General features: G+C 34.6%; 1 long non-coding RNA gene across 2 annotated transcripts; it reads right to left on the bottom strand.

The window, feature by feature from the left end:
- Positions 1 to 13,110: 13,110 nt before the first annotated feature.
- On the bottom strand, positions 13,111 to 37,268 carry LOC147383006 (uncharacterized). Of its 2 annotated transcripts, none has more exons than XR_015173417.1 (6): positions 36,799 to 37,268; positions 16,957 to 17,076; positions 16,761 to 16,835; positions 16,548 to 16,628; positions 14,449 to 15,436; positions 13,111 to 14,028 (listed from the first exon to the last, which is right to left on the bottom strand). It is a non-coding gene; the product is annotated as an uncharacterized LOC147383006 (long non-coding RNA). The 2 variants fall into 2 exon arrangements; XR_015173416.1 differs by having other exon boundaries at positions 13,111 to 13,499; positions 13,604 to 15,436; positions 36,799 to 37,264.
- Positions 37,269 to 72,089: the final 34,821 nt, after the last annotated feature.

A 72,089-nucleotide genomic window follows, 5' to 3' on the forward strand; every position in this document is an offset into this window, starting at 1 on the left:
TTGGAGGCTACGCCAAAATTCACTCGTTCTAAGCCAAAGTTTGAATTGTTAGACATGCCATCATTGGGTTCTCATTCGAAGCCTTCAATTCAAGAACTGCCATCACTAGAGCTCAAGCCTCTTCCTAGTCATTTGAGGTATGTTTTCCTTGGTGAATCATCATTTTTGCCGGTTATTATTTCTGCTTTTCTTGAGCCTGAACAAGAAGATAAGTTATTAAGGGTGTTGCGAGAGTATAAGAAAGCGTTGGGATGGTCCATAGTAGATATTAAGAGGATTAGTCCTTCTATTTGCATGCACAAAATTCATATGGAGGATGATCATAAGCCCTCTATTGAACACCAACGTCGACTTAACCCAATTATGAAGGAAGTGGTGAAAAAGGAGATTTTCAAGTGGCTTGATGCGGGCATAATTTATCCTATTTGTGATAGCTCATGGGTTAGTCCGGTGCAATGTGTACCGAAGAAGGGAGGAATGACTGTTGTGACGAACGATAATAATGAGCTTATCCCAACAAGGACAGTAACTGGGTGGCGTGTTTGTATGGATTATCGGAAGTTAAATAAAACTACTCGGAAAGACCATTTTCCCTTGCTGTTCATTTATCAGATGCTTGATAGACTAGCGGGGCACTCCTATTATTATTTCTTGGATGGATATTCAGGATACAATCAGATTGCTATAGCATCAGAAGACCAGGAGAAGACAACGTTCACCTGTCCCTACGGAACTTTTGTATTTCGAAGGATGCCTTCCGGACTGTGCAATGCATCGACAACATTTCAAAGGTGTATGATGGCAATTTTTTCTGACATGGTGGAGCATTTTATAGAGGTATTCATGGATGACTTCTCGGTATTTGGTAATTCTTTTGATATTTGCTTGGATAACTTAGCATTAGTTCTCAAAAGATGTAAAGAAACGAATCTTGTGTTGAATTGGGAGAAATGCCATTTCATGGTACAAGAAAGAATTGTTCTCAGCCATCGAGTATCAATTAAGAGAATTGAGGTGGATAGAGCAAAGATTGAGACTATTGAGAAACTACCACCTTTATCTTCCGTCAAGGGTATTCGAAGTTTTCTTGGGCATGCTGGATTCTACCGGTGTTTTATTAAGGATTTCTCGAAGATCTATAAACCGCTTTGTAGTTTGTTAGAAAAAGAAGTAGTTTTTAAATTTGATGAACAATGTCTTGAGGTATTTCAGATCTTGAAATCTAGATTAGTGTCAACACCCATCATTGTTGCCCCAGATTGGAATCTCCTGTTTGATTTTATGTGTGATGCTAGCGATTTTGCTATTGGCGCAGTTCTAGGCCAATGAAAAAATCGAATTTTTCATACTATATATTAAGCTAGCAAAACATTAAATGATGCACAGTTGAATTATGCCACCACTGAGAAGGAATTGCTAGCAGTTGTGTTTGCATTTGATAAGTTCCATGCATATCTCATCGGGACAAAGGTAATTGTTTTTACTGATCATGTCGCTATCAAGTATTTAATTGCTAAGAAAGATGCAAAACTTTAACTTATCCGGTGGGTGCTCTTGTTACAAGAGTTTGACTTAGAGATTCGGGACAAAAAGGGGACTGAAAACCAAGTGGCGGACCATCTCTCAAGGCTAGAAAATGGGGGAAAAAATTAATGATGAGACTATGATCAATGAGTCATTCCTAGATGAACAATTATTTGCTTGTAATCAAAAGAACTTGCCTTGGTATGCAGATTATGTGAACTTCATCGTTAGCAAAGTGATTCCTCCTGAGATAAGCTCTCAACAAAAGAAAAAATTCTTGTATGATGTCAAGTCTTATGTTTGGGACGAGCCTTTCTTATTCAAGCAATGTGCAGATCAGATTATAAGGAGGTGTGTTCCTAAAGAAGAAATTGAAGACATACTTCGACATTGTCGTTGGTCTGAATATGGATGCCATTTTGGGGGAGAGAGAACCGCAGCCAAGGTGCTACAATCATGTTTCTATTGGCCTACACTATTTAAAGATGCGCATTTCTTTGTCTCAAGGTGTGATCGATGCCAAAGGGTTGGTAATATTTCAAAGAGACATGAGATGCCACTCAATAACATTCTGGAGGTAGAGATCTTTGATGTGTGGGGAATTGATTTTATGGGTCCCTTCATCTCTTCCTATAATAGTCTCTACATTCTAGTGGCAGTCGATTATGTCTCAAAATAGGTGGAAGTGACTGCATTGCCCACGAATGATGCTAAGGTGGTGCTGAATTTTTTGAGGAAGAACATTTTTACCCGTTATGGCACTCCTCAAGCAATAATCAGTGATGAAGGCACTCACTTCTGCAATAAATATTTTGAAGCCCTTCTAACTAGATATGGGGTAACTTATAAGATCGCTACGGCCTACCATCCGCAAACTAGTGGTCAAGTAGAGATTTCGAATAGGGAAATTAAGCGGAATCTGGAGAAGACTGTGAACCCATCTCGCAAGGATTGGTTCAAACGATTAGACGATGCATTATGGACTTATCGGACCGCCTACAAAACACCAATTGGAATGTCACCTTACCGATTGGTTTTTGGCAAGGCATGTCATCTCCCGGTCCAAATCCTAAAAAAAATGTGTAATCTGAACCACCAACATACATTAAATGTTGAGAAGGAAAACATTGAATACGGCCCTACTTCTTGAATGGAGTTTAGCAATCTATCGAGGATGCCATTGCCATTACATGGTTCCTCTTTTTGCTCGATTTGATTTTGGATTCACGATTTGCCACTCTAGAAGAAACCCAGTTCATACTGGTAGTTTCTTAGAGGGTGTATTTATTTATTTTTCTTGCTAAGCAAGCAAGCAAGCGATGTATTGATAAAAAGAATGTACAAAGGAAAATTCCTCTTACTTTACAAGTCTGAAAAGAGGCAAAGATCACAGTTCTTCAGTTACCAAAGGAAGATTACAAACATTGAGAAACAGAAAATCCTCAAAACTAAAAACCCCAAATTTTGCAAGAGAAGCAGCCATCAAACATTGGACATGGTAGAACATCTCTTATCTCTAAAGGGCTAATTTGAAGTAATGCCACAATTGAATATATAATAGATGGTCCACCGATTCCTCCTTTTTTTTGCAAGAGCAACATTTTGATGCCAAACTTATACCCCACTTCTTGTGAAGAGTATCATCTGCATTTTTGATTCAAGCCCGGATGCTTGAACACGACGATTTCGCTGCGCTCTTTAAACTGTGACGATGATTAATAGCAAAACGGTACTTCTACCCCAATTCCTTTTGTATTGCTAATGATAGAATTAGATGATTCAGTCTAACGGTCCTCATCCCATCATAGAGGCCTTAGATCGTGGGTAGGATCACTATATTTTAGGGAGCCCATTCGGTGTACTCTACCACGTCAGTGAGTGTCTATTTTTTTTGGTTAGTTTAGCATGGCTCTTACAAGGAAGTTCAGTGAACATAGATTCATGTAATGTAAGTTACACCCAATGGCTTATGTAAGAGATAATTACAGTCTCTAAAAGGAAGCACATTACATATCATGATCGAGAAAGATAAATCCATGAATATCTTTCACAACTGTTAGGGTAGCTACTTATTAGAGAAAAACAATATTTGATTACTCTTTGATGATTACAATGAGCCCTCATAAGGTTTAAATAGAAATATTAAAGGATAAGAATGAATCATTCCAAATCTAGAATGTAATATATTCTAATTATCATCGTAATCTAAATCAATCTTTTAGTTAATCAAATCTAATCCTAAATGATATGGTGTAACACAGTACACCTTATTACATTACATCCTATGTAATACTTTAACATACTCCTTCAAACTAATGGTGATCAACAATCTTAGTTTCTTAAAATCAATATTCTCCTAAGATCTGAATCATCAAGATTTGCTGTCTCCGTCTTGTAAGATAAGAATCGTCATTGCAAAGTTATGTCATGATTGCTTGGTTGTGGGATTGTTGAGAAACCGATCTAATAGGTAGTGTCGTCACCCAAATGACAATTTCTAAAGGGGAACGACCACTCTTCTAGTCTTCCCTACTAATAGTAATGATTAGGAAAATGCTGAACTAGCATTAATCACTACGTCAAAATTGGCAAAAAAATGACTGCTCAGGAGAGTTGTTTTTAAAAGAAAGTCTGCTTAAATCGTCACAGCAACAGTTGTTTTAATCGGAGTCATCTTTAATAAACGACTATCTTGAGCAGTCATATATATATATATGTATAGGGTCCCGTTCAACACCCTATGTTTTACCCTACACTTTACCCTACGTGTTTTGTCCTACATGAGTTAGAAGTTTTGGAATAGGCTGATTTTTGGTGAGGATGATCTCCTCACCATAGAGATCATCCTCACCAAAAATCAGCCAATTCCAAAACTTCTAACCCCATAAAAAATGATTTACAAAAAATGGACGGTCTACGATTTTTCAACTTGTAAACATGAGGCTAGAAATTTCGGAATGAGCTGATTTTTGGTGAGGAGGATCTTCTAACCGTAGAGATCATCCTCACTAAAAATCAGCTCATTCCAAAACTTCTAACCCCATAAAAAATGGTTTACAAAAATGGACGGTCAAAGATTTGGAATGATTCATTCGTATCCTTTAATATTTCTATTTAAACCTTATGAGGGCTCATTGTAATCATCAAAGAGTAATCAAATATTGTTTTTCTCTAATAAGTAGCTACCCTAACAGTTGTGAAAGATATTCATGGATTTATCTTTCTCGATCATGATATGTAATGTGCTTCCTTTTAGAGACTGTAATTATCTCTTACATAAGCCATTGGGTGTAACTTACATTACATGAATCTATGTTCACTGAACTTCCTTGTAAGAGCCATGCTAAACTAACCAAAAAAAATAGACACTCACTGACGTGGTAGAGTACACCGAATGGGCTCCCTAAAATATAGTGATCCTACCCACGATCTAAGGCCTCTATGATGGGATGAGGACCGTTAGACTGAATCATCTAATTCTATCATTAGCAATACAAAAGGAATTGGGGTAGAAGTACCGTTTTGCTATTAATTATCGTCACAGTTTAAAGAGTGCAGCAAAATCGTCGTGTTCAAGCATCCGGGCTTGAATAAAAAATGCAGATGATACTCTTCACAAGAAGTGGGGTATAAGTTTGGCATCAAAATGTTGCTCTTGCAAAAAAAAAGAGGAATCGGTGGACCATCTATTATATATTCAATTGTGGCATTACTTCAAATTAGCCCTTTAGAGATAAGAGATGTTCTACCATGTCCAATGTTTGATGGCTGCTTCTCTTGCAAAATTTGGGGTTTTTAGTTTTGAGGATTTTCTGTTTCTCAATGTTTGTAATCTTCCTTTGGTAACTGAAGAACTGTGATCTTTGCCTCTTTTCAGACTTGTAAAGTAAGGGGAATTTTCCTTTGTACATTCCTTTTATCAATACATCGCTTGCTTGCTTGCTTAGCAAGAAAAATAAATAAATACACCCTCTAAGAAACTACCAGTATGAACTGGGTTTCTTCTAGAGTGGCAAATCGTGAATCCAAAATCAAATCGAGCAAAAAGAGGAACCATGTAATGGTAATGGCATCCTCGATAGATTGCTAAACTCCATTCAAGAAGTAGGGCCGTATTCAATGTTTTCCTTCTCAACATTTAATGTATGTTTTGAAAAATGTTTTTCCAAAAAGTTAGCCATTGAACGCGACCCACATATATATATATATATATAGGGTCGGGTTCCTGCAACACACATTGCGACACACATATATATAACGTGTTTGTCTTATATGGGCAAAAATGTTTGGAATGAGCTGATTTTTTGTGAGGATGATCTCTGTGATGAGGGAATCATCCTGGCAAAAAATCATCCCATTCCAAAACTTGTAACCCCATCAAAATTGATTTACAAAAATTGGACAGTCTATAATTTTTCAACAAAAATTGGACGGTCTAGAAGTTTCATAATGAGCTGATTTTTGGCAAGGATGATCTCCTCACCACAGAGATCATCCTCACAAAAAATCAGCCCATTCCAAACATTTTTGCCCATATAAGAGAAAACACGTTGTCTATATGTGTGTTGAAATGGTTGTCGTTTATATATATATATATATATATGGGTCAGGTTCAAGGCCCATATGAGAAAACATATGTAAAAACTTTCGTTTTTAATAAAATTTTAAAATATGGGTTAGAAATTTTGGATTGAGCTGATTTTTTGTGAGGATGATCTCTATGATGGGAAGATCATCCAAAAAAAAAAAAAAATCAGTCCAATCTGAAACTTCTAACCCCATTAAAAGTGATTTAGAATGTGGATCGTCGATTTTTTATCAATTTTTATCACTAATTTGTAAATCACTTTTGATGGATTTAGAAGTTTCTGATTGAACTGATTTTTTGTGAGGATGATCTTTTCATCATAGTGACCATCCTTGCAAAAAATCAGCTCAATCCAAAACCTCTAACTCTTATTTTGAAAAACAAAAGTTTTTTCATATATTTTCTCATATGGCCCTTGAACCGCCCCCTATATATATATATATATATATATATATATATATATATATATATATATATATATATATATATATATATTATATTTAAGATATTTACATAAAAATGAAAGTCTACCTTTTCTCCTCAAAAATCACTTTTTACCTACCATATCCAAATGAGAATCTCGGTCAAGACTCTGCATGATAGCCCATAACCTCTACCCTGCATATTTCTCATTAACTAGGCCCATAACCTTTATGACTGTTGTCCTCCTCCAAGTGGTCCTACAAACAAAAAATCAACATCACTGATGAATTCTAGTCATCGAACCAAGCAATTAAGTTCATTATTGTAACAATTGGATCTGAATATTATTTCAAGTTCTCAAATCAACGTCTTAAAATCACCAATCATTCAATTTTTTTTTATGTGCATTTCCACCATGGGTGTGAGCAAAACAATATAAAGGTCAACAAATTAAAATCCAAATTATTGTGAGATGTGGAAATTTTGAGGTGTGATAACTCATACAATTGCTCTCATAAAATTTGATACAGGACATGTGTATGTCATTTTAATTCATGTGGGGATGCCTAAGGACATGTAGTGTGAACCACCTACATTATTATGCTGTTAAAAAACAGAGAATAAGGTCCTACCTCTTGAATAGAGGTTACCAAGCTGAAAAGAATGCCATTGACTTGAGAGTATGGGCCCCAATCCTTTGAACTTATATAAGATCAGGCCCACTATGTGAAAACTGGAAAATTCGACAAAAAAATTTGATGGGCCAAGACCCATACAATTTAGAAACTGAATTTTGACCATTTAGGACCATCGAAATTCTAGATATTCCCAGATTTGACGGCTTAGAGCTTTTCTCCCATCCTTCATTAATTTGACAGTTTTGGCCTGTCGAAAAAAAAAAATTGACAACGAAAAATTCGACCACTTTGTCCATAAAATTTTATGAAATTTGACTGCCCAGGGCTGTCAAATTTGGGCTTTTTTAGTTATGTGGCCCACAGCTTAGCCTAATATGAAAAATCCAAATTAATCATAGAATCATAAAATCCAAATTGCTTTATGAAGCGTATAAGTCAGTGGGTCCATCCTAGAGGTATCTGAAGGAAATATCCTCTCGAGCTTTATTCTAAATTAATTCTGTAATTTTATTGTTTAACGAAAACCAAACGATAGAAACTAAAACCAAGAAACTTCCATCTCGAGGTTTGTCTTAAATTAGTTCTGTGATTTTGTTGCTTGACCTTATGTTACATTGTTCCTAATTTGGATTCATGATTCACACTCTAGAATAAACCCGGTTCATACAGGTTGAGGATGTATAGGTCATTTATAATAGTCTCAAAGGAGAAGACCTATGTCAAGGGGGGCAGGCTATCTATTCGAATATAGGGATAGTGAGCTAAATCCAAAGAGTCGTGATAATCTGGCTTAGGCACGTGGCATACTCAATCAACACTTTTGATGTGTCAAGCTAAACAACCGTAGATCTTATCTCCTTGGGATATAAAACAACACCTTTTTATGGAGAACTGTATCCCTAGGAGAGCATAACTACGGTTTCCAAGCCTGTCAGGTTAGGGGTGTTGATTGAATATGCGATGTGCCTAAGTCAGATTATCACAATTCAAACCAAAAGCAAGGGTATATGTAATCATAGTAACAAAGTTCGGATTAGAGAAAGATCAATTCAATAAATTCAGACAAATTCAAAATAATTTTGCTATTATTGTAGCAAATTTTTGAAGAATTTTATAAAATATTGAAATAATTCAGAGAATTTGATGACTATGTATTAGTAACAAAAACATGTTTTGCTATTTTCCACGAACTAAGGACTAATCTAACTATGAATCAATTTGGAATTCGGTGTAGTAAGAGTGAATCCGATCACACATGTTTAGACAATCAAGTTACTGGGCAAAAGCTGGAGGTATTTATATAGAAAGAGAGCTGCTGCTGCTGTTAGACAAATCAGTGAATGATTGAGAATAAGTAGAAGTTGGGGTGCCCATCGAAGCTCTCTCATTTTTTTCGTTAGGTTTTTGATCTTTAGGTTTGAGGTTTTATATGAGCCTAATCATAATTTAAACAAGCCCTGAAATTGTTTGAATCAGTGTTATAATGTTTTGTAATGCTGAAATTATAATTTGAGTCAAATCTTTGCAATGTTTAATGACCATGTTTTAACTTCTAACTGGCGTGTGAAATTTGGGGTGCCAATAGCAGAAATTTGGGGTGCGCTCTATAGACAACCCTCTATCAGGGTGAGTCGTTAAGTAATTTTCTTTCGTACTCTAAACCAATCTGAAGTCCTTGAGATTCACACCAGAAACCATGACCACATCCAATGGTCTAGATCTCATAGAGAATGATCCCAGCCAATTTCTTTGGAGAAAAGAAGAGTGACTCTATTACCAAATCAACTTTTGCTAACGCCACCCTCATTCATATGTAAATCATCAAAGAATTCGCACACACTTGGGGTGCCGTTAGTAAAAGTTAGTGTGACAATAGGAAGCACGCAAAAAGAAACGTCCAAACTTAAGCATATGATATTTCATGCAATAAACAATGAGTAGTGTTAAGGCACCCCAATTATTACCAAGGGCACCCCACTTCATAGCCAAATTGTTGTCTTATATGAGTTAAAAGTTTGGGAATGAGCTGTTTTGTAGTGAGGGTGATCTCCATGATGAGAAGATCATCCTCACCAAGAATCATAAATCGCCCTTTTTTTTTCTGATCCAATATTGGACTGAGCACTTATGGCTTATGGGAGGAGTGATGATGCATGTTCGGCCTCTCTCTCTCTCTCTCACACACACACACACACAGTATATAGATATACCATTAAACATAGATTGTGTAATGTGATGAGAAGGTACACAGTCTTTACAAGCAAGCACATTACATAAAAAAGATCTCTCACAAGTATTGCTAGGGCAGACGTTTCTTATGAAGAAGATCTCTCACAACTGCTAGCTAGGCTAGTTTCTTATTATACATGACCATCACTCAAAACACAAAGATAGAACCATGAAGAAGATCCTTCACTACAACTGCTAAGGCAGCAAAACATTACTTAGATATAAAACACAAAGATAAAACAGCATTACGAGGACCTCTTCTTATTCTTCTCCATATCATCAACAAAGTCAGTGTGGATGAGTGGAAGATGGAGGGTGATGGCCATGAGGTGGGGGATGATGAGGAGTATATTTTGGTGGATATTTTGGAGGATATTTTGGTGGTTTGTGCTTATATGGTGGACCAAAACGACTAGCTAAAGTTGGGGTGGTCAGAGTCATCGCCACCACCCCAAGGAGCAACACCACTAAGTGTAGGAGTCCTGAAAACTTCATGATGCTTCAATGGTGAAAACTTGGAACAAGTGTGATATCTATAGGTTTCAATGGGTGGCCTTTTATAAGGGAGTCGGATCTCTATTATCTTGACACGTGTAAATATCAGGACCACTTAGGAAATTTTTTTTAATTTTGCTAAAAAAACAAAAGAGGACAATTTTAGATGTAGACTGAAACCTCCAATATTGAATATTTAGCGGATAAGTTTCTAAAGGGTGGGGCACTTTAGCCCCAGTTTATCAATAATGAGGTTGGACCCCTATTATCTTAGAGACATGTAAATATCAGGACCACTTTGGCAAATTCGGTAATTTAGCACAAAAAACCAAAAAAAGAAAAAGGACACTGAAACCTCCAATATTGAATATTTAGTAAGATCTGTCTTTTTTTTTTGAATTATTGTGGATAATTTTCTAAAGGGAGGGCCGGCCCTTAACTCCCGTTTATCAATAAAAATAAATAAAAATAAAAGATTTATCTTTTTATTGAGTGGCAAACTAGCATGCATGTATGATCGTGTTGGTGAAGAAAAATAATGCTGAAGTGACTTCAAGATTGTAACTCTTATCACACATCTGTGGAAGTAAGCGGGAAGCGTAAGTGCTTTTCATCGAGATATGAGTGAAGACGCTTTCTTGCACAATTCCTCCTCGAGGACATGTGCTATGAGGTACAATCCTGAGGTCACTCAAACATGATGTCATGAGTTCCTTCACCTGTGCATCACTTGCTTGGATTTGCATCACTTGCTTGGATTTATTGGACCATGAATCTTAACTGTAAAAATAATCTAAGACTAGTCATAGAAAACTTGTTCCTAGTAAATTGGGTCCAATTTGAACGTGTAACTTATGAAAGATGTAGAGTCCATTTTCTCAAATTCAATATCTAATTATCTACATTTCAATGAATTGATTTCTAGAGTATGGAATCTATTTTGCCCATTGCCTCAAATTATTAGGCTAATCCATTTTCATACCAAAATGCTTATGAATAAATATTGAGTCTCCAAACAATAGAAGCTCTATGTTTACATAGATTCTGTAAAAATATGGACTCATCGATCCAACAATAATAAGTCAAAACATGATCCTCACCATAAAAACATAGAGATTAACAAATCCAGCAATAATACTAATGCATGCAACAAAATTTCATTTCCCCAACCAAAGGGAAAAATCTTTGAACCCGCCAACTCCCTTCAAAATTTTGAAGGAACCATCAGCATTGGATTACACATGGCATTTCCACAAAAATATTTTTGTTGGAAATGTAGGGACATGAAATAAATTTGAAACAATTCATGTCTAATTTGAAGCAGGCTGCCCTTTTCAAAGTCGGACTCCAACAAAACTTTCATGTACATCCTTTAAATTGGATCAATTTTTAAAATTATGAAATGGCCATCATCATTCACCATTACCTCAACTTTCATTAATGTCTACTCACTAGTAGGAATAAGGCCTATAATGTTAGTTTATAACCGACGTTATTGTCGTTTAACGTCGTCTCTATCATCGTTTACAAAACTGACGTTAAATTCACCGATGTCTTAATTGCAAGGTTATAACAATGATTATAAACCGACGTTATGTTTTTGGAATAACATTAGGTTTTGATGTTCCATCGTCAAAGGTAAGTTAGTAATCATAAATATTGCAAATAGTAATAATTATATAACATCAGTTTTATAAAAAATCGACGCTATATAATGGATATGACGTCAATTTAATACATAACCAGCATTATATCAGATATATAACGTCGATTGTTTTTATAAAATTGATGTTATATATAGGGTTTTTTTTTCTAATAATTTTTTTTTCTAGGTAGTACATTATACAAAATAGAAACAATATTTAACCTATTGCAACCGGTATAAATAGAAACATGTATGCAACCTGCAAAAATAGAAACATGCATATATGCCACCACCACCACCACCACCACCACCACAAACAGATATGTGATAAATAGAAAGTTATAAAATTATATATATATATATATATATATACACACACACACACACACGTTGGTTTAAAAATATTAGTTTATAACATTCAAAGGTTCTTAGCTCTAAGTCAAGTCATTTATAGGTTCATAAGCATGCATATATCTTTGATAGAAACTAAGTAATAAACAGTAGAAAAAAAAAAAAAAAAACTAGCCTACTTAAAGTAACAAGCACACACAAAAGACACTGAAATTTTAACGTAAAAAAATCTTCCACTGAGGAGGGACAAAAACACAGGACAAACTGACAATAAATTACTATATCAAAATAAAGAGTACAAAAAAGGTTACCCATGTCCTGACTTGAGTTTTACAAGAAGATAATTGGGTTACCTAGCTCATAAGAGTTTACACATGTCCAACACTAATATTAAAATTCCTTATAGTCCATCCCTACCAATCACGATCAATCATGACAAACCACGACCACCACCACCAAGCATACCACGATCACCATGTAACATCATCACTACCATGTCAACATCACCACCACTACCACTATTACCATAATGCCATCACGACCAATCATGAAAAATTACAACCACGATCACTACCCCTACCACGACCAATGACCACCACCACAATGGTACATATATATATATATATTTATATTAAATATTAGTTAAATATATATTAATATTGGTATTAATATTATTCGATATATTCTTGTAGTTCATTAAAACAATTGAAAATTTTAGATGGCATAAAAAAGAGCATAATGACTTGAAAAAATATAATAATAAGAATTGAAACATTTATTTAGAATCCAAATTTATTATTATATATACTAATTCTATTGTTATATATGATTAATGTATGTATTGCCCTAAATAAATGGACAATCACTATGCGAAAAAAGCTCATATTTGACGGTTTTAGTCCGTCAAATTTTGAAAATTTTGACGGACCCTCCTATCATATATGCCCGTCAAATATTCTCTTGTAGAATTTGTTTTTTGACGGCCCTAGACTATCAAATTATTGGAGAATGGGCTTAAAAAAAAAAACAAAAAAAATTTCATAGAGCATGACCGTAGAATTTGGAGGTTTAACAAACAATAGCACGGTCCTCTAATTTACCAATCACAATGAACGAAATAATAAAAAAAAAATCAAAAAAATAAAAAACAAAAGAAAAATCATAAAACAAGAATATGATAGGCATCCATATTAACTGAAGAACAAAGAAGAGAAAACTGAATCAATATTCATGTATTAATATTTTGAAATTGAAATAGACCCAGCTTCACATTAAATCGAAGAAAAAATAAGAGAAAACTGAAGAACAAAATCTGAAAAATCTAAGTAAGAGAAGAAAATAAATTCGGTGGCCCAATTGATTTCCTTCACTGACATGCACTTGTTGATTGTTTCTTTGCAGTTGTGACCTTCTTCGCAGTTTCTTTTAGATCATCCATTGCCACATCGGCAGCTTCATCCCAGCCTTTGAGCTCGGTCGTCTCACGATAATTACCTTCCACCTTTGCAATTCAGTTTATAGTTGCATGGAAGATATGGCCTACAAGCAATGTGATAACAAAGACCCCAACTGATACCATTATTGCTGTCCAAGGTGGGGCAGGTTTCTGCTTAAATATGCAATGAAAAGAAAACAACTCAATTCATCAAGAGTTTGTGGTGCCAAAACTTTAGTACTAATTCGTTCTCATTATTAGGCACAATTGCTAACCTGCAATGCATCTCATGCCTCCGAAATGGATCTCCAAAATCAAGTTTGCTAATGTATTATGGTCACAAGCATCATGGAATAGTACGAAAGCAGTTGAAAGTCACAAGTTAAAACATTTTGGGTTAAACTGGATCTATTGGGTCAAAGAAGGTCAACCTATAAGGGTTACTTCCTGTTTTGGTCAATCACTAGCACACAGGGGGCAGGACAAAGAAAACAATTGTCTCAGTTCGGCAGAAACAACAGGCACCCTTTCCACCACTTCAAGATGGGACAGTCAGAGGTTCTTGGTGGTATTCCGAAAGGGCCGATAAACAGGAGTAGAAGAAATGAATGGGGCGAAAACTTACAAAATTGGGGCATGCATTGTGGTGCCGTGCCTTCTAAATTTATATTTCCATCATCTCTCCCTTGAGCTTTTTTCTCTGGAATCAAGATACTCCTTTAGTATTAGTGTAAAAAACTTTAGATGCCTACGATATCGAAAACAATTACGCATATTCAGAGCAACAAAACCAAAAATGAAGACAGAAAGCTGTTCTTAAAGTGAACACCGGGGCGGTAGGTTGACTCTAATTCACCCATAATGTTGGTCTAGATCTATTGAGACAAGACAAGAAGCAGAACCTCAATACACATGGTGCACATGCAACGGTCAATAATGTGGGGAAAACAGTTGGGAATAAAACCAATATTTGTGTGCCATGTGTCTGGTGTAAGTATTCATGCTAGCAAATATGTATCACGTGTATCACCAGAAGTATTTTGAGTTGTCCTATAAATAGGTAACGAGTTGGAGCATGGGAGAACTATTAATAATTATAAATTGTAGGTTATGGGCTCACCTGGAGTAACTCCCAGCCAGCACCAGCACCGAGATCCATGTGGTGAGTTCACCACTTTTTAACTCGACCATGTATCAGAATGACATGGTCATTGTCTGTAAACGCTTACTATGCATCATGCATGTCTAAACAGGTTAACCATCATACAACAATGTAAATCTATCAACATATCAGGTTGCATATTTGAGTAAGTTAACCATACCACATTAAAGTGATGCTAACACAATTCACTAGCAAATACGTTTGGGACAAATCGATCCTTGCATGGGCGGAGCTATTAAGGAGTTTGGGGCGGCAATTGCCACCACTGAACTTTGAGTCAACCTGTATTTTCAACCAACTATTGAGAGAAGCTTGCACAACTTGTGGAGATAAAGCTTTCCATACTGATTCACCCCCACCTAATTGACCAAACTCAGGTCTACCAAAACACAAAAACAAAACTCAATGATTTAAGATCAACAACAATGAACAATGTTGGAGCATGTAAAACTAAGAATATCTGATGGCACCAGTAAAAACCATAGTTATAGAACTGGAAAACTAAACTCAAATGTCCATTGATTTTTGAGACTAAGTCACCTCAAAATCAAATTGAGTCCAGTAAACTCGGATAAGGTTCAAGTCGAGTCGACGAGTTTTAAAACTATAGTTGGGACTTGGGACAATGAATTGTTTCTGATGATGAGATGGTACTTACTCTTGAGTAGTAATGATAGAAACCCACTCCATTCCATCTACTCCTGCAACTGCTGAGACAACAAAAAATATAGGAACAACAAACAACTGACAGCAATTATCCTCTCATCAAAGATGTGTTGCCCATTGATGCCCACCACTTGAACATGTCCACTCCTTCTCACAATATAAATCATCTGCAACGCCAAATCGGAAGAGTACTTTGGAGAGAAGATAGCATTCCCATGAAGCTCCACAAGTGCAACACTAAACCCAATTTGTCCAAGCAAAGGCACCATGCCTATGATGCCTAGGTGTCATATGTGCATTGAATCCATCAATATAAATGGCAATCTCAAATGACAAACAATTAGAGGAATCCTAGATACTAAGGTCTAACCAATACTTGTGCAATATGTGTGCTAAACAGATTGCCTAAACAAAAAAACATAATTGGCCACACTCGAGAATCAAGACTGCTTAATAGGGATTATAGAGATCAGGCCATGCTAGATCAAATCACACCATATTGTTTTGCACATGCCGGCATGAAAGAAGATGATATGTGATTGTTGATGCACCAGCATTGTATCTCATTCTCAACCCTATCAAAACATATTTACACGGAAAAACCATGGGAGTACATATTCTAAACAGTGGCTTGATTCGATGACAAAGGAGTTGATTCTGGATTTTAGATCCCGGTTCTAAATTCTAATTTGGAATTTAAGAATCAATTTATAGAAGCTTATTTCAGAATTCAGAATATCACTTGTCCATACTACTTTTATAAATTGTTTCAGAATGACAAAGTAGCCAAGTTAAGAGTCCCCAAGTTCAAATTTTATATTGGGGTGCATAATACTAATAAAACAGATTTGTGTTTGGTTGAGTAAGCCAAATTGAAAGACTAGAACATTCATAGAAAAGGCTTGTTGTGTGATCTAATCCAACTATCTGAATAATACAGTATATATAAAGAAAAGAGGGATTAAAGAGAGTACTTAGCCTGAAGTCGCAATGATAGAGAAAAAAGATAGGATAACAAACAATACCAGCAGACAAATGCTTCATACCAGACATGAAAAACAGGACAGAAACTTCGAAAATCTGTCATAGAAGGCGAAGCATAGAAAAAGACAAAGACAAGTATTCTCTGCCAATGCTGTACATATGGCATTTCAACCCACTACCTAGTATCACCTAATAAGCCAAAAAAGCAACCTGATCGGCTGGTCATCACCATCTAATCTATCACATTGTATTGGACATTCAGAAAAACATATCCAACAATCTAAGAATTAGTCACCTCAGCCTGGCCTTTATAAACCTAAAATATTAAGAAAATGGAATAACAAGAACACGAGATGGACAATTGAATTTTTATATAGCATAATGAGAAGCCTTGCATAACACCTTACCATGTCTTTAAGCAAAGATATAGTTTGCAGGTCCTCATCCTCAAGTGGGTGAGAAATCCATACTAATGCAGCATATTGCTCCTGCATGAAATACAACGGGAATATAAGACTAAGCCCATCCAAGGCCTAATTTTCTAGAACAAAGCTAAAAAGATAATATGGTAAATAGTAACATAATGATGGCATATTGACCATTAAGAAAAAAAAGATAACCTGTTTCTCTGCCTCTCCTTCATGCATCAGGGTCCACCCTTGACTACCCACCTCCTTCAGGTTTCTTACCCTAACCTGATTGTATAACTTTTTGTATAAGAAATTCCTCTCTCCAATTCAGATGGAAAATTCAACATAACCTTCAGTAAAAGTACATGAATGGGTGGTTTTTTACATAACAAGCCACTTAACTTACTAATTTGACTTTTGAGTTGTTTATCTACCCTTCCATTTCTTTGATAAACTCCTTACACAGAACATGGCGTGCATTTTGTACTTCAACCAGGAAAGGTCAACTTGAACCCAGCATTCACACCTAAACAAACAAGTTGTTCTTGATAAAAAGAGTATTCATCAAATCCATGCACACAGTAAAGAAAAACAGGTCTTGTAGTACATCAATATGTTCTCTACCGACAGCATGAAACTAGTAATTGTCGCCTCGACATATAGGAAGAATGCTGCTTCCTATTATTTACTACAGAATAAGTACCATGAGGTTGTTAGCTCATCACTTGCAATTCTGTATGCACAAGCTTGTTTGGGATTACAGGAAATACAGAACAAAATAAACAACATGAATTTGACATAAAAGCTAGTAAATATTTTGCATAGCTATGGGATCGCTAAAGAAAATGTTGACTGATTAGGCAATAGAGAGTTATGGAGTGAGATGTGAATATATCTCGTATGCAAAGCAAGCACAAGTGCACCCAAATTCATAACCACAACAGAATTTAGAGAATAAAAAGTGAACCTCTGCTTCACTAATAGAAACATAAACAAAGCAGTAAAAGCAAGTTGGGTTAAGAAAAGAAGAGTTGCAGGAGTTGCACAGCTAATACAAGAAACAGTAATTTAATACAAAAATCCTTAATAAATAGCAAGAAGTTCAGATCTTATAATGTCTCAAACAGTTTTTGAAACGGAAAAGAGAATCCTTAATGGTAAAAGGGATACGAAATATGCTCTTTTTGTTTTTTTTTAGCCCTAGTTCTAAGCCAATCAACACTCATCCACATGGACAAGCCTATTCATTAATCTCAAACGCTTAAGAAACTAAAAGATGATGGCATCTTTGGCAAATGCAATTGATACATACAATTTGGACTAAATGAACCCAATACCAACATCCACTACTGAAAAGAACTCCAGAAAACCCCCCACAGACCTTCAAAATCTAAACAACATTTGAGAACTAACATAAAGAATTAATAGCATGACAATCTATGACAGCCAAATAAATTTAATTCAAAATTGTTATATGAGGATTTGGGTGTCTCAAATTTTATGCCTAATATAATAGAGGTAATTTCTTAATTGTCAAAATTCTCAATTTCCATTTTCTTCACAATAAATTTTCCCTTGTTAATTTGAAATTAGAGTTTGTATCCAGCCCGAATGAGGATTGTATATAAGAAAAAATGTCCAGATGACTACAGACAACTTGATTGAGATTCTAAGCTAAAACTACTTTCTTTCAAACATGAATTTAAAACATCAAAGTGGAATCTACAGACAACTTGCCAACATAGAAACTGAGATAAGTACTCTCTTTAATCCCTCTTTTCTTTATATATATTGTATTATTTAGATAGTTGGATTAGATCACACAACAAGCATTTTCTATGAATGTTCTAGTCTTTCAATTTGGCTTACTTGATAAGGTCCCAATAATATCATTTTGGGACCGTAATTTCACCGAGATTACCATCATATAAATACTAGTTCCCTTAAAATAATAATAAATTTTATTAAATCCCAAATTAATGTGACTAACAATAGTTTGTTACTAATTTCAGGTGAAAAGGGCACATTCGGAAACCAACAAAAGAAATAACAATTATGGTTACAATACGCGGGCCGAAAGGAAGTTTCTAGAAAAATATCGATCGATTTGGGCGCCACGTCACCGCGCCGCGGCTAGCCATGACCGCGCCGCGGTCATTTTGAGGAATTTATCCTCGAGATTTTTACAGAAGCTTCGGTGGTTGTAACTGATTGGGTCATTTGAATCGAATTATCCGCTAAATCACCCCGATTACCCGAATAAGAACATTATAAATTTGAGGGTTGATTTCAAAGAAGGGGTCCCCTCTTGGGTCCCTCTTAGGCTCTTTTCTTCTATAATTTTCTTTAGTTTCTTCTTTTAATTCTCTGTAATTTTTCCTTTTGGTGAGCTTTTGAGAGGAGTGAGAACATCAAGAGTAATCCATTAGCTTAATTGTAACTCTTTTGAGAGATCCATTCAAGAAGGAATCAAGTTGCATCTTCATCTTCTTCTCCCATCCACTCTTTGCTTTTTAGTATGGTTGCAATATGATCCTTGCGATGATCGGCTAGATCCTCTTTAGAGAGATCAATGATGCCGAAGCAAGTTTATCCCTCTAATGTAGTTTTAATTCCTTATTTTGCTTACATGTTTACTATTCTAGAAATTCTACTTTGATTAGATGATCTACTTATATTTTTGATTCAAACTTTGATAGCCATTACTTAGATAAGCTCAAGAACGGCTATGCTTTGTGAAGAATCTGAATATAAGCTAGGCAATCTCAATTAAATCTGAATTTTCATGAATGTCTCTTGGTTACCTTTAATAATTAAACCGCTCCACCTTCCGATCCATGAGCAATGACTTGCTACATGGATTGAGTTATTCTTGGAATTGATCTACATTATTGATAGTTTGCAAAAGCTGATTTGATTTCTCTAAACCTCCTTTCTTATATCTTCAATCTCTACTTTCAGTTTTTATTTCAAATTGCAAGTTAATTTCCATTTCATTTATGCAATAAATCTGTTTTGTTTTTAAGAAAAATCTGTTTTCCAATTCTGTTTTGGACTTCTAACCGAATGAATCTTTGAATCTTCATTGTCCCTGTGGAACGAATTCGACTTGCCCAAAGTCTTAATTCACATCTTAATCTCTGCATCTCTATTGCAAGCTTTACAACCGATCAAAATGGCGCCGCTGCCGGGGACAGCGAGTTGATTCATTTTTCAATTCGGAAAGTATCCGAAACAGTTTCCGAAACAGAACCGAATGTGTTTTGCTTGAAACAGAAGCCAAACGAACAGAAAAAAAAATTGAAAAAAATTTCATTACAATCCTCAGGATATCAGAAACCATTTCCAATTTGAAAAATCGATTTTCATCAAAATTTTACCGCGCTGCGGTTGTCTCTTGGTGCGCCGCGGTGACGTGGCAACATTTTCTGCTGATTTTTGTTGGACAAGTTTCTGACATCATGGACATTGTAATGGTCATATTGGTTTTTTTTTTTCTTAGTATTCTGATTTGAATAATTTTGTTCTGTTCAGGTGAAGGACTCGACGGAAGGCGACACGTGGAATTTTTATCCACTGAATTGATTTCATCACCAAGAAGATCAGCAACCTTAAATTTCTCTGCATTTTATTTTTTTTTTAGAAACCAACTTGTATTAGGAATTTGAACTTGTATTAATTTTTAATTTCATCCGAGAGGGCTCGGATTGTAATAGAATTAGGGACGGACGATAGTGGGACGAAACTATCTCAGCCCCTCGGGTTCGTACACCAAGTTTGGTGTTGGTGGCCCGAGTAGACTCAACTCGATCATCCCCCGTCTAGAACGGGAGGTAAATTTCGAAACACTCACGCATCACTCGCTAGTGAGTTTCTGTATTGCTTTTGAGTGACTAATCTGTACACATTGGATTGCACATAGTAATAAGGGCACCCTTACGAGGATGGCACCATAAGATAAGAATCAGATTTCATCACCGATATCTTGCCCGTTTAGGAAAATTGAATTCACAGCCATTTAATTAATTAAAATTTGGTTAGACTGGACTCTAGGTTCCATCGAGCTCATTAAGCAAAGCTAATCAAAAGTTGCACCAATTGCACTTCTTGATCGTGAACAGTGCCTAGCGCAATCTTGCCCTGTAGTTCTACGTGAATTCAGGGGATAGACTACGTCTATTCAAGACGAGAGGTGATCTAAGAGTGCCCTTGCTCAGCATTGTGCGCCACCTCTCCTCTGGAGATTAAACTGGCTGTTCCGATTTCAGAGATTTGGGTTGGAGGCTTTGATTAATCCTTTGAACCAGTTAGGAGCTGTCTAGTCATAGGCACCCAGTTATCACGTGTGAATTCCTCCCTCTCTTGTGTGCAAGTCCAAAGTGTATGTTACAGTAGATACAGAACCTCGAGCAGATTTATATCGTCATGGAGTTTAGGAGAGAATCATTGATCTCGTGCGGCTTATGTGATAATTATGGTCATTCTCCCGAGCATTGTCCGAGTCAGCCCATGCTTCATGCTACACAGGCCAATATGCATCATTCTCAAAACTCGTATTGGATGCCAACACCCAGTTCGTTCGACCAACCATACCACGTAGATAATTTGTTTCCACAAAATTCCATACCGTGTCAGAACGAGTTCACTCAGGGTAGTCATTTTGGTAACCATGAGGATTTTTATTTGCATAACACCTCGATGATGAATCCAACCATAATTTCTCAACAATCATATGATTCTCGACATTTCTCCGATTACAGAGCTACAGAGCCTGAGCCAACATCCACTTACTCATGTTTGTCTTCTCCTCAATCGTCGTCATTAGAGTCTATGATGTCTGCCTTCTTAATTCAACAACAACAATTAATCCAACAACAACAGCTCCATCAACAAATGTTGGTAAATCATCAACAACAGTTGTTAAATCATCAACAACAATGGGATATGGGTCAAGCCTTAGTCAACATAGGAACTCAACTGAGTCACCTAGCGTTGTCCTTAGAAGAAGGAAAATTTGATAAATTCGAAAATGAGGATATCTCAATCTCAGAAAATCCACCATTCTTTCAAAATAGCCTTAGTGACCAGTTCTACTCTTTTGAAGATGTCGATGATTATCCATCAACAATTGATAACCCTGCCTCAATTGAAGTTCAAATTCAAACCAATGAGGTTACAGTTCCAACCGAAGCAACGATGGAAGTCCAACTAGGTCAGCTTATTGTACCCTCAGAAGGAAGAGAGAATGGACAATTTTCAAATGAGATAACCCATGGGAGCCAACCAATGTTTCAAAGTCCTAATAAGCAAGGTGATTGTACAAATTTGGCTAAGCAAATTGATCCGCCATTAGAGGATACTGTTGTCCAGGAGGAATCAACGACCAATTCTACTTTGTTAGTCACACCAATTTTGATCATTATTGATTCAATTTCGTACCCCATCCAACCCATCATTTCACAAAAGTGTAAAGACCCTTCATGTCTTACAACCTCCATTCTCTTTGGGAATATGATGATTGAAACTTGTTTTGAAAAGGTGATGACACTAAGAACTGAGGACAAACGAGAGTTGTTGATCATTTTTAAAAATAATTTCCAAGTCCTAACGATGGTAAAAATTTGTCTACCTATCAATTGGGGTGGGAAGTCGATCGTTGTGTCCGTCAAGATGAATGTTAGGAAAATTCCTATATATCAGACCTTTTGATAGGTCCGGCTGAAGACGTTAAACTTAGCGCTGCTTGGGAGGCAACCCATGTGCTTTTATTTTAATAAGTAGTGTAGTTAGGACATAAAATTTTTCTTAAAAAAAAAAAAAAAAAAAAAAACCTCTAGCCTTAATCCCTTTCTTATTCTCTTCATCTTCAAGTCCACTATCAAACCAAATCAATGAGTGTCACTAGGACTGCAGCCTGGTTACTAATTGTTGATTGAGTAGCAGAGATAGATGTTAACTTATATTGAGGAGAAAAAAAAGCACAGACTACTGAATGTTCGGATTAAGATAGGTTTAAATTTTAGATTAGGATGTTCTTAATTTCTTAATTAGGTTGTTTTTTTTTTCTATTTTAGAAAGGATTTCTTTTATGCAAAAAAAAAAAAAAAAAAAACTACTTCGGAAATTATCCTTGTTATAACTTTCATTCTTTTCAGATTAGTTGTAACAAGACTTTGCACATTAATGCCCAATCCGTTCAGGTGTGATCTAACCTTTTTATTTTTCCTTACTGCTTGCATATTGAGGACAATATGTCATTTAGGTATGGGGGTATTAGGTTAGTTCACAATTGCATTGCATTAGTAGTTTAGTTTCAGGTTTATTTTATTGCTAGTTTAATTTCATGTTTAAAAAAAAAAAAATTCAAAAATATTCAACACTTTCGAAATATTTTCTTCAAAATCTTTGTATATACTTTTTACATAAGAATTTCAAATCTCAGGCTCATATCCTAATTTTTGATCAAAAGTGTTTTTTGGTTATTCCTCATTAAGAAAATTATGAAAGAATTACTTTAAAATTTTACTTCTGATTAAGTATTTGGAAAGATAAGATTTTATGGAACAAAAGTTGACCCTCTTCTCTGTTTAGAGTGTTAGGGAAAACCTAGTCTAGTGAACTATGACTTCTTTGTCCCTTGGTTGGCTTGTTAGAAGAAAAACAGAACTGAAGTTAGTATTACTTGAACAGCAACCATAGGATTAGACTGGGTACCTTGAAAAGGGCTACCTGCTTTTTGTAAAAAGAATACCAGAAAATGGTGAAGTGTGATAAAATCTGAAAAAAGAAGCAGAAAATACGAGAAAAATGTCAAAGATGGCTAGAACTGCAAAAAATGAAAAAAAGAGTCCAATGAGACCAAATAGTGCAGTAGGGTGAAAGCCGTCAATGGTAAAAACGTGAGTAAACTGGAATGTCACAGATAAAGCCCCTTAGAGGTATTAAAGTGAATATCCACACCTCTCACAATCCCAGACAGGATGCTTAGTTTCGAGTTAGAACTTAGGTAGAACCGACCATTCATAGCAGTTAGGAGGTGAAATCTTGTTCCTAAAAAGATATTGCTTTTAAAAAGAAAAAAAAATCAGAAAATCACACAAGCACTCAAGTTATCTTTCAAATTTTCTGAAAATGAGGAATAAAAACTTAGAACTTTGTTCAAACATAAATGATCTTTGACTGATTTATGAAATGTCGTTATGTTTACTTTACATACTTTGATTTTGATTTTAATATTTTTGTAAAATGTTAGAATTTTGTGGGTATATTCTTTCACTGCAAACCCTCACGAGTCAAACTCGTCCACTAGGGGTAACCTAGGGGTTTAAGGGCTTACTGCATAAGCTAAATGCAGTCGGGAACCTCACGAAAGAGGAGTTGTTTAGATTTAAGTTTTGCTCGGGACTAGCAAAATTGAGGTTTGGGGGTGTGATAAGGTCCCAATAATATCATTTGGGACCGTAATTTCACCGAGATTACCATCATATAAATACTAGTTCCCTTAAAATAATAATAAATTTTATTAAATCCCAAATTAATGTGACTAACAATAGTTTGTTACTAATTTCAGGTGAAAAGGGCACATTCGGAAACCAACAAAAGAAATAACAATTATGGTTACAATACGCGGGCCGAAAGGAAGTTTCTAGAAAAATATCGATCGATTTGGGCGCCACGTCACCGCGCCGCGGCTAGCCATGACCGCGCCGCGGTCATTTTGAGGAATTTATCCTCGAGATTTTTACAGAAGCTTCGGTGGTTGTAACTGATTGGGTCATTTGAATCGAATTATCCGCTAAATCACCCCGATTACCCGAATAAGAACATTATAAATTTGAGGGTTGATTTCAAAGAAGGGGTCCCCTCTTGGGTCCCTCTTAGGCTCTTTTCTTCTATAATTTTCTTTAGTTTCTTCTTTTAATTCTCTGTAATTTTTCCTTTTGGTGAGCTTTTGAGAGGAGTGAGAACATCAAGAGTAATCCATTAGCTTAATTGTAACTCTTTTGAGAGATCCATTCAAGAAGGAATCAAGTTGCATCTTCATCTTCTTCTCCCATCCACTCTTTGCTTTTTAGTATGGTTGCAATATGATCCTTGCGATGATCGGCTAGATCCTCTTTAGAGAGATCAATGATGCCGAAGCAAGTTTATCCCTCTAATGTAGTTTTAATTCCTTATTTTGCTTACATGTTTACTATTCTAGAAATTCTACTTTGATTAGATGATCTACTTATATTTTTGATTCAAACTTTGATAGCCATTACTTAGATAAGCTCAAGAACGGCTATGCTTTGTGAAGAATCTGAATATAAGCTAGGCAATCTCAATTAAATCTGAATTTTCATGAATGTCTCTTGGTTACCTTTAATAATTAAACCGCTCCACCTTCCGATCCATGAGCAATGACTTGCTACATGGATTGAGTTATTCTTGGAATTGATCTACATTATTGATAGTTTGCAAAAGCTGATTTGATTTCTCTAAACCTCCTTTCTTATATCTTCAATCTCTACTTTCAGTTTTTATTTCAAATTGCAAGTTAATTTCCATTTCATTTATGCAATAAATCTGTTTTGTTTTTAAGAAAAATCTGTTTTCCAATTCTGTTTTGGACTTCTAACCGAATGAATCTTTGAATCTTCATTGTCCCTGTGGAACGAATTCGACTTGCCCAAAGTCTTAATTCACATCTTAATCTCTGCATCTCTATTGCAAGCTTTACAACCGATCAAAATGGCGCCGCTGCCGGGGACAGCGAGTTGATTCATTTTTCAATTCGGAAAGTATCCGAAACAGTTTCCGAAACAGAACCGAATGTGTTTTGCTTGAAACAGAAGCCAAACGAACAGAAAAAAAAATTGAAAAAAATTTCATTACAATCCTCAGGATATCAGAAACCATTTCCAATTTGAAAAATCGATTTTCATCAAAATTTTACCGCGCTGCGGTTGTCTCTTGGTGCGCCGCGGTGACGTGGCAACATTTTCTGCTGATTTTTGTTGGACAAGTTTCTGACATCATGGACATTGTAATGGTCATATTGGTTTTTTTTTTTTCTTAGTATTCTGATTTGAATAATTTTGTTCTGTTCAGGTGAAGGACTCGACGGAAGGCGACACGTGGAATTTTTATCCACTGAATTGATTTCATCACCAAGAAGATCAGCAACCTTAAATTTCTCTGCATTTTATTTTTTTTTTAGAAACCAACTTGTATTAGGAATTTGAACTTGTATTAATTTTTAATTTCATCCGAGAGGGCTCGGATTGTAATAGAATTAGGGACGGACGATAGTGGGACGAAACTATCTCAGCCCCTCGGGTTCGTACACCAAGTTTGGTGTTGGTGGCCCGAGTCGACTCAACTCGATCATCCCCCGTCTAGAACGGGAGGTAAATTTCGAAACACTCACGCATCACTCGCTAGTGAGTTTCTGTATTGCTTTTGAGTGACTAATCTGTACACATTGGATTGCACATAGTAATAAGGGCACCCTTACGAGGATGGCACCATAAGATAAGAATCAGATTTCATCACCGATATCTTGCCCGTTTAGGAAAATTGAATTCACAGCCATTTAATTAATTAAAATTTGGTTAGACTGGACTCTAGGTTCCATCGAGCTCATTAAGCAAAGCTAATCAAAAGTTGCACCAATTGCACTTCTTGATCGTGAACAGTGCCTAGCGCAATCTTGCCCTGTAGTTCTACGTGAATTCAGGGGATAGACTACGTCTATTCAAGACGAGAGGTGATCTAAGAGTGCCCTTGCTCAGCATTGTGCGCCACCTCTCCTCTGGAGATTAAACTGGCTGTTCCGATTTCAGAGATTTGGGTTGGAGGCTTTGATTAATCCTTTGAACCAGTTAGGAGCTGTCTAGTCATAGGCACCCAGTTATCACGTGTGAATTCCTCCCTCTCTTGTGTGCAAGTCCAAAGTGTATGTTACAGTAGATACAGAACCTCGAGCAGATTTATATCGTCATGGAGTTTAGGAGAGAATCATTGATCTCGTGCGGCTTATGTGATAATTATGGTCATTCTCCCGAGCATTGTCCGAGTCAGCCCATGCTTCATGCTACACAGGCCAATATGCATCATTCTCAAAACTCGTATTGGATGCCAACACCCAGTTCGTTCGACCAACCATACCACGTAGATAATTTGTTTCCACAAAATTCCATACCGTGTCAGAACGAGTTCACTCAGGGTAGTCATTTTGGTAACCATGAGGATTTTTATTTGCATAACACCTCGATGATGAATCCAACCATAATTTCTCAACAATCATATGATTCTCGACATTTCTCCGATTACAGAGCTACAGAGCCTGAGCCAACATCCACTTACTCATGTTTGTCTTCTCCTCAATCGTCGTCATTAGAGTCTATGATGTCTGCCTTCTTAATTCAACAACAACAATTAATCCAACAACAACAGCTCCATCAACAAATGTTGGTAAATCATCAACAACAGTTGTTAAATCATCAACAACAATGGGATATGGGTCAAGCCTTAGTCAACATAGGAACTCAACTGAGTCACCTAGCGTTGTCCTTAGAAGAAGGAAAATTTGATAAATTCGAAAATGAGGATATCTCAATCTCAGAAAATCCACCATTCTTTCAAAATAGCCTTAGTGACCAGTTCTACTCTTTTGAAGATGTCGATGATTATCCATCAACAATTGATAACCCTGCCTCAATTGAAGTTCAAATTCAAACCAATGAGGTTACAGTTCCAACCGAAGCAACGATGGAAGTCCAACTAGGTCAGCTTATTGTACCCTCAGAAGGAAGAGAGAATGGACAATTTTCAAATGAGATAACCCATGGAGCCAACCAATGTTTCAAAGTCCTAATAAGCAAGGTGATTGTACAAATTTGGCTAAGCAAATTGATCCGCCATTAGAGGATACTGTTGTCCAGGAGGAATCAACGACCAATTCTACTTTGTTAGTCACACCAATTTTGATCATTATTGATTCAATTTCGTACCCCATCCAACCCATCATTTCACAAAAGTGTAAAGACCCTTCATGTCTTACAACCTCCATTCTCTTTGGGAATATGATGATTGAAACTTGTTTTGAAAAGGTGATGACACTAAGAACTGAGGACAAACGAGAGTTGTTGATCATTTTTAAAAATAATTTCCAAGTCCTAACGATGGTAAAAATTTGTCTACCTATCAATTGGGGTGGGAAGTCGATCGTTGTGTCCGTCAAGATGAATGTTAGGAAAATTCCTATATATCAGACCTTTTGATAGGTCCGGCTGAAGACGTTAAACTTAGCGCTGCTTGGGAGGCAACCCATGTGCTTTTATTTTAATAAGTAGTGTAGTTAGGACATAAAATTTTTCTTAAAAAAAAAAAAAAAAAAAAAACCTCTAGCCTTAATCCCTTTCTTATTCTCTTCATCTTCAAGTCCACTATCAAACCAAATCAATGAGTGTCACTAGGACTGCAGCCTGGTTACTAATTGTTGATTGAGTAGCAGAGATAGATGTTAACTTATATTGAGGAGAAAAAAAAGCACAGACTACTGAATGTTCGGATTAAGATAGGTTTAAATTTTAGATTAGGATGTTCTTAATTTCTTAATTAGGTTGTTTTTTTTTCTATTTTAGAAAGGATTTCTTTTATGCAAAAAAAAAAAAAAAAAAAAAAACTTCGGAAATTATCCTTGTTATAACTTTCATTCTTTTCAGATTAGTTGTAACAAGACTTTGCACATTAATGCCCAATCCGTTCAGGTGTGATCTAACCTTTTTATTTTTCCTTACTGCTTGCATATTGAGGACAATATGTCATTTAGGTATGGGGGTATTAGGTTAGTTCACAATTGCATTGCATTAGTAGTTTAGTTTCAGGTTTATTTTATTGCTAGTTTAATTTCATGTTTAAAAAAAAAAAAAATTCAAAAATATTCAACACTTTCGAAATATTTTCTTCAAAATCTTTGTATATACTTTTTACATAAGAATTTCAAATCTCAGGCTCATATCCTAATTTTTGATCAAAAGTGTTTTTTGGTTATTCCTCATTAAGAAAATTATGAAAGAATTACTTTAAAATTTTACTTCTGATTAAGTATTTGGAAAGATAAGATTTTATGGAACAAAAGTTGACCCTCTTCTCTGTTTAGAGTGTTAGGGAAAACCTAGTCTAGTGAACTATGACTTCTTTGTCCCTTGGTTGGCTTGTTAGAAGAAAAACAGAACTGAAGTTAGTATTACTTGAACAGCAACCATAGGATTAGACTGGGTACCTTGAAAAGGGCTACCTGCTTTTTGTAAAAAGAATACCAGAAAATGGTGAAGTGTGATAAAATCTGAAAAAAGAAGCAGAAAATACGAGAAAAATGTCAAAGATGGCTAGAACTGCAAAAAATGAAAAAAAGAGTCCAATGAGACCAAATAGTGCAGTAGGGTGAAAGCCGTCAATGGTAAAAACGTGAGTAAACTGGAATGTCACAGATAAAGCCCCTTAGAGGTATTAAAGTGAATATCCACACCTCTCACAATCCCAGACAGGATGCTTAGTTTCGAGTTAGAACTTAGGTAGAACCGACCATTCATAGCAGTTAGGAGGTGAAATCTTGTTCCTAAAAAGATATTGCTTTTAAAAAGAAAAAAAAATCAGAAAATCACACAAGCACTCAAGTTATCTTTCAAATTTTCTGAAAATGAGGAATAAAAACTTAGAACTTTGTTCAAACATAAATGATCTTTGACTGATTTATGAAATGTCGTTATGTTTACTTTACATACTTTGATTTTGATTTTAATATTTTTGTAAAATGTTAGAATTTTGTGGGTATATTCTTTCACTGCAAACCCTCACGAGTCAAACTCGTCCACTAGGGGTAACCTAGGGGTTTAAGGGCTTACTGCATAAGCTAAATGCAGTCGGGAACCTCACGAAAGAGGAGTTGTTTAGATTTAAGTTTTGCTCGGGACTAGCAAAATTGAGGTTTGGGGGTGTGATAAGGTCCCAATAATATCATTTTGGGACCGTAATTTCACCGAGATTACCATCATATAAATACTAGTTCCCTTAAAATAATAATAAATTTTATTAAATCCCAAATTAATGTGACTAACAATAGTTTGTTACTAATTTCAGGTGAAAAGGGCACATTCGGAAACCAACAAAAGAAATAACAATTATGGTTACAATACGCGGGCCGAAAGGAAGTTTCTAGAAAAATATCGATCGATTTGGGCGCCACGTCACCGCGCCGCGGCTAGCCATGACCGCGCCGCGGTCATTTTGAGGAATTTATCCTCGAGATTTTTACAGAAGCTTCGGTGGTTGTAACTGATTGGGTCATTTGAATCGAATTATCCGCTAAATCACCCCGATTACCCGAATAAGAACATTATAAATTTGAGGGTTGATTTCAAAGAAGGGGTCCCCTCTTGGGTCCCTCTTAGGCTCTTTTCTTCTATAATTTTCTTTAGTTTCTTCTTTTAATTCTCTGTAATTTTTCCTTTTGGTGAGCTTTTGAGAGGAGTGAGAACATCAAGAGTAATCCATTAGCTTAATTGTAACTCTTTTGAGAGATCCATTCAAGAAGGAATCAAGTTGCATCTTCATCTTCTTCTCCCATCCACTCTTTGCTTTTTAGTATGGTTGCAATATGATCCTTGCGATGATCGGCTAGATCCTCTTTAGAGAGATCAATGATGCCGAAGCAAGTTTATCCCTCTAATGTAGTTTTAATTCCTTATTTTGCTTACATGTTTACTATTCTAGAAATTCTACTTTGATTAGATGATCTACTTATATTTTTGATTCAAACTTTGATAGCCATTACTTAGATAAGCTCAAGAACGGCTATGCTTTGTGAAGAATCTGAATATAAGCTAGGCAATCTCAATTAAATCTGAATTTTCATGAATGTCTCTTGGTTACCTTTAATAATTAAACCGCTCCACCTTCCGATCCATGAGCAATGACTTGCTACATGGATTGAGTTATTCTTGGAATTGATCTACATTATTGATAGTTTGCAAAAGCTGATTTGATTTCTCTAAACCTCCTTTCTTATATCTTCAATCTCTACTTTCAGTTTTTATTTCAAATTGCAAGTTAATTTCCATTTCATTTATGCAATAAATCTGTTTTGTTTTTAAGAAAAATCTGTTTTCCAATTCTGTTTTGGACTTCTAACCGAATGAATCTTTGAATCTTCATTGTCCCTGTGGAACGAATTCGACTTGCCCAAAGTCTTAATTCACATCTTAATCTCTGCATCTCTATTGCAAGCTTTACAACCGATCAAAATGGCGCCGCTGCCGGGGACAGCGAGTTGATTCATTTTTCAATTCGGAAAGTATCCGAAACAGTTTCCGAAACAGAACCGAATGTGTTTTGCTTGAAACAGAAGCCAAACGAACAGAAAAAAAAATTGAAAAAAATTTCATTACAATCCTCAGGATATCAGAAACCATTTCCAATTTGAAAAATCGATTTTCATCAAAATTTTACCGCGCTGCGGTTGTCTCTTGGTGCGCCGCGGTGACGTGGCAACATTTTCTGCTGATTTTTGTTGGACAAGTTTCTGACATCATGGACATTGTAATGGTCATATTGGTTTTTTTTTTTCTTAGTATTCTGATTTGAATAATTTTGTTCTGTTCAGGTGAAGGACTCGACGGAAGGCGACACGTGGAATTTTTATCCACTGAATTGATTTCATCACCAAGAAGATCAGCAACCTTAAATTTCTCTGCATTTTATTTTTTTTTTAGAAACCAACTTGTATTAGGAATTTGAACTTGTATTAATTTTTAATTTCATCCGAGAGGGCTCGGATTGTAATAGAATTAGGGACGGACGATAGTGGGACGAAACTATCTCAGCCCCTCGGGTTCGTACACCAAGTTTGGTGTTGGTGGCCCGAGTAGACTCAACTCGATCATCCCCCGTCTAGAACGGGAGGTAAATTTCGAAACACTCACGCATCACTCGCTAGTGAGTTTCTGTATTGCTTTTGAGTGACTAATCTGTACACATTGGATTGCACATAGTAATAAGGGCACCCTTACGAGGATGGCACCATAAGATAAGAATCAGATTTCATCACCGATATCTTGCCCGTTTAGGAAAATTGAATTCACAGCCATTTAATTAATTAAAATTTGGTTAGACTGGACTCTAGGTTCCATCGAGCTCATTAAGCAAAGCTAATCAAAAGTTGCACCAATTGCACTTCTTGATCGTGAACAGTGCCTAGCGCAATCTTGCCCTGTAGTTCTACGTGAATTCAGGGGATAGACTACGTCTATTCAAGACGAGAGGTGATCTAAGAGTGCCCTTGCTCAGCATTGTGCGCCACCTCTCCTCTGGAGATTAAACTGGCTGTTCCGATTTCAGAGATTTGGGTTGGAGGCTTTGATTAATCCTTTGAACCAGTTAGGAGCTGTCTAGTCATAGGCACCCAGTTATCACGTGTGAATTCCTCCCTCTCTTGTGTGCAAGTCCAAAGTGTATGTTACAGTAGATACAGAACCTCGAGCAGATTTATATCGTCATGGAGTTTAGGAGAGAATCATTGATCTCGTGCGGCTTATGTGATAATTATGGTCATTCTCCCGAGCATTGTCCGAGTCAGCCCATGCTTCATGCTACACAGGCCAATATGCATCATTCTCAAAACTCGTATTGGATGCCAACACCCAGTTCGTTCGACCAACCATACCACGTAGATAATTTGTTTCCACAAAATTCCATACCGTGTCAGAACGAGTTCACTCAGGGTAGTCATTTTGGTAACCATGAGGATTTTTATTTGCATAACACCTCGATGATGAATCCAACCATAATTTCTCAACAATCATATGATTCTCGACATTTCTCCGATTACAGAGCTACAGAGCCTGAGCCAACATCCACTTACTCATGTTTGTCTTCTCCTCAATCGTCGTCATTAGAGTCTATGATGTCTGCCTTCTTAATTCAACAACAACAATTAATCCAACAACAACAGCTCCATCAACAAATGTTGGTAAATCATCAACAACAGTTGTTAAATCATCAACAACAATGGGATATGGGTCAAGCCTTAGTCAACATAGGAACTCAACTGAGTCACCTAGCGTTGTCCTTAGAAGAAGGAAAATTTGATAAATTCGAAAATGAGGATATCTCAATCTCAGAAAATCCACCATTCTTTCAAAATAGCCTTAGTGACCAGTTCTACTCTTTTGAAGATGTCGATGATTATCCATCAACAATTGATAACCCTGCCTCAATTGAAGTTCAAATTCAAACCAATGAGGTTACAGTTCCAACCGAAGCAACGATGGAAGTCCAACTAGGTCAGCTTATTGTACCCTCAGAAGGAAGAGAGAATGGACAATTTTCAAATGAGATAACCCATGGGAGCCAACCAATGTTTCAAAGTCCTAATAAGCAAGGTGATTGTACAAATTTGGCTAAGCAAATTGATCCGCCATTAGAGGATACTGTTGTCCAGGAGGAATCAACGACCAATTCTACTTTGTTAGTCACACCAATTTTGATCATTATTGATTCAATTTCGTACCCCATCCAACCCATCATTTCACAAAAGTGTAAAGACCCTTCATGTCTTACAACCTCCATTCTCTTTGGGAATATGATGATTGAAACTTGTTTTGAAAAGGTGATGACACTAAGAACTGAGGACAAACGAGAGTTGTTGATCATTTTTAAAAATAATTTCCAAGTCCTAACGATGGTAAAAATTTGTCTACCTATCAATTGGGGTGGGAAGTCGATCGTTGTGTCCGTCAAGATGAATGTTAGGAAAATTCCTATATATCAGACCTTTTGATAGGTCCGGCTGAAGACGTTAAACTTAGCGCTGCTTGGGAGGCAACCCATGTGCTTTTATTTTAATAAGTAGTGTAGTTAGGACATAAAATTTTTCTTAAAAAAAAAAAAAAAAAAAAAAACCTCTAGCCTTAATCCCTTTCTTATTCTCTTCATCTTCAAGTCCACTATCAAACCAAATCAATGAGTGTCACTAGGACTGCAGCCTGGTTACTAATTGTTGATTGAGTAGCAGAGATAGATGTTAACTTATATTGAGGAGAAAAAAAAGCACAGACTACTGAATGTTCGGATTAAGATAGGTTTAAATTTTAGATTAGGATGTTCTTAATTTCTTAATTAGGTTGTTTTTTTTTTCTATTTTAGAAAGGATTTCTTTTATGCAAAAAAAAAAAAAAACTACTTCGGAAATTATCCTTGTTATAACTTTCATTCTTTTCAGATTAGTTGTAACAAGACTTTGCACATTAATGCCCAATCCGTTCAGGTGTGATCTAACCTTTTTATTTTTCCTTACTGCTTGCATATTGAGGACAATATGTCATTTAGGTATGGGGGTATTAGGTTAGTTCACAATTGCATTGCATTAGTAGTTTAGTTTCAGGTTTATTTTATTGCTAGTTTAATTTCATGTTTAAAAAAAAAAAAAATTCAAAAATATTCAACACTTTCGAAATATTTTCTTCAAAATCTTTGTATATACTTTTTACATAAGAATTTCAAATCTCAGGCTCATATCCTAATTTTTGATCAAAAGTGTTTTTTGGTTATTCCTCATTAAGAAAATTATGAAAGAATTACTTTAAAATTTTACTTCTGATTAAGTATTTGGAAAGATAAGATTTTATGGAACAAAAGTTGACCCTCTTCTCTGTTTAGAGTGTTAGGGAAAACCTAGTCTAGTGAACTATGACTTCTTTGTCCCTTGGTTGGCTTGTTAGAAGAAAAACAGAACTGAAGTTAGTATTACTTGAACAGCAACCATAGGATTAGACTGGGTACCTTGAAAAGGGCTACCTGCTTTTTGTAAAAAGAATACCAGAAAATGGTGAAGTGTGATAAAATCTGAAAAAAGAAGCAGAAAATACGAGAAAAATGTCAAAGATGGCTAGAACTGCAAAAAATGAAAAAAAGAGTCCAATGAGACCAAATAGTGCAGTAGGGTGAAAGCCGTCAATGGTAAAAACGTGAGTAAACTGGAATGTCACAGATAAAGCCCCTTAGAGGTATTAAAGTGAATATCCACACCTCTCACAATCCCAGACAGGATGCTTAGTTTCGAGTTAGAACTTAGGTAGAACCGACCATTCATAGCAGTTAGGAGGTGAAATCTTGTTCCTAAAAAGATATTGCTTTTAAAAAGAAAAAAAAATCAGAAAATCACACAAGCACTCAAGTTATCTTTCAAATTTTCTGAAAATGAGGAATAAAAACTTAGAACTTTGTTCAAACATAAATGATCTTTGACTGATTTATGAAATGTCGTTATGTTTACTTTACATACTTTGATTTTGATTTTAATATTTTTGTAAAATGTTAGAATTTTGTGGGTATATTCTTTCACTGCAAACCCTCACGAGTCAAACTCGTCCACTAGGGGTTTAAGGGCTTACTGCATAAGCTAAATGCAGTCGGGAACCTCACGAAAGAGGAGTTGTTTAGATTTAAGTTTTGCTCGGGACTAGCAAAATTGAGGTTTGGGGGTGTGATAAGGTCCCAATAATATCATTCTGGGACCGTAATTTCACCGAGATTACCATCATATAAATACTAGTTCCCTTAAAATAATAATAAATTTTATTAAATCCCAAATTAATGTGACTAACAATAGTTTGTTACTAATTTCAGGTGAAAAGGGCACATTCGGAAACCAACAAAAGAAATAACAATTATGGTTACAATACGCGGGCCGAAAGGAAGTTTCTAGAAAAATATCGATCGATTTGGGTGCCACGTCACCGCGCCGCGGCTAGCCATGACCGCGCCGCGGTCATTTTGAGGAATTTATCCTCGAGATTTTTACAGAAGCTTCGGTGGTTGTAACTGATTGGGTCATTTGAATCGAATTATCCGCTAAATCACCCCGATTACCCGAATAAGAACATTATAAATTTGAGGGTTGATTTCAAAGAAGGGGTCCCCTCTTGGGTCCCTCTTAGGCTCTTTTCTTCTATAATTTTCTTTAGTTTCTTCTTTTAATTCTCTGTAATTTTTCCTTTTGGTGAGCTTTTGAGAGGAGTGAGAACATCAAGAGTAATCCATTAGCTTAATTGTAACTCTTTTGAGAGATCCATTCAAGAAGGAATCAAGTTGCATCTTCATCTTCTTCTCCCATCCACTCTTTGCTTTTTAGTATGGTTGCAATATGATCCTTGCGATGATCGGCTAGATCCTCTTTAGAGAGATCAATGATGCCGAAGCAAGTTTATCCCTCTAATGTAGTTTTAATTCCTTATTTTGCTTACATGTTTACTATTCTAGAAATTCTACTTTGATTAGATGATCTACTTATATTTTTGATTCAAACTTTGATAGCCATTACTTAGATAAGCTCAAGAACGGCTATGCTTTGTGAAGAATCTGAATATAAGCTAGGCAATCTCAATTAAATCTGAATTTTCATGAATGTCTCTTGGTTACCTTTAATAATTAAACCGCTCCACCTTCCGATCCATGAGCAATGACTTGCTACATGGATTGAGTTATTCTTGGAATTGATCTACATTATTGATAGTTTGCAAAAGCTGATTTGATTTCTCTAAACCTCCTTTCTTATATCTTCAATCTCTACTTTCAGTTTTTATTTCAAATTGCAAGTTAATTTCCATTTCATTTATGCAATAAATCTGTTTTGTTTTTAAGAAAAATCTGTTTTCCAATTCTGTTTTGGACTTCTAACCGAATGAATCTTTGAATCTTCATTGTCCCTGTGGAACGAATTCGACTTGCCCAAAGTCTTAATTCACATCTTAATCTCTGCATCTCTATTGCAAGCTTTACAACCGATCATTACTCAACCAAACACAAATCTGTTCTATTAGTATTATGCACCCCAATATAAAATTTGGACTTGAGGACTCTTAACTTAGCTACTTTGTCATTCTAATGGACAATAAGCAACCCAAATAGTTAGCCAATCAAGAATAAATTATTATTCACAAATAATTCCATAAGAAAAAAAATTACGATTTACCATATATGCTAAGATATCCTCAATTTCCGCCACAAAAATCAACCCTAATTTCAGTGCAAATCTATGAGAATGAATACAAGATCAAGATCTCAAAATTCTTTCCAAAATTAGAAAAATTTAAGATAATTCACCTTCAAGTCTATAGAAACTGAAATTGATTTCCGAAATCCAAACTAGAGCAAAAGAATGAAAGAGTAACTAATTAAGGAGAAAACCAGAGAAGAAGAATACCTAAGCCTTTCAACATTTTCGCTTCCTCCACTCTTCTTCGGTCTCTAATGATTTTGTTGAATCTTCGTCCCTAAGAGATCAGCTCGATCTCTTCGAATCAAATCCAGCACTCCAAAAGAGGAGATCGAGAGAATGGAAGATCGAAATCGAGAGAGATGAGGAGATTGAGAGAATAGAAGATCGATATCGAGATAGATAAGATCAAAATTGAGAGAGGTCGATCGATTGATGGACAGGTCAATCGATCGAGAGAATAACTGTGAAAAGAGATGGAGAAGTTGATCGTTCTAGAGAGAGAGGGGTGGATCGAGGATGACTGAGAGAGAAAGAGAGAATTAGAGATCGAGAGAGTAGAGAGACAATTGGAGTGGGAGTGGGAGATAGGAAACGTGGTCCGCAGGCTGCGGAATTTGAGTCTTAAAATTCGTCCGGTCAGGCCCAACAAATTTTTCGATTAAAATTCGAGATTTTCACGTAGTGAATACAAATTGTGGGTGTTATATGATGAGATTCATGAAAGAATTCATTGAAATATCTTAAAGTAACACAAAGAAGATCATCAATAAGATAATATGATAAATTTTATTAATTTTAACATTTAATAATTAGTACAATGCATATTCGAATTACTAATGATTTCTAATATATATTTCATTTCAATATTGATAAGAAGAAAATATATAGTCAAGAAGACATTAATGCGATCTAGAGTGCATATATTAGGAAACTTAAAAAGTTAATTCATATGGTAATATGCTTAAATCATTATTTAATTATGAATTTAAACTCAAATAATAAGTAAAGTTCCTTAATTTTTTAAAGTAAATAATATCTTATAATGTTATTTTGGTTGTAGGAATGATTTATGAAAATCGTACAAAGAAGTAAATCTAGACAAAAATTGTGAGTTTTGATTAGTATACCAGTGCAATTTATTTATGTGTAAATTTCATATTCTTCCTCTTATTGTTAAATATTTTTTATTATATGTAGTGGTCGTAATGGCATATGGTGGTGGTAGTGCCATTTTGGTGGTAATAGTGGTGGTTATAGCATGGTGGTGGTGGTGGTGGTGGCATGATGATGGCATTGTGATGGTGGTAGTCGTGGCATGGTGGTGATAGTGGTGGTAGTCGTGGCATAGTGGTCATGACAGTGATGGTGGTGGTGGTCGTGGCATAGTGGTCATAGTGGTTCTAGCATAGTGATGATAATGGTGGTGGTGGTGATTATGGCATTGTAGTGGTTGTGGCATGGTGGTAATGGTGGTGGTCGTGGCATGGGGCGATGGTGGTGGTGGTGGTGGCATGGTGGTAATGGTGATGGTGGTCGTTGTAGCATGGTGGTGGTGATTGTACATGGCATGGAGAGATACTAGGGAGGTTACCCCTTAACACATGCACATGTAAAGCCTAATGAGTTAAATAGGAGTCATAACCCAACTATTTTCCTTTAAACTCAACTTAAGGCATGAGTAATCCTTTTTGTACTCTTTATTTTAATATAGTGATTTGTTGTCAGTTTGTCCCATGATTTTTTCCCTTTTCATTGGAGAGTTTTTCCATGCTAAAATTTCAGTGTCTCTTGTTTGTGATTGTTACGTTAAATAAGTAAGTTACTTTTCCTTTACTTTTTTATTAATTAGTTTCTATGAAACATATATGCATGCTTTTAACTTTTAAATGACTAGACTTAAAGTTATAAGAACATTACTTATATATGTTAGAAACTAATTGCCACTGTTTGTAGTGGTAGTCATGGCATGGTAGTGGTCGTGGCATGGTGGTGATCGTGGCATGGAGTGATAGTGGTCGTGGTTGTGGCATGGTAGTGGTGGTGGTAGCATGGTAGTGGGGATAGCATGGGTGATGATGATGGTGGTCGTGGTATGGTGGTGGTGGTCATCGTGGCATAAGGTTATGGTGGCGGTGGTCATACGTGGCATGGAGCGATACCAAGAAAGTTACCCCCTAACACATGCATATGTAAAGCCTAAGGAGTTAGATAGGAGTCGTAACCCAACTATTGTCCTTTAAAACTCAACTTAAGGCATGAGTAACCCTTTTTGCACCCTTTATTTTGATATAGTGATTTGTTGTCAATTTGTCCCATGATTTTTTTCCTGTTCATTGGAGGGTTTTTCCACGCTAAAATTTTGGTGTCTCTTATTTGTGCTTGTTACATTAGATAAGTAGGTTAGTTTTCCTTTAATTTTTTATTAATTAGTTTTTATGAAACATATATGCATGCTTTGAACTTTTAAATAACTAGACTTGGAGCTATAAGAACATTACTTATACATGTCAGAAACTAATTGCCACTGCTTGCGGTGTTAGTGTGGCATACATGCATATATGTTTCTCTTTCTACAGGTTGTATATATATATAGGGTCCCATTCGGCACCCAACCATTTACCCAACAATTTGCCCAACATGTTTTATCCTACATGGGTGAGAAGTTTTGGAATAGGCTGATTTTTGGTGAGGATGATCTCTATGGTGAGAAGATCATCCTCACCAAAAATCAAATCAGCTCATTCCAAAACTTCTAACCCCATCACAAATGATTTACAAAAAATGGACAGTCCACGATTTTTAAACTTGTAAACATGGGGTTAGAAGTTTTAGAATGGGCTGATTTTTGGTGAGGATGATCTACTAATCGTAGAGATCATCCTCACCAAAAATCAGCCCATTCCAAAACTTCTAACCCATGTACGACAAAACATGTTGGGCAAATTGTTGGGTAAATGGTTGGGTCTCCAAAAATCAGCTCATTTTGAAATTTCTTAGCCTAGTTTATAAATTGAAGAATTGTGGACCGTCCAATTTTTGTAAATCACTTTTGATGGGGTTAGAAGTTTTGGAATAAGCTAATGTTTGGTGAGGATGATCTCCTCATCATAGAGATCATCCTCACAAAAAATCCGCTCATTGCAAAACTTCTAACCCATGTTTTGAAAAATGTTTGGCAAACTTTAGAGCTGTTGAACCGTTCCCATATATATAGGCCCGGGTAATCTTTGAAAATTTCATCGTGATGGGGATAGATTATTGCAATTGTTAGTCTTCAACGAGGAATTCCTAGTAAGCACGAGCCATCAGCTCACGTTAACTACGTCCTTGCCTTTTGTACACACCACCCGTCGCTCCTACCGATTGAATGGTCTAGTGAAGTGTTCGGATCGCAACGACGTCGTGGCGTTCAGTTTAATCCTGTACATGGTAGCTTCATGCCACTTGCTTTTTAACCAAGCGAGATGACCAATTGTGTGAATCAACAGTTCCTCTCGTACTAGGTTGAATTACTATCGCGGCACTATCATCAGTAAGGTAAAACTAACTTGTCTCACGATGGTCTAAACCCAGTTCACGTTATGTTTCTATTTCTGTTAGAACAACATCAACGGGCTTTGTTTCTATTTAAATAGTAGGGTACTGCCCATAGATAAATAAAAAAAATTATAAAAAAAAAAAAAGTATAGATATGTCGTCCATTATAAATCGACGTTATAACCCTGCATTTAAGACATTTGTTGATTTAATGTTGGCTTTCTAACCAAACATTAAAGGCCTTATTTCTATTAGTAACAAAACATTTTTGCTTAGGCAATTTTTTTAAAACAAAATTTTGCACCATTTTCCTAAGAAAATAAAAGAGGAAGTCCAAAACTTCCTAGTAAGTTATGGAGGGAAAAACTAAAAATGAAAGGCCTATGACATATGTCAAACTCATCGAGCCCATTAACCTCATGAATGTTTGTCCCTCCAAGCAAGCATGGTTTCAAAAATTAGTTTGACGTCTTGTCTCGTCTCTTCCATGGATGAGATTGAGCTCTCTTGGATGAGTCAACTCGTTTCGGACGAGACAAACCATTTAACTCGATTTATAGTGATTGATATATATATATATATATAAGGGTCACATTCGATAGCCAACATTAGGGGCCAATGCATTTTTCCTATAGGGGTTAAAATTTTTTGATTTAGCTGATTTTTTGTGAGGATGATCTCTAAAGTAAAGATGATCCCTAATGTGAGGAGATCATCCTCTCAAAAAATCAGCCCAATACAAAAGTTCTAAATCCATCAAAAGTGGCTTAGAATTGTAGACCATCAATATTTTATTGAAAATTTATATACCACTTTTGATGGATTTAGAACTTTTAGATTGGGCTGATTTTTTTTTTTTTTTTTTTTGTGAGGATGATCTCCTTACCATATAGACCATCCTCACAAAAAATCATATCAATCTAAAACTTTTAAGCTATATAGGATAAAGGCATTAGCTCTGTGTTGGCTCCCTAATGTTGCTTGTCAAATGCTACCCATATATATATATATATAATAGGGATTTAGAATGATGTCCCGAACCTAACCAAAGTCAGGTGACAACCCATTTTATGTCACGTGGCATTTTTTTGAGACCAACTGATTGTATTGATATGTGGTCCATCTCTTGATGAATCTACAAACAAAAGATCAGTTTGATTGGTAATGTACATCCATTGATTATAGCATTGTCTTAAGAAGGATTTATAACATTGGATTTAAACTCTTTTTCGAAAGCTTAGATCTAGTGGATACAAATTATCAAACACTACGATTTTTGGTACGTAGGTTCACCAAGTCATAGACCTCATATCCATACAGTCAGTAGGTCTAAAAAATGCCACATGGCATAAAATGAGTGTCACCTGACTTTTGTTAGGTACGTGTTAACATCCAAGACCTCATGGGAATGTTAGCATTTTGCATCATTATTTCTTTTTATAATATCTCTATTCATTTTGTCTTTTAGTGAATAAAATAGGGGTACATGTTGGTTTTTTACATAATAAATACTTATTGACATTGATTGTCAAATCCTTCATTACAAACAAGCCATTTAGTCTAAAAGACATTTAATTTTAAAGATTAAATGGTCTTAGTATTTATTATGTGAGAGACAAATATTTATTATGTAAAAGACGGACATAACCCTATTTTATTCACTAAAAGTCAAAACGATAGGGTATTATTGAAAAAAAAAAAAAAGTGTTGGAGGACGTTAGCATTCCCCAATAATATCTATACATAAATATATATTTCAATTAAAATAATTATAATTTTTTTAAATAAAATAAGGTCAGTTAAAAGATGTTTAGTAATAAATTGATTTTTATTTATGCAATAAATATTAAATTTAAAAAAAAAAATTATTTTACTGAAAATCTATAAATCTCAGTAGACTTAGACTAAGTTTTACTGATTTATCCGAGACCTTCAAAATATAGTCCTTGACATCTTATTTATCTCGTGAGATGTCTGAGCGTTGAGACACCGTGTATATCTATATCATTGCTAAACGATACCATGATGACTCGGGCAAGTAATCATGGTCTCGGACAAGATTTAAAACCATGCCACCAAGTAGTCCTACAAACTAAAATCAGCATCACTGATGGCTTCTAGTTACCCAAGCAAACACTTTCAAAGTTTTCTTGATGATTATTGTGACTATCAGATTTGAACATTATTTGAATTTCTCAATTCAATGCCTGAAGATAACCACCCAATCAATTATTTTTGAATGCACATCTAAAATCATAGATGGGCCAACCAAATATCCATAAAACTAAATGCCTAAAATATGGTGATGAGTGGCATTTTTGAGGTGTGGTATAGGGACTATAGCATTCATACAAGTTGATGCGGGACAATAGCTATGACTCCATTATAGGATCATTGATAGGACCGGTGAGAGCGTATATAATCAATTCTACCATGGGGAACTTAATTTCATTTTCATCTTCATTCTTGTCAGGGAAGCCTAAAAAAACGTGTAATCTGAACCACCAACAGACATTAAATGTTGAAAAGGAGAACATTGAATAGGGCCCTACCTCTTGAATGGAGTTTACCAATCTATCGAGGATGCCATTGCCATTACGAGGTTCCTCTTTTTGCTCGATTTGATTTTGGATTCATGATTTGCCACTCTAGAACAAACCCAGTTCATACTGGTAGTTTCTTAGAGGGTGTATTTTTTATTTTTGGCCAAGCAAGCAAGCAAGCGATGTATTGATAAAAAGAATGTACAAAGGAAAATTCCCCTTACTTTACAAGTCTGAAAAGAGGCAAAGATCACAGTTCTTCAGTTACCAAAGGAAGATTACAAACATTGAGAAACAGAAAATCCTCAAAACTAAAAACCCCAAATTTTGCAAGAGAAGCAGCCATCAAACATTGGACATGGTAGAACATCTCTTATCTCTAAAGGGCTAATTTGAAGTAATGCCACAATTGAATATATAATAGATGGTCCACCGATTCCTCCTTTTTTCCGCAAGAGCAACATTTTGACGCCAAACTTATACCCCACTTCTTGTGAAGAGTATCATCTGCATTTTTTATTCAAGCCCGGATGCATGAACACGACGATTTCGCTGCGCTCTTTAAACTGTGACGATGATTAATAGCAAAACGGTACTTCTACCCCAATTCCTTTTGTATTGCTAATGATAGAATTAGATGATTCGGTCTAACGGTCCTCATCCCATCATAGAGGCCTTAGATCGTGGGTTGGATCACTATATTTTAGGGAGTTCATTCGGTGTACTCTACCACGTCAGTGAGTGTCTATTTTTTTGGTTAGTTTAGCATGGCTCTTACAAGGAAGTGAACATAGATTCGTGTAATGTAAGTTACACCCAATGGCTTATGTAAGAGATAATTACAGTCTCTAAAAGGAAGCACATTACATATCATGATCGAGAAAGATAAATCCATGAATATCTTTCACAACTGTTAGGGTAGCTACTTATTAGAGAAAAACAATATTTGATTACTCTTTGATGATTACAATGAGCCCTCATAAGGTTTAAATAGAAATATTAAAGGATAAGAATGAATCATTCCAAATCTAGAATTTAATATATTCTAATTATCATCGTAATCTAAATCAATCTTTTAGTTAATCAAAACTAATTCTAAATGATATGGTGTAGCACAGTACACCTTATTACATTACATCCTATGTAATACTTTAACATACTCTCAAACTAATGGTGATCAACAATCTTAGTTTGTTAAAATCAATAATCTCCTAAGATCTGAATCATCAAGATTTGTTGTCCCGGTCTTGTAAGATAAGAATCGTCATTGCAAAGTTATGTCATGATTGCTTGCTTGTGGGATTGTTGAGAAACCGATCTAACAGGTAGTGTCGTCACCCAAATGACAATTTCAAAGTGATTGATTGTCGATCGAAAATAAGCAAGAGTAAATAGCTCAATTCAATTAGACCTGGATTGGGCCATGATTGGTTTAAGTTAGACAGAAACCTGACGGGTTTCAATCGGAAAATGCGAGATTGGACTTCTATGGGCTATAATGAGCTTGATCAAGAAGTATTCAGATGCTTACAATATGATTCAAAATTTTTTTTTTTTAAATAATAATTTGATTGTGGAAGATTCCAGGGTTCTTGGACCAAGAAGAGTTTGATTACTTTTGAATCAGAAGCTCTTTTAGACAAAAGATGCTTTAGCAATATGAGACCCATAAACAATTTTTTTTATTTATTTATGTTTTGGGTGAAAAAAAAAAGGGGCTAACTCGCACAACCATATCACATGGGCTAATGGGGCAAACTTTTATTGACAATGACTTGATTTGTTTAGGAAAATGTGGGCTTGGAGCTCATATAGAACTGGGCTCGAATTAATTGTTTGGGGCTGGACCAGATGGTAAACATGGGCTATGAAGTGTATCTGACTCAGAAGGAGGACATACTCTTATATTTGTGAGTGAGAGACAGAGACCACATCTAGTCTCCTTCTTTAAGACTTCAAGAGCTTGGGAGAACGATGGTGATGAGACAAAAGCTCTTGAAAGGACCTTAGAGAACGATGGTGATGAGTGGAGCATTGCAGTGGCAGCATTGTGTTCATCTTGATTGTGATGAGAGTTATCTTCTAGCAATCTTATTCGTTTCCACTTTTTTTGTGATGTATTGTGGTGGTGCCGCCATGGCTGGGTGCCAATTGATAAGATAATGGTAACACACGGAAGCACTCATGCAATGGTGACATCTCTAATGAGATCTGTTGGTTCGCATATCAACTGTTTGATGAAATGCCACTAGAAGGAGGAGTAATAGATTGAGAGCTTTAGATATTTCTGCAGTCAATAGATGCACATGAAATGGATGGTGGTTCAACAAGAATCTAACAAAACTAATGACTCCAAGATCTTAAGTTTTATCAAAAGATCAAACTCTGATATCATAAAAATGAATAATATTTTATTATTCTTTGATAATTACAATGTATTCAAAGAGTTTAGGGGAGTTTTTGAGGAATTTATTTTTAATTGGGATGGGATTTGTTGTATTCTTGATGAGTAGTCCACTGATGTAAGGTCTTGTTAGGTCGGTCATCTTGACTGGCCTGGTTTTGTTTATGAATGAATTACTACTTATCAAAAAAAAAAAAAATTAATTACAATGAGCCCTTGTAGGGTTTAAATAGAAACATTAAAGGATAAGAATCAATCATTCCAGATCTAGAATGTAATCTATCATAATCATCATCTTAATCTAAATCAATCTGTTAATTATTCAAATCTAATCCTAACATAAACATTAATTACTTAAAACACAAAGATGTATTTGCTGAACGTCCTTTAACCACTAGAGAGATCTCTTCTTATTCTTCAACATATCCATAGATCTAATATAGGAAAATGATGATTTGACTGTGTTAGACACTGAGTTTGATACTGCGCCGATGTTGCAGAGGGCAAAGAACAATATATTTTTTCCTTGAATCTCAAGGAAGAAATCTATGGTTCTCTATACACTGCAACACGGCACAGTGTCCAACAAAATCAGTTTAGAACGACTCTAAAATTTATTCCCCATATCATCAACCATAGGGAGGGCGATGACCATGAGGTGGTGGATGTCAAGGGTGATGACCATGAAATGGTGGTGGAGGTGATCAAAATGGTGCATGATTTAGCGGTAAATAGTGACCATCAGTGGGAGATGGAGGGTGATAATAGTCGTAAGGTGGTGGTAACTTCTTCACTGGTGAGAGTCATCACCACCACTCCAAGGAGAATCACCAGTAAATGTAGGACTATTGAAATCTTCATGGTGTTGCAATGGTGCGAAACTTACAACAAGTGTGACATCTTTAGGTTTCAAGAGCTGGCCTTTTATGACGTTGTTGGGCCTCTACTAGCTTGACATGTGTAAATTTCATGACCATTTGAGTTTAGACGTATATTGAAACCTATAATATTTAGTGTGAGATCTGTCTTCTGTTGACTGGGGCATACATGTACGATTGATATTGTCGAGAAAGTGATTTAGACATGTCTCCCAACTTTTTAATTAGTATTTCAGATACATTCCTACATTTTCAAACTGATGATACGAGTCCCTTCAACTTGGTTTTTCTCATTCCTACTGAAAACTAATGACCTAAGTACGTTATCTCCAACTTATAACAAATTAAAAAAATTCCTTGATTTTTCTTCCAAATACTGTCTTCTTCAAGTTCGTGCACCTGGCAGGCATATTATTTGTTGATATAATCAATTTGATCTTCAATTCATTATTTTAATTTCAATCTTGTCTTAGTTCCTAATGTTTCTTCCAAAAATGTCATAATCACCTAAATGTGCTCATCTTCATCTTAAGAACAAAAACCCTTCAATTTTTTCTTTGCAAACCAATTATCTTCAAGCTCCTCGTATTCAATCCATCATTTTAAACCTCACCTTAACTAATTAAAAGTACTTGATTTTCTATATAAAAAAAAATTATTTTTTCTTCTACTTGTCCATAGTTCCTATCTTATTTTTTGAGAAATTAAAATTTAAGTAGATAAAATCTTAAGGTTGAAGGTTTGATCACTGCAACATCTTCATTGGTCAAGCAACAAACAACATGGCAAAGTTGAATGATTTATTTCAATGATTAATTTTGATATCTCTCTCAAGGCAAAAGGGCCCATTAATCGAATCATATTCATATAGTTTGGTTAAATCTTTGAAAGAAGTGATTTTTCTTGGGTGGTTGAATGTTTATTTTTTATTTTTAAAGTAAATATATTCTAATAGGTATTGAATGGATATTTGTCATGTCTATAGGAAATGAAATGATGTTGCAGATGTTTTGGCTAGCCATGCATGCATCCTATTCCTTCTCGTTCTGGTCTTATTTTGATTATACAGATTCTCTCTTTATAGCCCGTAAATCTTTTATGAGAGATTTTTTTAATACATATATCTCGGTTCTTGTTAAAAGGATTAAAAAAAAAAAACTTAAAGTTGAAGGTATGGATACATTTTTTTACCCAAGTGACTTAAGATGAATGGTTAGGAGGAATGAAAACTTGGGATACTTTTTGCTAAAGATCGTAGATGAGCGTATTTATGATAATTTTCTCTAGTCAATTAATGGTCCAAGGATGCATGTCATAAGTTTGTTTCTGTTTGAAATTTTGGATTTCAGCCAAACCCAAAACAAAGGTTTTGGACCCCTTTTATTGCACAATGAAAAATAGGTTCATATTTGACAGTCAAAAACTGTTGAATATTGTAAAATTTGATGGATCATGACATCAAATTTTTCATTGTTGAATTTTTTCTTTCAATAGGTCGAAATCATCAAATTAATGAAGGATGAGAGAAATGCGATGGCTTTAAGTCATCAAATCTAAGGAACATCGCAAGTTACAATGGCCCTACACTACAGTAAAATAGGGCTATAGCGACGGTCACGACCGTCGCTATAGGGACAAATACTGTAATAAAAATATGTAGCGACGGCCAGGGAGACCATCGGTAGTCGTCGCTATTAAAAGGTCAACGATAACAATTTAGGATCAGTAGCAGGACTACATTTTCTTAGTAGCAGACTATATTTGCTCGGTAACTAGCATGTGGGACCCATCTGGAAAGATGATAGTGTTTTGAGAGACTAAAAAGGGAAAATTCCATAAGAGTAGTGCTAATATGACTCCCCCACTTGGCATACCCAAAATACTCTCCTGATGGTATGTCCTAGAACCATAGATTTTGTACCTCAGGATACATATCCGCATTACCAATAAATATATGCGGTTACGTATCCCGAGGCGCACATGCCATATCAGGATAATATTTTGAGTATGACATGTGGGAAGACAGTAAATTATTACTCAATTCTTAATTGCCGATACCATGCAAAAACTTAAGAAATGCGTCACTACTGCAGGGTCTTCTAGTAATTTTTCCTTATCATAAAAAGGAAAAATGACCTATAAACCAACTTTTTTGTAAAATTGTTACCAAGAATTCCTCGCTTGGTTTAAATATTGTCCATGGATCATTTGGCATTTATTTTTCAAAAATACCAAACTACCCTTTTCAAATAACATTCACATGCACAATGAACTCAGCCATGTCATGTGTGGACTGGCTGGCCACATTTTGGTGAAGATTTCGATATCCCCAAAAGTTTCAAAACTGATGACATGCCCTTGGACTCAGTCTTCTCTTAAAGTTAATTTTTTTTCTCTTGCTTGGTGGGGTTAGGTTAACAGTTTGCATTTAGTATAAGAAAGGAATTCAACATAAGGCCTTGGGAGCAGCCTCCACAAGGTCTTATAATTAATTAAAACTGATGTAAATGATCTAAAATCCTTCAATTTTTCTTTGGAAATTAATCATCTTCAACCTCTTGGATAATGATTATGTTATCGTAATTATCATTGTCACTATATTTACCATCACCTTCCTTATCATTCAAAAGAATAAGTGTCTAGTTTTAGAAAAAAATTTAAGATTTATAAATTATTTTTCAATAATTTATAATAATACCAATTGTAGACACTTGGGTTTCGAAATTTTTTTGGAGGTTTGAGCTCATCTATATGAGTTAAGAAGTTGCTATCATTTAATTAAGGTGTAAATGGATATCAAAAAAGTTTTTGAATATTTTTTTTTTTCGTTATAGGCACTTACATATCCAAAAGATAAAGAGAAAAGGTCTAACTTATAAAATTTAAGGTAAGGGAGTTTGGTTGAGGGACAAGGAATGTGTTATGCACCTTGTTCATCCCATCCAAATATGATTATTATTGTTGACTAAATTATTAGCTTACATAAAAGTAAATAAACAAAATAACATCTAATATTAATACTCTTAAGGAGCTTATTAAGGACTTATAAGGGAAAATTACTTCATAGAGGAATTATTCCCTCTCCCGTAGCCTTGAGATTAAGAATTTAAAAAAAATTATATTACTAATGAAAAGCTTGTAAGGAAAGAAAGTGCTTGAAAATTAAAGAAGGGAAAATGTGAAAGTAAGGGGGATTAGAAGGAATTTTCTTGGCTCCACCTTGGTTTTCTTCTTCTTTTTTCTTTGTTCGTCTTCTTAGGTTCTTATCTCTATAGAGTTTTAGAAACGTTTGGGAGGATTGGAAGGCTTAAGAGCTTTGAGAAGAAAATTGGACAGAATTTTATATCACATTTGAGCTATTTTCCTTAATTGTACATGGGGTCTCATGTTTATAGGATTTTGGGAGACCCTTTAGGATAACTTGATCCTAAAACTTATTTTCACTTAAACCACAAAGAATGACTCTAAATACCCTTTAACGATATCGTAAATAGTCTTTTACACCTTTATGAATCTAACCAATCATGATCATCAATGGGTAAACATGTAATTGTACTCAAAATTGTAGAAAGATGTTGTAAAAACAAGAGGAATAATTTTCAAAATTTTATCACCACGCCTTGATAAGTCATCGCGGTGCGGTGATGATGTCACCTTTGGTCACCAAATGTTCACAATGACCTCCTGCTAGTTCAATGATTGCAATGAAATTTTTTATTTTAATTTTTTTTTTAATTTTTTTTTAATTGACAGAAAATAGAAATAGAAAAAGAAAGAAAAAATGATGAAAATAAACTTCAAATCAAAACTTGAAACTACTACACATTTTCCCAACAACGGTGTCAAAATTCTAATAAAACTATCGTTGTCCTTCCTATACAAGTTAATATATTTGTAAATTTTCTTAACTTGTAGTGCAAGTAAGGGATCGAATCCAAGAGAAAAGGGGTAGAATCAAGCTAAGATAAAAAAAAATTGAATCTAAGTCAACAAATAAATTTATTTTAGTATTTTTTGAAATAATAAAAAGAAAATAAAACTTATTGGAAATTAAATTAATAGAGAATAAAATAAAGCTAAAACTATGAAGAAAAATACCATTGGAAAGGAATCCACCTAGAGCAACTATTAAATCAAAATCCAACTCTTAGCCTCTTTATAACTTAATCGTAAGGTTTTGATATTTGCTCATTGGATCAGAAGATTTAGCAAAATAAAACCAAATTTAAAGAATACTAAAGTAGAATTCTTTCATTTTCTAATATGTGAATATCTTACTATCAAATATTTAGATTAAGTATACTACATCTTGATCTCATTTAAATATGAACCATCTAGGTTAAGTATAAAAGTTGTAAGAGTTCATCTATAACCTTTATCTATAGGAGTAGACAAACCTTGAAAAGAATTCATGAACATTAAAAGAAATTGAGAGGTAAAGAACTAAATACAATAAAATAATCTTGCTCTGCACTTCTCCACTCTCCAATGGAGGGGAGATTAGCCTAAAATTATTGCAAATGATATAGAAAGATAGATGGAGAAGAGCAAATCTTGCTTCATTGAATAAAGATAATTACACTCTCTCACTTACAAATTTATACAACTTTAATGAAAAATCTAATTTAGAAATAGAAAATACAAAAGAAAAGGCCAATGGTGTTAGGTTAAAGGAAGATGGGCCAAAGGAATCAAATAAATACTACAAATAAAATAATAGATTGCCTCTTAATAACGCTAAGTTTTACGTCTTTTAACCAGATTTATTGGAGTTGAGAGTCTCAACTCAAATTGCATGGGTTGCCTCCAAAGAAATACTAAGTTAGCATCTTCAACCGAACCTTTGAAAATGTATTATTATAAATAAAAAAATTCTTGCAACCAAATTTGACAAATATGGCGGTAGATTTTCCATTTCGAGTATATCTTAGACAAATGTCTATGGCTCGAATTGTGTTATGTCGCAATACCCTACTTATGTTTTTCTACATTAAGAAATTTACCTCTTTGATAAATTGTTTAACTATCGTGTTCCATGTGATGATGAAAATTAAAGGATCGTCAGGGCTTTTATAATTCTGTGAAATTATTGTATGAAAAAGTCGTAAACTTTGATTGATTTCTCGAGAGGTTCCACTCTTAGTGGTAATTAGATTTTTAGGAATTTGTGTAAATAAAGAATCGAAATTATTCCTCATTTTTCTAAAACAAGTTGGTTTTTCGAGAATGGATTGATAGTCAACTCTAAATGAATTTCTTCTCCCTTGAGGAGTTGTTTGAAAGGTTGGTTATGTAGAATTATTTTTTCTAGGAATGGATCACTCTCTTCTAAAGAGAGAATTTATTACTCTAGTTGTAATTTCATCTTCTCTATGGTTAGTGTTGTAGTCTAATTGATGTCTATTTTGACTTCAAAGGGAAGTGGGTTATCAACTATGGATGTATAGTTATGGAGTCTTGGTGAAATTGAAATTGATCACTAAAGGAATCTTGAAAGTATGGTGGATTTTTTAGGATTGAGATATCTTCATTATCGAATTGATTAAGCCCCCTTTCTTCAAAGGATAGATTTAGGTGTCTTAATTGGGTCTCTATATACTAAGGCTTGAGCATTCTCTTGTTGTTGTTGTTGTTGTTAACTTAGCAACTTTCTCATCATGGATTCCAATATGATTGGTAGTTAAAAAGTTAAAGTAGGATAATTACATCGATTGAGACTCTATAAATGATTGAAAGGTTGAGTAAGATTGTTAAAGAATCACTGAGTTGTTGTGCGTATGGTTGCCAAAAAAACTGTCTTGAATGAACTAGTTCTGTCGATATGAGAAATTTGGAAGGACTAACTTTTAGAATGATATGGTCGACTGAATGGGTTAGGGGTCGACATCTAATAACAATTGTATTCATGAAAGTTTTGGGTCTACCTATTTCTCAAGATGGATAAGTTTTTGTCAACAATTGGCTACGTGATCATAACTATCGCACAAGACACATAATGATCATATTCCTCTATCTACTCTTATCACATACTCAGATTTATGGAGTGAGTTGTGAATTAGTATCTTTTGAAAAATATTGTTCAATCGTTTAAACTATTAACTTAACTCAATATGTTCGACATGGCATATTCATAACTATTCTCCATCAAAAGATCAAGAGGTTGTACTACTACACTCATCAAATATTTAGTAAGCAGTCAAAAACACACAATCAATCAAATAATTAAAAGAAAGAAAAAGACTGGACCTAGATAGGTTGCATAACTCTAAGCAGCCCCTAATAGGGTAGAAATGACGCAGTTTGCCTTCCGATTCAATTTTTTGAAATCAAATTCAAATCATTCAAATCTCTAGATCGATGGTGTTGCATAATGCATAAGCAAAGGCACTTTTAAATCATTTTCCTTTTTTGAATAGACTGAGTTTATTTCTTTAGAGGGAAAAATCTTACTTAATACAAAAAATTATCAAGAAGTGTAATTGGCACAACTTGAAGTAGATTTTTCTTATCGAGTTCGTGGGGCCTTATAATCAAGTCTAATTAATTTTAATTAATTTGATTAAATAACTAGTGAATTGATTATTCTAATTAGAGCAAGAAATTGGTAATTACTTCTAATCATTATCTTATTGGGTCATCCCTAAGAAAAGAGTGAGTGTATGCAAATTGAAAAATAACAAACAAATACAAGGAATAACCCAGTATTAAAGAGAGACACGGGTGTCGCAAAATTACCTCCCCGTGTTACAAGGGATAAAGATAAGTTATGTCGACTTAGCCCACCAATTCCAATTTTGGTTTGCGAACCTAAGGAGCCATGATGGTCTCATCAAACTGTTCTCTTTTCCTAATCTTTATAATTCAAGCCTTTTTGGATAAATAATGAAAGAAAATTTATAATGAACCTAGTACAAGAGAGTCTATTACAAAAATTTAAACCTATCTAAAATGAAATGAAAATGAAAATAAAATAGAAAATGAATTGGTCTTTAGAGCTTTAATGATTTTTTAAGCATTTTCTCCAAAATTGCTTGAACCTAAAAAAAGAAATAAAAATTTAAAAACTAAACAAAATAGAGAAATACAAATAAAAATGGAGGACGCTATTACAATCCAAGGATCACCATAAATATGCAGTAAAAATTAGATGAATAAATTTTGAAATGTTATCGTCGCGCCATGATTGGTCACCACAACATGGTGATGGTGTCACCTTTGGTCACCAAAATTTCACAGTGATCTCTTTTATTATTATGGATAAGATCACTTGTGGAGCAGGACCTTGAAAAATAGGGTGCTCCAATCGAGGTCCACTGCTTCACCCTAGGGGCTCACTACGCCATAGTGAAGGTGATACCTTGGGTCTTGAGGCTTGGCTGGGGTGCGTGATTGGTCCTTTAGATTGCAATGTAAAGTTTATTATCTGATTTCAAGGCCCAATTTGATGGCCTGCTCTTTGATCTACATAGTGAACACACATAATCTTCTAACAAATTCAATTTTTTATGCATTATTAAGCCTAATTAGCATGAAAGAACATGCGATGTGATATTTCGAGGCTTAACAAGATTATTCACTTAATATTAATAAATAAGAATAAAACTGAGATAAATGCTTGGGAAAAGTACGAATAAATCAGTGTTTTGAGACACTGATCAATTACCTATAATGAGTCTCCACAAATTCATGTTAAACGAGATAATACACCTTAAGTGGGGACCAAAAAGACTTTGGATCAAGTTTAGTAGACAATGAAAATTATCAAAGGGCCTTGGTAAAGAGAATTTATGAGGATTAAGACATGGGTACTTAAGGAATTTAAGAGGCGTTAGATTGGGAAAAATCCAACTTAGGGGGTTAATAAGGTCATCTACTGATGAAGATCTTGGGCACACATAGGGCAAGCTAACTGCTTTACTGGCTTATGCAAGGAATGGCCAGAACAAAATAGACTTGTGGATTACTCAACAAAAGGTCAAAATAACATTGGCTTGGCCATTTAGTGACAAATGGCTAGGAAAAGCCTATGCTTGTTTGTTTGTCCCGTATGGCCAGGCCAAACCTAATTATAAATTATTTGTTTGATTGATCTTGAGGTTCTTAAGTGAGTCCTACTTGTCTAATCAAAATTCTCTCGAGAGAACCTTACCATTGGATTTGAATGAACTCTTGAACTTATTCAATCAAATAGGGATGTCTACATTGATGTTTACGGCATATCCTCAGTTTTAAAATATAGGGGTATCTCTAATATTATCCAAAACATGTGGGGGCACATCACACTTGTGAGATGATTTCATTCACCAAAATGTGAATAGAGATTAGATGTTTCCAAGTTTATGTGCTAAGCTGATGAACCCATTGGCATGACATCGGGTGTATTTAAAAAATAAGAGTGATTATTTAGTGAAGAGAAAATTTCGGAGCAATTTAAGGGCTTGATTTTTCACTTGCTTTTTTCGATTCACGGGGCATGGAATTGGTTCATCAACTTAGCACATACATTTCAAAACAACAAATCTCTATTACCAAAATGTGGAGGGGCAGATGATTTCATTTGACCCTTCTTTAAAAGGATAATGCTAGTATTTTAGTGAAAAGCATCTCAAAGTATTTTATGTGAACAATGTTTAAGAAAGGGCGTTAAATGGTCGTATCTTCCCTCGAATGAGAGAGAGAGAGAGAGAGAGAGTTATATGGACCATGTATCTCTATCCACCATATGCCAACATGGCGCCCAATCAGGTGCCAAATTTACTATAGAGAGCATAAGATTTTATGAACTCTCATAAAAAAAATGAAAAGAAAAGAAATTTTTTCACTGTATGATTTAAATTTTAAATTTAGACAGATTATATTCGCACAACGCCAACTTTTGCTAATCCGATCCCAATTAATACACAAATCAACAAGAATTAACACACATCTTAAGGTGGTTTAGCAAAAGTTGGTATAGCAATAATATCTCTCGAAATTTAGGACTTGAATGGCCGTCCATTTTTAAACTCAAGAGCTGGCTCCAAAAGATATATATTGGGATATTTTTTCAAGGCCAATTAGACCACAAACAAGAGGGTTGAGTTGACATTTGGGCCAGTGGGGATTCCACGTGGCCTAAATGAGGACCTCATTCCAAGCTCTACATGGTCCCTTGGTCCATGCAACATTTTATCACATATATATACTCAAACAAATGGAGAAATAAACACACTCCCAAACTAGTTAGCACAACATCTAATGATAGAATTTTTTTTATTATCCTAATAATACATATCCCAATGAGGCTTATATCTGTAGACACCCCATTTTTGCACTCGCCTGATTAATCAACTCGTCAATCCGATTGCAATGATTCCCAATGATGGATGTGTATTCCATTGCTTTATTTTGTTACCAGATGTGTTTCAGAAATCCGGATGAGGTATCTCGAATTGACAAAACCTTAGAAACCACGCTACGCTAGGAAAATACGACCCCAGAAACATAGAAATCATCATCTTGCAGACCAAAAAGAAACTTCACGATAAAAATCACTAAAAAATTACCAAATTACCAAAATACCCCTAACCTCAAAACAACCCTAGAGCCTACGTTACGCTTAGGAAAACTCTCTCGAACACATAAAATAACAAATCGGAACCAAATAAATCATTTCACCAATTTTAACAGAATTTGACAAAATTACGAAAATGCCCCTCATAAAGTTCACAATCATTTCACATAAAAATTTTCATAAATGACACAAACCAAGATTCTCATTGAATTCCTTACGAAAAACCGATTCTAAAACATCCTAGAACATTAAAAACCGACTTGAAACGTGAAAAGTCCTCTCCGGGGGTAAAACGGTAATTTCACAATTTTCATAATTAAAAAATTCGAAATTAATAAATAAAATATTAAATAATTAAAGTGAAACATTGATGAAATTAATTTAAAAATTTGAACCTAAAAAATCGATTAATCGGACTTTCGGGTAAAATTGTTGAGGGTTCGTGGGATATTTCTTTAAGGACCCCTCCATTTGGGGGTCCAAAGAATTAAAGAAATAATGGAAGGGGGTTCTCCAAAATTTAAAGTCAATCAAGCAAGACTGTAGTCAAAGTATTAAAGTCAATCAAGTGAGACTAAAGTCAAAACTAAAGTCAATTAAGCAAGACTGAAGTCAAAATATTAAAAGTCAATCAATTAAGATTAAAGTCAAAACATTAAAAGTCAATCAAATAAGACCAAAAGTCATAATAGAATTCTAATTAAATAATAACTCTATCTAATAGAGTTCTAACTTAAAAACAATTCTACCTAAAACAATTCTAATTAAAACACAATTCTACCTAAAACAATTTTAACTAAAACACAACTCTAATTAAAAGATCTCTAATTAAACACTAAGGTGCTGTTTGTTAAACTGAAAAAAATAAGTGTTGAATAGCATTAAGCGCTGAAATTTATAAGCGCTGAATTTAAGTGCTGAAAAAGTTGTTTGTTTAAATGCTGAATCATGTTTGTTACACATTGCTGAAACTGATAAATTGTCTTTGTTACCCTTACAATCATATTATACATTGTTTACATGTTTCAAATGCTTATTTATTATCAAACACAATAAAATATATTATTTCTTATAAAATTAAAATACAATTTATTTTTAAATAATAAATAATACTCAAATAATATTCACTTTATAAATAATAATTTCTATTTATAAAAATCCACAAATTTCAAATTAAAAATAATAATGTCATACAAGCCACCAAAATTTGAAATCAACTTTAAAAGAACTTAATTTTGGATGAATAATTTTCGATGGAAATGAAGGATGTGTAATTATAAAAGCACCCTATGAATTAATAAGGACAACCCACATTATAGCCATTTTTTGTTTTGTTTTATATGGGTTAAAATTTTTGGAATGAGCAAATTTTTAGTGAGGATGGTCTATATGGTCTAGAGATCATCCTCACCAAAAATCAGTCTATTTTGAAACTTCTAACTCGTTAAAAGTAGTTTTTTTTTTTTAAAGGGACAATTTACGGTTCTTGAACTTGTTTTGATAGGGTTATAAGTTTCAAGATGTGCTGATTTTTTGTGAAGATGATCTCCTCATTGTAGAGATCATCCTCACCAAAAATCAACTCATTCCAAAAATTTTAACCCATATAAGACAAAATAATTTAGTTATGGTGTGGGTTTATTAATTTGTGAGGTGTTTATATACTTATCATGGGATATAAGAGGTAATATCCTTTAAAGAATAAGGGCATACTTGTCCATGTTCAAAAAAACAAAAGGCATACTTGTCCGTGTTGAAAAAAGCGAAGTGCTTACCGCTTCAGCACTTTTTTTCAGCATCAAAATAGTGCTGAATTTTTTTCACTTATTTTCAGCAATAAGCACGAGTAAACAAACGCGCTATTTTGACAAAAGTGCTGAATTTAATTTTTTTCAGCAATAAGCACTGAAATATAGCGCAAACAAACACCACCTAACTCTATCCAAATCAACCTTAAAAAAATTCTATAAATAGAGGTGCTCACACCCTATTTTCGTATCAAATCATAAACCTTAAGAGAAGTAGGTCTAGAAGCTCCCCTAGCCCCCCCATAAACCCTAGTTTTGGAGCCCCAACTCCTTACCTAACATCCCTCCTTCAATTTTAGTCTAGAAAACACCTAACATCCCTCCAAAAATACCCTCAAATCCGTAACAAACTTGAAGAGTTCAGATCTAAAAATAAGGAGATACCTTGATCTAGGAGATCCGAAGTCAAATCCGGAGACAGAACGAAGCAAGGGAGTACAGTACAAGGAGCTCTTTTTATCAGATCTGAGGGAACAAAATCCTTGCTATCGGAAAGGTATGTAATTTTTTTATTTTTATCTAGGTTTTTAGCAATGTGATATATTTGGGAAGTTAGTAGAGACCGGCTTTGGCCGGGCGGGGTTGGTGCCTAACACCTTCCAACCCCGTAACATGATCCCCGAATTCAGATTTTTTGTGGTAGATTAGTTCTTTTTATCCATGTTAGAGTCAGTTTGATTCCTAGACCATAATAACTAGGTGGCGACTCCCAAACCTCAAAAGTCAAAAGCGGATCCGCGCACCCCGCGGATCGAGGGCTCTTTCAATATCTAAGATAATTCTCAACCACTGGATTTTGAGTTTACACGATTTCATGAATCATATTTCTTGAGTCAATGGATCCCATAAACTAGTTGATGTAGAACATAGAAGTGTAGGAATTAGGAAAAAAGAAAAAAAAAGTCTAAAATAGAATTTTATTACCATTAGCCAATAAAATTTAAATTCAAGAGTTTAATGATTATCCATTTTCGATGCTTTAATTAGGGGGATTTTCTTTGTCTTCTTTTTCTCTTTCTTGAGTTCTTCTTTCTATGGAGTTTTAGAGGATTGGAAGACTTGATAGCTTTGAAAGGAAAATTGGACAAAATTTTATATCACACTTGAATTATTTTCCTTAACTCTAGATGGGTCTCCTATTTATAGGATTTTGAAAGACCCTTGGGATAGTATGGTCCTACAACCTATTTTCCCTTAAATCATAGAGAATGACTCAAAATACTCTCTATCGATGTTCTAAATAGTTTTTTTATACCTCTATGAGTCTAACCAATCATGATCATCAATTAGTAAACTTGTAATTACACTCAAATTTCTAGAGAATTTTACATGAAGGATAGAATTGTCCTAATCCCTTGAGTTGAGGTTAAATTCTAGAGACCTAGGTTAGATGGCATGTAAATTGGTGCTTTGGTTTCAGACACTCTAGGCTCTCTACCTAGTTAGGCTTGTAACAATTTATGAATAATAGTATTTTTGCACACAAATTCTAGAGCCTTCACTTGGGTGGACAAAATGATTAAAGGTCTTAGAGTTTGTAATTTTACATTGAATGGCAAGGGATTTCTTTGATTTGAGAAGAGGGATGGAAGGGTAGACTGGTGAATTACATCTAATGATTCTCAACAAATTGTGGTTAGAGGAAGTAATTCACCTTAAGTGACGACTAAGCAAGACCTTAGATCAAGTTTAGCAAACAATAAAGATAACCAAAGGGCCTTGGTGAGGAGTATTTTTTAGGGTTAAGCCATTGTTCTTGGTGAGGAGAAGTTATGAGAGTTATATGGACCATCTATCTCTATGCACCATATGTTAACGTGATGCCCAAATACACTATCAAGTGCCAAATTTACTATGGAGAGCATAAGATATTATGAACTCTCATAAAAAAAATGAAAAAATGAATTTTTTTCACCACATGATTTAAATTTTAAATTAAGAAAGATTATATTAGCACAACACCAGCTTTTGCTAATGCGACCCCAATTCATACGTAAGTAAAAAAGAATCAGCACACATCTTAAGGTGGTATTAGCAAAAGTTGGTGTAGCAATATAATGTCTCTAAATTTATGACTTGAATGGCCATTCTTTTTCAAACACAAGATCTAGCTCATATATATATATATATTGGGATATTGTTTTTCAAGCCCAATCTAGACCACAAACAAGAGGGTTGAGTGTCATTTGGGCCAATGGGGAGTCCATGTAGCTTAAATGTGGACCACAATCCAAGCTCTACCACAATGTGAAAAAACCCAAATTGTCAAATTAATGACGGATGAAATTCGAAGGATCAAGAGGTCGAATTGGCATCGAATTTTTCATTGTCAATTTTTTTTTTCAACATATCGAAACTGTCAAAATAATGAAGGATGAGAGAAATTCGATAGCTCTAAGCTGTTAAATCTGAGAACATCAAGAATTTCGACGGTCCTAGACTGTCAAAATTCAGTTTCTAAAATTTGTGGGCCTTCTTGGCCCGTCTATTTTTTATGTCGAATTTTCCAGTTTTCATGTAGTGTACAAGGTCCCTCAGTCCATGCAACCTTTTCTCACATATATATACTCAGAATAATGGAAGAAATAAACACAATACCGACCTTGTAAGCACAATATCCAACGATAGAGATTTTTTCTTTATCATCATAATACATATCCCAATGAGGCTTATCTATAAGATAATTCTCAACCATTGGATCTTGAGTTTACACGATTTTGTGAGTCATATTTCTTGAGTCAATGGATCCCATGGACTAGTTGTTTATATGGATATAGAGCAAAGAAGTGTAAGAATTAGAAAAAAAAAATTTTAAATTTAAAAAAGAATTTTTTTTACCATTAGCCAATACAATTTAAATTTAGGTGTTTAAAGATTGTCCATTTTCGATGCTTTAATTAGGAATTGATTTTTTGAATTCAAATCTAATCTAAATTATAAACCTTAGATGGATAAGGTGTCATTTGCACTAACATGGCCAGGGGAGGAGTCAGGATTTTCTTGTAGTGGGGGCAAATTATAGTTAGTTGTATAGTTGAAGAGCTTAAGGGAGGTGAGGCGTGGGGACAAATGGGGAAAGAGGTGAGGGAGTGGTGGCAAATGGGACTTGTAATTAGTTGAAAATATAGGGGTGTCTCAAAGTTCTGTGAAAGCAATTGCCCCCACCAGTTCCTTACTAACTCCGCCCCTAAACATGGCAGTCTATGTGACCCAAATAAGGACCTCGGTCGAGGCTCTACATGGTCTCAATGGAAGTGGGAAACTATAGACACTTTTCAAAACTTTATGTTGTTGAAGATGATTCATACCAATTCCAAGTTTAAAGACATATTATATGATTGACACCTTTCCAGATAAATTAATATCATTTTTATTCTTAATGAGATTATTATTCCCTTAATGAGGTATATCAAACTTTGGCAGTTTTGTTAATGATTATTGTGACCATCAGATTTGAGTTTCTTAGTTCAATGTCTGAGATAACCAAGCAATCAATTATTTTTGAATGCACATCCATCATCATAGATGCGCCAATCAAATATCCATAAAAATAAATGGCTAAAATATCGGGACAAATGTCATTTTTGAGCTGTGGTATAGGTACTATAGCATTCATACAAGTTGATGAAGGACAATAATTATGACTCCATTATTGGATCATTGTTTGGGCCAGTAAGAGCCTATATAATCAATTCTACTGTGTAATCTGATCCACCTACAGGCATTAAATGTTGAATAGGGCCCTACCTCTTGAATGGAGTTCACCAATCTGTCAATAATGCTAGTGAGAGATAAGTTGGATAGTATTGGGACTGAGGTCAAACTGGTTGTTCCATAAGAAAAATCCAAAATTATTTATCAAACATTTATTAGGTCCATCAATAGAGACATCCCAAGAAGCTTCCATCTCGAGGTTTGTCTTAAATTAGTTCTTTGATTTTGTTGCTTGACCCTTCGTTACATGGTTCCTCTTTTTTGTCAGTTCGAATTTGGATTCACGATCCGCACTCTAGAATAAACCCGGTTCTATCCGTAGTTTCATTGAGTATGTATAGGTCATCTTTGATAGTCACGAGGAGAAGACTTCTGTCTAGGGGGGCATGCTATCTATTGTAATATAGGGATGATGAGCTAAACCCAAAGAATCGTGATAATCAGGCTTGTGGAGAACTGTATCCCTAAGAGAGCAGAACTACGGTTCCCAAACCCAAAGCAGGCGTATATGTAATCATAGTAACAAAGTTCAGATTAGTTAGTTATTCTACAAAAGATCAATTCAATAAATTCAGACAAATTCAAAATAATTTTGTGAAAAATTTAGCAAAATTTTGAAGAATTTTATAAAATATTGAAATTATTCAGAGAATTTGGTGACTATGTATTATTGACAAACATGTTTTGCTATTTTCCACGAACCAAGTACAAATCTAACTATGAATCGATTTGGAATTCGGCATATTAGGAGTGAATCCGATTACACATGTTTAGATAATCAAGTTACTGGGCAAAAGTTAGAGATATTTATGTAGAAAGAGAGCTGCTGTTGGCACCCCCAACTTTTTCTTATTACACCCAATTAAAAATAAAGAAAATAAGTGAATGATTGAGAATAAGTAAAAGTTGGGGTGTCAATCGAAACTCTCTTATTTTTTTGCCAGCTTTTTGATCTTTGGGTTTAAGATTTTCTCTGAGTCTAATCGTAATTTAAACAAGTCTTGACATTGCACGAATGAGTGTTATAATGATTTGTAATGCTGAAATTATAGTTTTAGTCAAATCTTTGTAATGTTTAATAACCGTGTTTTAATTTTTAACTTGCATGTGATAAATAATTTAAGAATTTGTGGTGGGTCATTAAGTAATTTTTTTTCCTACCCTAAACCAATCTGAAGTACTTCAGATTCACACCACAGACCATGACCACATCCTATGGTCTAGATCTCATAGACAATGATCCCAGCCAATTTCGTTGGATAAAAGAGGAGAGATTTTATTGCCAAATCAATTTTTGCTGACGCCATCCCAATTCATATGTAAATCAGCAAAGAATTAGCACACTTGGGGTGCCGTTAGTAGAAGTTAGTGTGACAATAGGAAACTCTCTAAAAGAAACATCCAAACTTCTGCATATGATATTTCATGCAATAAACAATGGGTAATGTTAAAGGCACCCCAATTATTATCAAGGGCACCCCTCTCCATAGCCAAATTGTTTTGTGTTGTATGAGTTAAAAATTTCGGAACGAATTGTTTTGTTGTAAGGTGATCTCCATCAAAACAAGTTGAAGAATCGTAAATTGTCCTTCTTTTTTATTTTTTTATTTTATTATTTCTTTTGTAAATCACATTTGTTGATTTTTTGTGAGGAGATCCATACAGTGAAAGACAAACAAATTGGCTATTGTGTGGGGTGCATTTAACACTACCCGTATTTTCAACACGAACAACCCACCATTCCTTGTTCTTGGACACCAATGTAGTACAAGTCAAAATAAATTTCACCGCAGAAATTGCATTTCTTCAGTTACATATTTTTCGATCAACAGCAACTCAAAATAACATCCGAAGTAGCACTCAAGCATCTATGGCTTTCTGCACACTTGAGTTCTACTTCGAGTGTTATTTAAAGTCACTTTAGAATTTTTATTTTCAAATTATTTTGGAATAATCCAATATTGGACTCAGCACTTATGGCTTACGGGAGGAGTGATGATGCATGTTCGGCCTCTCTCTCTCTCTCTCTCTCTCACAGTGTACATATACATACCATGAAGAAGTACTATAAGAAACTTCATTAAACATAGATTGTGTAATGTGATGAGAAAGTAGTTACACAGTCTCTGCAAGCAAGCACATTACATATGAGAAAGAAAAAACCATAAAGAAGATCTCTCACAAGTATTGCTAGGGCAGACGTTTCTTATGAAGAAGATCTCTCACAACTGCTAGCTAGGCTAGTTTCTTATTATACATGACCATCACTCAAAACACAAAGATAGAACCATGAAGAAGATCCTTCACTACAACTGCTAAGGCAGCAAAACATTACTTAGATATAAAACACAAAGATAAAACAGCATTACGAGGACCTCTTCTTATTCTTCTGCATATCATCAACAAAGTCAGTGTGGATGAATGGAAGATGGAGGGTGATGACCATGAGGTGGTGGATGTGGAGGGTGGTGACTATAAGGTGGTGGGTGTGGATGAGGAGTTGGAGGGCGAGGAGTATAAGGCGGTGGGTGTGGATATGGTGGTGGGTGTGGATGAGGAGTTGGGGGACGAGGAGTATAAGGTGGTGGGTGGGGATATGGTGGTGGGTGTGGACGTCCAGCTAAAGATGGGGTGGTGAGAGTCATCACCACCACCCCAAGGAGCAACACCACCAAGTGTAGGAGTGCTGAAATATTCATGATGTTTCAATGATTCAAAACTCAGACAAGTGTGGTGTCTTTAGGTTTCAATGGGTGGGCTTTTATAATGGGGTTGGACTTCTATTATGTTGACACGTGTAAATATCGGGACCGCTTTAGCAAATTTGCTAATTTAGCACAAAAAACAAAAAAAAAAAAAAACAGACCATTTGTTTTTTTTTAAGACCGAAACCTGCAACAATGAATATTTATGTAAGATCTGTCTTTTTTTTGTTTGAATTGTGGATAATTTTCTAAAGGGAGGGGCCCTCTAACACCAGTTTATCAATAAAAAAAAAAAAAAAAATTAAAATAAAAGATTTATCTTTTTATTGAGTGTTAAGCTGGCATGGATGTATGATTTGCAGAAGCTGTTGGTGAAGAATAATAATGCTGAAGTGACCTCGAGATTGTAACTCTTATCACACATCTGTGGAAGTAAGCAGTAACCATACATACTTTTCATCGAGGTATGAGTGAAAATGCATTTTTGCACAGCTCCTCCTCAGGGTTAGGGGCGGAGCTAGTAAGGAGCTTTTGGGGGCAATTGCCCCCGTAGAATTTTGAGACAATCCTTTATTTTCAAGTGAATGCATGTCTTATTTATCCCCACTCACTCATCTCCCTCCTTATTTGCCCCTACCCCATTACCTCCCTCCAATTTTCCCCCCCAAGCCCTTTACAATTTTTTAAGATGACATTGTCTCTTGATCGGGCCTTTTCTGATAGACTTACTGGAAAAGACCTAAAACACCTTTTCTTCAATTTCCAATAAAAAATCTTTGAATTTCTCTCCAAAACTATTCTTATTCAAGCTTTTCAACTATACCATTAATTATAGTTTGCCCCCACTACAATAAAATCTTGGCTCCATCCCAACTTAGGGACATGTGATATGAGGTATACAATCCTGAGGTTACTCCTACATTGCTCGTGGGTGAATATTTGAGACACATCCCTATGGTTTCAAACATGATTTCATGAATTTTAACTATAAAAAAAAAATCTAAGACTAGTCGTAGAAAACCCGTTCCTAGTAAAGGGGCCCAATTTGAATGTGTAACTTATGGAAAATGTAAGGTCCATTTTCTCAAATTCAATATCTAATTATCTACATTTCAATAAATTGACTTTCTGAGTATGGAATCTATTTTGCCCATTTGCCTCAAATTATTAGGCTAATCCATTTTCATACCAAAATGCTTATGAATAAATATTGAGTCTTCAAAGAATAGAAGCTCTATGTTTACATAGACTCTGTAAAAATGACCGATTGACTCATCAATCTAGCAATAATAAGTCAAAACATGATCCTCACTATAAAAAACATAGAGATTAATAAATCCAACAATAATACTAATGCATGCAACAAAATTTCATTTCCCAACCAAATGGAAAAAACTTTGAACCGGCCAGCCCGCTTCAAAATTTTAAAGGAACCCTCTGCATTGGATTACACGTGGCATTTCCACATAGGTATTTTTGGTGGAAATGTAGGGACTTGAAATAAATTCGAAACAACTTGTGTCTAATAATGATGAGGGTTCCTTCAAAATTTGAAGCCGGCTGCCTGCTTCAAAGTCGGACTCCGACAAAAATTTCATGTGATGTACATCCTTTAAAATTGGATCAATTTTTAAAATTAAGAAATGGCCATCATCATTCATCATTACCACAACTTTTATTAATGTCTACTCACTAGTAGGAATAAGGCCCTTAACGTTGGTTTATAATCGATGTTATTGTCTTTTAACATCACCTTTAACATCGGTTACAAAATTGATGTTAAATTCACTGACGTCTTAAATGCGGGATTATAACGATAGCTAAAAAACTGACGTTATATTTTTGGAATCACGTCAGGTTTGATGTTCCAACGTCAAAGGTAAGTCAGTAATAATGAATATTGTAAATAGTAATTATTATATAATGTTGGTTTTATAAAACATTGATGTTATATAATGGATATAACGTTGGTTTAATACATAATTGACGTTATGTCCGATATATAAGATCAGTTTTTTAATAAAATCGATGTTATATCTAGGGTTTTTATTTCTAATCATTTTTATTTTTTATTTTTTTTCTGGGTAGTACTGCCCCATACAAAATAGAAACAATATTTAACATGCTGCAACATGTATAAATAGAAACATGCATGCAACCTCCAAAAACAAAAACATGCATAGATGCCACCACCACCACAAACAAATATGAAATAATTAGAAAGTTATAAAATTATATTTATATATATAAATTGGTTTTAAAATATTAGTTTCTAACATTCAAAGGTTCTTACCTTTATGTCAAGTCATTTATATATTTATAAGCATGGATATATGTTTGATAGAAACTAATTAATAAAAAGTATAAAAAAAAAAAAAAAACTAACCTTGTTAAAGTAACAAGCACACACAAGAGATATCAAAATTTTAACGTGAAAAAATCCTCCAATGATGAGGGAAAAAATCACGGGACAAACCAACAACTAACCACTATATCAAAATAAAGAGTACAAAAAGGGTTGCCTATTTTTTGACTTGAGTTTTACAAGAAAATAATTGGGTTACCTAACTCATAAGGCTTTACACATATCCAATACTAATATTAAAATCCCTTGTAGTCCATCTACGCCAATCACGATCAATCATGACAAACTACGACCACCACCACCATCATGCCACCAACATGTCATCACGACTAATCATGACAAATCACGACCACGACCACCACTCCCATGCATACCACGATCACCATCCACCACCACTACCATGCAATCAGCACGACCCCTACTACAATCAATCATTATCATGACTAATCACCATCATCATGCACCAATCACTATCACCATGCCACCACTACCACCACCACCGTCATCACCATGCCACGATCACCACCACCACCATGCCACTAATACTATCCTGCCACAATCACCAAAATGCCACTACCACTATCATACCACCACCATGACACATCAATCAAAATGCCATTATCACCACCATGTTACCACTATAATTACCTCCACGACCAATCACCATCACCATGCCAAGACCACCATCACCACCATACCACGACCACCAAAATGCCACCACCACCACTATACCACTAGCATGTCACGACCACCAAAATGCCACCACCACCACCATGCCTCAACCACCAAAATGCTACTATCACTACCACTATGTGCCATGTGACGCCCCGTTAAATGCTAATAGAAAGCTCTATGTCAGATCTCGAGGCACTACGTGGTGCTTTGAAATTTCGACATGGTCTCCTCTATTTATGTTAACATTTAAAGGCGTTCAACCTGTTTCACCTGATAAATAAAATCGACAATATCATGTATATATATACAAGAACACAATAACAATGGAAGATCTATATACATCTAGTCATGTAAGATAGATCAAAGTGTAAAATGATAAATAGTATACATAATTACTCTGAAAAATTAATAATTTCTGCCAGTAACATTTTCCTAACATTAATGAATAAACATATGGAATCATTTTAACATATGCAAAGTTTTACAGAAGAAAACTACGATTAACTTGTACATATAATTAGGGATGAACAACTAAACATTTTAAAATCCACATTACATCAATCAACAGTACTCACTATAACATTTTCTTTTTATACAAATCTAATTAACCAAATAGAAACATTAAATATGTATTTCATTTTATATATCAAAATAAGACAACAGATACATAATAGACAATGATGAAGTAATGGAATTGGAGAGTTGGGATTCACGACTGAATCGTTCCCAGTCGGGACATGATGTTACAATTCTTTACTGACTTTTAATTCTTGATTTTGTGGTCAGTCACTACACTTACCATACTTGGTTGATCATTTATCCGATTTAGGCTGGTCGTTTGACATGATCATAAGCAATGGGTCTCTTTTCGATGTGTCAGAACTTTTGACTACTATAGATTGTTAGTGATTACTGACTAATCATCTTCGTCTATGCCTATCAGGTGTGTGTTTGATTCCCAAGTATATAATTCATTCCTATATGATCACCTTTACATTACAAGTTTACAAGTAAAAATAGAGAGAAAAAACCCAGATTTTAGTAGTGACTCCATTTTCATACGCGTCCCATACCACATATGAGTTTGGTTGTCCTTACCGTACATCTCAGGATAGTATATCACTCTGGATGTAACAGACTATCCCTTCAAGTATTTGCAAGCTCTTTAATAGTTTATAAAATAGCTACATATGTATATATTTTTATTTTTCTTTGAAAATAATTAATTTTTTTTCTGAAAATAAATAAGAAATGAACATCATAGAGTTGAGAATAGATATCCAATTTCCTACCATGCAACTATGGCTACGCGACCTAAAATAAATAACATAACGGAATAGTGACTAGCAACTTGTGCTAACAGAAAGTAAATAAACATGCAACCAATATCATTATCCCTATATATTCGTTCATCATCCCACACATAGCATCATAATGTAAAATGCAGACATCACCCCTTGGGTGCGACTTTGACTTTTTACTATTTCATACCCTTTTCCCCTTTTCGATTTTTACAATTTTCAATCTTATGAATACGATATTCATTTTCTGACATTCATAACTCAATATGAGTTCATTAATTATTAAAATATTTTTCAAACCTTAAAATTTATTTTTTTATCAATTAAACTAAAAAATTACAAAACTTACATAAACATTGGTCCGACCAGTGTACAGAACCCAACTGGCCAACACAAAATCCGGTGAAATATCTTATCCACGTATAATTTATTATAAAATATAATTAAACATAATAAATATGTAAGTTCTGACATGAATTTGAAAGAAACAATTGAATTCTATATTTTTGAAAAGACATCACAAATTTTTGATAAAATCTTAAATGTAATTTTCACAATCTACGATTATTAATAGAAATTAAAAATTCCTTACAATCTTTGTACGAAAGAATTAAAGCGCATGCATGGAAGTCGAGATGATTAAGGCAGAAATCAAGGTGGATCAAACTTTGAGGTAGTTGATTATTGAATTTGACCTAATTATTTAAAAGATCTCGATACTATCGTCCTTTCTCCCTTCTCCGACGAAGGACGATTTGATCTTGAAACTGATGAAATCCGAGGTTTAAGAATCGAAAATCTCATATCATGTACAACTGATTTTTGATGATATGGGACGAAAGAGAAGATGAAACGAAAAGATATTGGGTAGATTTTGTAGAAAATGATGATGCGGACATTTTTCCCTTCTACGTCGGAAGTCATAAACAGACCGTTCACGATAAATCTAAGTTTGAAAGTCGAAAAAAAATACTTTTTTTTAAAAATGTCCCGGCTGGTTTTTGGACGATTTAAATAACGATGAATAAGTACGGGATCAAATCGGTATTTTACCTATTATTTCGTTCGACGACAACTTGATCGTCTAGATTTCAAAAGTGACGAATAAATATTTTATTTTGTCTAATTTTCATTCTAGATCTAATGGTGTAGTCAAATTCTACAAATTCTATTTTTATCAAAAATTTATTTTTTCGTTCCGATGGGACCCTAAAATTGATATCATTTTCATTTTTGACGATAATTTAACTTTTTGGATTTCAAAAATTACAAGTAAATTGTTCATTTTTATTTATAATTTTTCGTTATGAATCCAATGATGTGATCGAATTTTAAAAATTCTTACTTTAGCAAAAAGTCATTGTTTTGACCTGGTCCGATTTGAAAATCGATGATTTTTATAAGTTTTCTGTTCGGACTTGCATTTGAGGAAGCTTATAGGTTAAAATATGTTTTCTGACCATTTTAAAATCCAATGGTAAGGTTAGATTTAATTAAAATTATCAAAAAATCCTACAATTTTATCCTAAGTCCCACTTTCAGAATTTTCTCAAATTTTTACTATTTATTTTTTCTTGAGATACGAATCGAAAACTCGGGGTTTTACATGCCATGACCACTACTACTACCACATCTGGTCAAATTTATCATTAGACTTCAATTTCTCATCACCTTGTTTCTTTACAACCTATTTTTCATTTACAAATGTAAAATTAAATAAGAAGATTAAACAAATAAATATATAATAGGAAATATTTACCAATTAGAAGAAGAATATGAGTTCAAATACAAACAAATTGGACTAGTACTGAAATACTATTATTGTCTAGATTTGCTTCCTTGTACGAATTGCTTCCTTGTACGATTTACTTCATTGTATGATTTGCTAAAATTACTCTCACAAACAAAACATTATTATAAAATATTTTTACTTAAGAAGATCAAACTAATTAACATAATCGATTAAGTCATCCATATGTACATACACATACATAAAAAAATATAAATTTATATACATAAGAAAGGATCTAAGGACATTACTATCTGAATTAACTCTTTAACTTTCTTAATATATTCACCCCGGACGTCATTAATGTCTTCTTGACTATATGTCTTCTTCTTATCAATATAGAATTGAAATATATATTATAAGTTATTAGTAGTTTGAATATGTGTCGTACTAATTAATGGAGGTTAAAATTAATAAAATTTATCAATGAGTCCTTTAATAAATCTCATTTCATAATACCCACAACTTGTATTGTCTATTTGTTTAGGGCACTACATACATTACTCATATATAACAATATAATCAATATATATATAATGAATTTAAAACAAGTAATGATCAACTTTGAACTCTAAATAAATGTTTCGATTTTTACTATTATATTTTTCTAGGTTATTGTGCTATTTTTTATGCCATCTAAATCTGAAAATTATTTTAATGAACTACAAGAATACATCGAACAATTTTAATAGCAAGATTGATAAATATTTAACTAATATTTAATAAGAAATATATATACTTTAAAATAAATACTTTTGTGTGTGGTGAAGTAGGTTCTCCAATTGAATCAATATTGTAAATATTTTATTCGATAAGTCTAATAAAACTTAGATCCAATGCCAACTACAATGAAATATATCACATATCATTAATGAAATTAATTATCATTTATACTTTACAAATAGTGATATATTATATACAAATATGTACCCAACGCATATTGGAATAATAATTAACTTCCGTTAATATTGCATTAATTTATTTTTAAGGTACTTAGATGCTTACTCTTTGTTAAGTTGTAGTAGAGTACTTATTGTATAGGGGTTGATGAAGTAAAACTAATCATGATTCAATTGAATACTTTGTTCATACTAATAATTGAAAAAAATAGAAAGAATTTAAGCTTTTTTAACATTTAAGACTATAGAAAACTAAAGTTAATTAAAAAGGTAAAAAAATACATATATCTTACTTTATATATAATGTTATGATGGTGGTTGTCAATTCTTCTATTTACATATGACTAACATATCCTTGACGAAAGGAAGTAACTGGTAAGCTTCACTAAATAGTCCTTGATTGAAATTTATTTCAAAACTTCATTAGTAGACCTCTTTGATAATGAGATGTGAAATTTCTCAATATTGCCATTTTTGTCATCATCAGAATCATTATCATCTTAATATATCAAATATTTATCAAGGATATAACCACATAGATATATTTAACTACTAAAATAAAAAGTAATTCAAATTTACCTCTATGTCTGTTACAAGTAGATCTTGTGACCAAGAAACATAATAGCATCTATGATAGTAATGATCTCATCTTTGTCGGCATAGGGATAAGTGCATCTGGTTGTATGGCAATAAATATTGATACACGAACATATCTCTCCGCCAATGTTTCACCATGAACGAACTCGTTTATGAGTCTCTCAAAATAGATTTATTCAATAACAATGATGACATTCAATTGATCAAATATCATCTTACATATCTTTCCTAATCCAAGATTCTTACGGGATGGATTATAAGATGGGTTGCTCCTAAATAATAAAGTCAGATTGATTCCCTTTTCTTTAATACTTTGAACATAAATAAAAATAAAAAATATTTAGTAAAATTCATACTTAATTAACATTAATAGATAAAAGAATTTGTATAAAGGAGGAAAAATGACATATTTTCTATTGTTTGGTATTATAATCAATGTGTTCCGATTAATCAGTGCAACTTATGACACATGAATTTCTGGTTATTTTTCAACTCAGACACGTTATATTCTAGCTCCCATCACCTCTCATTGTATTCTTTATAATGATTAAGTACTTCTGCATGTGCAAGTACTTGTGACTCGAGTTCTTTCATATATGCCTGAGATCTTTTACAAGGAGTTTCGAAGTATTTGCTTGCTGTCACATATCGTCCCATTTCCCTGACCCATCCGGGATGTTCAGGAGTTTCTAGTGCCATTGACAAGACATAGTTTGATCCTTAGTTA

The sequence above is a fragment of the Akebia trifoliata genome, chromosome 16 (genome assembly GCF_017979445.1).
Source record: "Akebia trifoliata isolate Shusen 1 chromosome 16, ASM1797944v1, whole genome shotgun sequence".
NCBI classification, from domain to species: domain Eukaryota; kingdom Viridiplantae; phylum Streptophyta; class Magnoliopsida; order Ranunculales; family Lardizabalaceae; genus Akebia; species Akebia trifoliata.